Source organism: Lithobates pipiens, unplaced genomic scaffold, assembly GCF_037356315.1.
Source record: "Lithobates pipiens isolate NorthernLeopardFrog02 unplaced genomic scaffold, aLitPip1_a1.2 Scaffold_13, whole genome shotgun sequence".
Classification (NCBI taxonomy): domain Eukaryota; kingdom Metazoa; phylum Chordata; class Amphibia; order Anura; family Ranidae; genus Lithobates; species Lithobates pipiens.
The window spans coordinates 108,461,092-108,533,180 of record NW_027507718.1 but is presented as its reverse complement, the minus strand read 5'-3'; the positions used below and the strand labels follow the sequence as shown (position 1 = coordinate 108,533,180).

Sequence of the window (72,089 nt, the reverse complement as noted above, 5' to 3'; positions counted from 1 at the left end):
TTCTTCTTCATCTTCTTCCTCTGATGTTCTCGTTCTGCATCTTGCTCTGGTTTCTTCTCTGCTCCGTCCGCACGATCCGCCTCAGTGGGAGTCTTCCACCGTGTGACGCTTCTATTCTTCTGGCATTTCTTATATAAAGGAGGGCGTGGCTACCCGGTGACCACGCCCCCTCTGACGCATGGGGAAAGCCTTAGGGAAGCCCATGTGCATCAGAGGGGGAGGTGTCACTGGGTGGCTCTGCTGTCCGTTATATAAGAAGTGTCAGAAGAACAGAAATGTCAAACGGCGGAAGACTCCCACTGAGGTGGATCATGTGGATGGAGCAGAGAAGAAGCCAGAGCAAGATGCAGGACGAGTAGAGGGGAGGAAGATGAAGAAGTAGATGGAGAAGAAGATGGAGAAGAAGAAGATGGAGGAAGAAGAACACTGAAGGAAGACCAGAAGAAAGAAGTTGGAAGAAGCGGAAAGAAGAAGAAATTAATAAAGGACTTGTCAAAAACCGTCTCTTGTGTTTTTTAACCCTTTTGACACTTTTTTGTGAAATGGTAGGGGTACATTTGTACAGCATTACGAATTCACACGGGGGGGCCGGGATCTGGGGTCCCCTTGTTAAAAGGGGCTTCCAGATTCTGATAAGCCCCCTGCCCACAGACCTCCACAACCACCGGTCATGGGTGGTGGGGATGAGGCCCTTCTCCCCATCAACATGGGGACAAGGTGGTTTGGGGTGGACCGCTTTGGGGGGGCCACTACCCCAAAGCACCCTCCCAATGTTGAGGGCATGAGGCCTGGTATGGTTCAGCAGGGGGGGGCGCTCTCTCATCCCCCACTCTTTTCCTGCGGCCTGCCAGGTTGCGTGCTCAGATAAGGGTCTGGTATGGAATTTAGGGGGACCCCCACGCATTTTTTTTCACATTTTGGTTCGGGGTTCCCCTGTGGGGAAATTCCTTGCCGTTGTTAACAATGCTATATATGCCTGTAAAGGAGCACATGTTCCCATGTTTAGAACAATCTGACAGCAAAATTACATTTCTAAAGTAAAAAAAGTAATTTAAAACTACTCACGGCTATAATGAATTGTCGGTCCGACAATACACATAAAAGTTCATTGATAAAAAAGGCATGGAATTTCCCCCCAGGTCTGGTATGGATTCTGGGGGGAACCCCGCACCAAAATTTTTTAAAAAAATGGCGTGGAGTCCCTCAAAAATCCATTCAGATCCGTATCCAAGCATGCAACCTGGCAGGCTGCAGGAAAAGAGGGGGAATGAGAGAGTGCCCCCCTTCCTCAACCCCTCAACATTGGGAGGGTGCCTTGGCTTAGCAGCACCCCCAAAGCACCTTGTCCTCATGTTGATGGGGAGAAGGGCCTCAACCCCACAACCCTTGCCCATGGTTGTGGGGGTCTGCGGGGGGGCTTTTCGGAACCTGGAAGCCCCCTTTAACAAGGTGACACCAGTGACCCTGCCCCTCTGACGCAGGGGACTTCCCTATGGCTTTCCCCATGCATCAGAGGGGGCGGGGTCACCGGGTGGCCCCGCTCTCCATTATATAAGAAGTGTCAGAAGAACAGAAGTGTCACACGGCAGAAGACTCCCACTGAGGCGGATCGTGCGGACGGAGCTGAGAAGAAGCTGGAGCAAGATACGGGACGAGAAGAGCAGAGGAAGAAGAAGAAGATGAAGAAGAAGATGGAGAAGAAGATGGAGGAAGAAGAACACAGAAGGAAGACCAGAAGAAAGAAGATGTAAAAAGAAGCGAAAAGAAGAAGAAATTAATAAAGGACTTGTCAAAAACCATCTCTTGTGTTTTTAACCTTTTTGACGCCTTTTTTGTGAAATGGTATGCATACACTTATACCCCATTACAAATTCATATGGGGGGGAAATCTGGGGGTTCCCTTGTTAAAGACCTAAAGGGTCTGGTATGAATTTTGAGGGGGTCCCCTACACCATTTTCTTTAAAAATTTTGGCATGGGGTTCCCCTTAATATGCATACCAGACCTGAAGGGCCTGGTATGGAATTTAGGGGGACCCCCATGCATTTGTTTTTTAAATCTTGGTTTTCCCTTTTGACAAAATTCCATGCCGTTTTTTTTATTAATGAACTGTCATGTGTATTGTCGGACCGACAATTCATTATAGCCGCAAGTAGTTTTAAATGACTTTTTTCCTTTAGAAATGTCATTTTGCTGTAAGACTTTTCTAAACAGGGGAAACATGTGCCCATTTACAGGCATACTATAGACACCCCCCAGGTACAAAATTTAAAGGAATATTACACTTTTATTGTTTCACTTTAAGCATTATTAAAATCACTGCTTCCGGAAAAACTGCCATTTTTTAAACTTTTTTTGCATTGATACATGTCCCCTGGGTCAGGACCCAGGTCTCCAAACAATTTTTATGACAATGCCATGCATATAAGCCTTTAAAAATAGCACTTTTGATTATTCATGTTTGTGTCCCATAGACGTTAAATGTGTTTGTGTGTTCAAACTAATTTTTTGCCTGTTCGCATGTTCTGGATGCGAACCAAACAGGGGGGTGTTCGGCTTATCCCTAGTTGGAAGTAGTGGAGGGGGGCCCAGGTCAGCTTTTTCATCGGGGGCCCACAAGCTTAAAGCTACGCCTCTGACTATGTGGGATGTCCCATAGCAATGCCAACTGAAGGGAGGGAGAAACAACAAAAGTAGGGCACCATGAGACCAGAGGATTTATACTGCTGCCTGCACCACACTGCGCCCAAGGGCAATATCGTCATGATCTTTTACATCTACTTGATAGAATGGTAAATGTATGGACTGAAGACCAAGTTGCGGCCTTGCAGATTTGAGCCATGGAGGCTTGGTGAGGCATTGTCCAGGAAGTACTAATAGCCCTGGTGGAGTGCGCTTTAATATGAAAAGGGGGAACTTTCCTCTTTAAACCATAAGCTTGAACAATCACTTGTCTAATCCATTTAGAAATAGTAGATTCAATGCTACCTGTCCTCCTTTAGGACCTTCAGGCAACACAAACAAAACATCCATTCTTTGAATCTGAGCAGTCATCCTTAAATAGATTTTGACTGCTCTCACCACATCAAGAAAATGTAGCGACTTTTCTTACACAGAACGGGATTCTGGGAAAAATGAAGTTAGAACAATATCCTGGTTTAAATGAAAACCTGACACTACCTTCGGTAGAAAATTAGGATGAAGACGCAATACAACCTTATCGTTGTGAATAATTAAATATGGCTCTTTACAAGAAAGAGCATCCAACTCTGATACCCTTCTTGCAGAAGATATGGCTACCAGAAAAACTAGCTTCCTTGTCAAAAGGACCAAGGGAATATGTTGCATCGGCTCAAAAGGCTGTTTCTGTAATGCCGATGGGACTAAATTCAAGTCCCAAGGGTTCAGGGGTGACCTAACCGGAGAATTAAGCCATGTTACCCCCTAAATAAAGCTATGAACCAAAGAGTGTGAAGCAAGTGGTCGCTGAAATAATACCGATAAGGTTGAAACCTGGCCCTTGATAGTTCTCAAGACCAGCTTCATTTCTAATCCCATGGATTCACACCAGGAGACATATGCCTTCCAGACTCTATAATATATGACTAAGGATGAGCCGAACACCCCCCTGTTCGGTTTGCACCAGAACCTGCGAACAGACCTAAACTTCGTGTGAACTTTAGAACCCTATTAAAGTCTATGGGACTCAAACGTTCACAATCTATAGTGCTCATTTTAAAGGCTAATATGCAAGTTACTGTCCTAAAAAGTGTTTGGGGACCTGGGTCCTGCCCCAGGGGACATGGATCAATGCAAAATAAAGTTTTAAAAACTGACGTTTTTTCAGGAGCAGTGATTTTAATAATGATTAAAGTGAAACAATAAAAGTGTAATATTCCTTTAAATTTCGTACCTGGGGGGTGTCTATAGTATGCCTGTGAAGGGGCGCATGTTTCCCGTGCTTAGAACTGTCCCTGCACAAAGTGTCATTTGTGCAGGAAAAAAAGTCTTTTAAAATCACTTGCGGCTATATTGTCGGCTCCCGTAATACAGAGAACACTCAATGAGTGTTCTCTGTATTAGCCGACAATTCATTCATTGATAAAAAAAAAAAAGCGTGGGGGTTCCGCTAAATTCAATTACCAGGCCCTTCAGGTCTGGTATGGATATTATGGGGAACCCCGTGTCAAATAAAAAAAAAAATTGACGAGGGGGTCCCCCTAAATATCCGTACCAGACCCTTTATCTGAGCACGCAACCTGGCAGGCCGCAGGAGAATAGGGGGGACGAGAGAGCGCCCCCCTCCTGAACCGTACCAGGCCACATGCCCTCAACATTGGGAGGATGCTTTGGGGGTCTGTGACCCCTCAAAGCACCATGTGGAGAAGGGCCTCATCCCCACAACCCTGAGCGGGGGTTGTGGGGGTCTGCAGGCGGGGGGCTTATCAGAATCTGGAAGCCCCCTTTAACAAGGGGACCTTCAGATCCCGATCCCCCCTATTTGAAATGGTAAGGGGGTACAAAAGTACCATTTCACAAAGAAAGTGTAAAAATGGTTAAATAAGACAAACACACTTTTGAAAAATTCCTTTATTAAAAATAAAAAAAATAAAAAAAAGATTCCAGCGGTGCTAATCCACTCTTGCTATCCAGCGATGGATGATCATCTCTCCGGGGTCCAGCGATGGCTGATCTCATCCAGCGACGGGGGATCTCTCAGTCCAGCGCTGTCCATACATCCGTCTTCTGTCTCCACTGCGGAGACACTGCGGGGATCCCAGTGATGGCGTTTCTTATATTAGGAGGGCGGGGCCACCCGTCACCTGACCCCGCCCCCTCTGACGCTGGTGAGGAAAGCTATGGGGTTCCCCAGTGACGTATGGGTGACCCCGCCCCCTCTGATGTAACGCAGGTTTCCGTAAACAGAGTAGACTCCATTGAACCTGACAGCCCACACTTCTTCAGAATTTGGGTCTCAATAGGCAAACCATTAAATTTAGCATTTATAAAGTAGGATGGAATACCGGACCTTACGAGAAAAGGTCTGGCCGTGGCGGTAGGGTTCATGGGTCCCCTACCACCATCTTTATGATCTCTGCATACCAAGATCTCCTGGGCCACGTTGGGGGCCACAAGAATCACTGACTTCCCTTCCTGCTTTATCCTGCGAAGAAGTTGTGGACGCAAGCTGAATAGGAGGGAATGCATAAATCAATGAGAACTGATTCCACGGGAATAGCAAGGCATCTGTTCCGCATGCTAGTGGATCCTTTGTTTTTGACACAAAGTTGTTGATTTCTTTTTTGAACCTGGACGGAAACAGATCATACCATTCTCCCGGGAACAACTGCTGGCGACTCAATTTCTTGTGCCTCCTTGGTGATTAATATAGGTCATTGCTGTGGCATTGTCGGATTGAATCCTGGCAGGACAATTTCGTAAACTGAGCGTTCAGGCCCTCAGGACCAAGAGCTTTGCCTGAATTTCTAGAATGTTAATGGGCAAGGCCATTTCTGATCTGGGCCACTTCTCTTGGACAGTTGCCTCTTATTCCTTTATGGAGCTGATCTTTGCCTGGGGCAAGCATACCCTTTTCTGGGTGTATCTATCTTTCTTCGTGGTTTTAAAGAAGATTTCTTCTAGGTTGAGAGTAGTTAAATGTGGTGACCATACTTTGGTCTATGCGGGCTACTGACTGGTCTATCAAGAACAGATCATCTAGGTAATCAATAATCGTTATACCTTGGGCCCTTAATCTGGCTAGAGGAGGAGCCAGAACCTTTGTAAACACTCAAGGTGCAGTAGCTAGACCAAAAAGTAGAGCTACACACTGAAAATGAAGATTTTCTACCTTGAAAAGTAGATATTACTAGTAGTTGAAATAGGCACATGGAGGTATGCATTTTTAATGTCGATTGACGGCAGAAGTTCTCCTCCTTGTAGGATGGAGACAGATGATTGGATTGACTCCATGCGAAAAAAGAGCGGTTATATTCAGGAATTGAATTCGATTTTTGAGATACAGAATGTTCATTCGGTTTTGGCAGCATGAAAAAAGGTTTGAACCAAACCCCAACCCCCACTCTTACATGGAGACCACCATTATCACTTTTTGCCAAAAGATGGTCCGATGCTTGAAAGAAAGACATCTTTTTCTCTGGATCCTTAAGAAAATTTGATCTGAGAAAATGAGGAGACAGGAACTCTTGGAACTCCAGTTTGTACCCTGGAGCTATTGAGGAAGCCCCCCATCTGTCTCAACACTCTTCCTGCTAGATCCATGAGAACTGCAGAAGTATTCCCCCTAATTGAGCGAGTGGAGGCGCCTCCTCATAAGGAGGCTTCAGTATTTTGTGGGTTTCCTCCCCCAAGACCTCTTTTGTCCCTGAGGTTGACACTGAGGATTACCTTTTGAAATTGATGGCGGAGGCCATCGTGACTGCCTGGAGGCTGATGCCCCTGGGACAGCAGAAGGAGCTTGTTAAAATGAAAATTAATTGACTCCTTTTCCTAAATGGCAAAGAGGGGGCGTAGCCTAGCAATCGAGCCAGATGGACGCATGAGTTAGGAGCTCCGGTGAAAAAAGGGACAGCAGCGGCACAAACCGACCATCCGTGACTATTTCACTGGTTCTGGCAACAGGCTCGGCTCGAAGACTCCAAGACCATGACTGGAAAGAGTCGAAAGGACGGCAAAGCCCAGCGTTTTATGGATTTTTATCCCCTAAACGGCAAAGCAGATGGGCAAGATGACACGGAGGACTACACATCCCCGGAGGCCTCGGCACAGCCTCGATCGTCACAGAAAGGTATGCGATTACAAAATAGCGGCTCCCCAGAGGACAGGTCACACTAGACGCCTACCCCATTCTCATGTAGCCCAGCCAAAGCAAAACCTAGGCTGGATGGTGAGGGATTGCATGGAGCAGGGAGCCCGGCCTCAGATTCGGGGGAGGACACCAGAGAACTCCCTGAATCGATTGAGTCTTTCCCCACACAAAATCAACCAGTTCTAGACACAGTATTGAAAGAGATGCTTCTCTCTTTAAGAAGTACACTTCAATCAGATATGGCTGTATATATGCACCGCATGAACAGAGATATACAAGATGTGGGGAATAGGGTGGATAATGTAGAAACAAAAATGGGGGAATATGCTGCCACCATCAATGCACTGGTTGATGCACATGAGGAAACTGAGGCAGATAATGAGTGGGTCAAAGATAAGTTGGCAGACATTGAGGACAGGTCCAGAAGGAATAATTGAAAAATCAGGGGGATCCCTGAAATAGTGCAGTAACAGGATCTGGGTCCTTATCCTTGTTCAAGTCCCTCATACCAAAGCTCAGGGACTTGGATATAACCATAGACAGGACCCATCGCCTGCCTAAGCTGTCCCACTTGCCAGACCACATACCTAGAGACATAATACTCAGGCTATACTTCTTTCATGTAAAGGAGAAATTCATAACAACTATGAGAAAACAAGAGCAGATTCCGTCACCGTATCAACACATACAGTTCTTTGCAGATTTGTCACAATACACCCTGAAAAAACGTAAAAGCCTAAATACTGTGACGAAAGTGCTACGCAACCATAAAATTGTGTATAGATGGGGATACCCCACAAAAATAACCATTACTAAGGAAAACCACACCTACACAGTGGCATCCCTGGAGAAAGGCATCAAACTTCTGAAGGATTGGGGTATCTTACCTCACTCCCAGGATGAAACCAACTCTACCAGCACCCCACGTGACTTTACACAAGAATGGAAAACAGTTAAGGCGAAAAATGCCACTTCTCACTCCTGAATCAATAAGGATGGGTCACCTTCACTTTTATTCCCTAACCGATGAAGACTCTAGTATTGAACTTATTCCCCAGTTACATCCTACAGCATAATGCTGTCTTTGGGAATTTCTACCCCCTGTACTCACTACATTAAGTGTGGTGTATCAATGTTAACTGTTAACAGTTTGTTGTTTATGTTTATCATTTCTGGGAAGTGAACAGCACTACTCTGCCCACAAATCCACACTTTCTCCAAAAAAGAAAGACAATGGATGTTTCCACCATGGAACTTGGCCTTCAACATGACCTCCATGATTAAACAACCTCCTATACCCCAAAAGATGGCTCCTTATATACATCATCCAAGTAAGTGCAAACAAACACACATCACGTCTATATTACCCAATACTTGTGGACTAAGTATTGAGAGGAGCTTACTTCCCACAGAGGCAATGTCTATTAGCATAATATCCATTAACGCTAAGGGGCTTAATCACCCCGTGAAACGCAAATCATTATGGCAAGAAGCACTTTCTCACCAAGGTGATATCCTCTGCGCTCAAGAGACTCGCTTTTGTAGCCAAACTCTACCAAAATGCACACATAAGAATTTTCCACATGTTTTTAATGCCAACACAGATACTAAAACCGCAGGAGTATTGATAGCTATACGAAACTCGGTAGCATTTACCCTACATTTGGAGATCCAAGACCCCCAAGGTAGTGTGGCAGCACGCAGGTAAAGTCACCTGGTTGTATCCAGGATGGGAAATATGTTTGCCCTAGATTCAGGCTTTATGCAGACTTGTACAACTAGAGGGGAAAAGTTAATGAGCCCAGCTGAAGTAAGTGGGCTCATTAAGACCTCTAGAAAAAAAAGAGCATGCTTAGGGAGATGCTCCATCCTGGAACCAGTTTTGTGTTGTATAGACTGGGGAGTGTGACACTTGTTCTGTGCGGTGAGTTAACGCATGTGTGGCAAACCTCTACAACAGAGACAGGGACTGGTGCTGCACAAGGCTGCACTCAGTTGTTAGATAGGGAATCTAAGTGTGTAGTTAGAGGTCAAGCTGACCAAGGAATTATTTTCATGTTTTATTTTTGTTTGGCTGTTATATGTTTCACTGTATGTAGCATAAATAAACCGCATCTTTTGTTTTTTTGCACCTACAACGCTGTCTGCTGTGCCTGATTTTGTGTTGTGAACCCATCCAGGGGGTCACACACACCCGCTGCCGAGCTAACCCCTCACAGTTGGTGGAGAATGCGGGCAGTTTTAAAAAAAAAATTTTTTAAGGCCAGCATGGAGGAGATACTGAGACAGCTGGCTCTAGCAAATGCAAATCAGCAGCAAACAAATGCGGGTTTACAAAGGAGCCTTGCAGCTCAACAACAGAGCCTTGCAGCCCAGCAGCAGACAAATGCAACTTTGCAGCAGAGTCTGGAAGCTCAGCAGAAGGCTCATCAGCAGAGTCTGGAAGCTCAGCAGAAAGCTCACCTGCAGAGTTTGGAAGCTCAGCAACAAGCCCAGCAACAGACAAATGCAAATCAGCAACAGACAAATGCAACTTTGCAGCAGAGTCTGGAAGCTCAGCAACAAGCCCAGCAGCGATCTGAAGCCCACTTCATAGACCTGTTGCAGAAGCAAGAGCAGAGTTTTCAACAGCAAATAGAGACATTGATACAGCAACGTCCGCAGACCAATGAAGCAAGTGGTTACAATAATACCCCATCCTTTGGTGTGAGCCGTTTACTGACAAAAATGACTGGAGAGGATGATCCGGAGGTGTTTTTGACCACATTTGAAAGGACTGCTGAAAGGGAAAAGTGGCCTAAGGAGCAATGGGCTGGACTGGTGGCCCCTCTGTTAACTGGGGAATCGCAGAAAGCTTATTATGACCTAGAGCCTGACCAAGCAAAAGACTATGTGGTACTAAAAACAGAAATATTGGCACGGCTGGGTGTCACCCTGGCCGTCCGGGCTCAGCGTGTGCATAATTGGACTTTTCAGGTTGGAAAACCCCCCAGATCTCAAATGTATGATCTCATTCACCTGAGCAGGAAGTGGCTGCAGCCAGAGATTTTGACCGCACCAAACATTGTGGAACGTGTGGTTATGGATCGTTTCCTGAGAGCTCTTCCTACTGCCATCCAAAAATGGGTAAGCCATGGAGACCCAGAAAATGCAGATAAACTTGTGGATCTGGTTGAGAGGTACTTGGCTACAGAGAACTTGACCACCTCTTCCAGGGACTCACGGACTTTCCATCCTAAGACCAGATCATCCCCAGTGGCGGGTAAGATGACTCCAAGGGGTGAGGGTGGAGAGAGTGAGAGGATGGGAGTTCTACCTAAGGTCTGGTGGGAGCAGCCCGGGAAGCCCAGGCTGCAAGAGGCAGCGAAAAAGATTATTTGCTACCGCTGCCGGCAAGAGGGACATATTGCAGCCAATTGCCCAGTTGTAGAGGAGCCTATGCAATGTGACTTTATAAGGGAGAGACGTCAGTCGCTGTTTGCGACAGTTGCATGCACTGCCATTCGGGGACCTGAGAAACATTTATGTAAAATATGTATTAATGGTAGAAATGTTGATGTGTTGCTTGATTCAGGTAGCCTGGTAACATTGATAAAAGCTGAATTAGTTACTACAGAGGTCTCTGAGAAGAACAAGGTGGCTGTTATTTGTGTGCATGGGGACACCCGAGAGTATCCTGTAACTTCAGTGTTTTTTGAGACCCCCAAAGGTAACCTCTCTCATCAGGTGGGGTTAGTGTCTCACTTACCACATGATGCTATTGTGGGAAGGGATTTTCCAAAATTCTGGGAACTCTGGGATTGTCCTGAGCCCCCCACTGGTGCCCCTATAGACCAGGAAGATGACCATAATTCCTCTGGGAGTGGTGAAGACTCTCCTGAATTTCCCTTGTCGGTATTGGCGGGGGAAACTCGAGAAACTGGGGAGGAGCCAACATCCTCAGATGAAAACATGCCGTCTGTGGAGTTTTCAGATCTTAAGGGTTCACAGGGAAAATTTTGCCACAGAACAGTTAAAAGATCCCACCCTAATAAAGGCACGGGAAAATGTGGTGAAAATAGATGGCGAGTTAGTGAACCCAGATAAGACTTGCACTTATCCGTACTTCACTATGGAAAGGGACCTGCTGTATCGAGTGGCTCAAAGGGCAGAAGAAACCATTGAGCAACTTGTGGTGCCCAAACCTTACAGGAAGTTGGTGTTAGAATTGGCCCATGGGCACATTCTGGGAGGTCATCTGGGGACCGAAAAAACCAGAGAGAGGGTACTGCAGAGATTCTATTGGCCTGGGGTCATGAAGGAAACAGAAAATTATTGTTCCTCCTGCCCTGTGTGTCAGAAGACGGCACCTATGCCACATTTCCGTAACCCGCTGGTACCTCTTCCTATCATTGAGGTCCCCTTTGAGAGGATCGCAATGGATTTGGTAGGTCCGATAATGAAGTCTGCTAGGGGGCATCAGTACATTTTGGTTATATTGGACTATGCTACCCGTTATCCGGAAGCAATTCCTCTTCAAAATACCTCGGCCAAAACCATAGCCAAAGAGTTATCTCTTGTTTTTAGCCGCGTGGGTATTTGTAAGGAACTGCTTACGGACCAAGGTACACCCTTTATGTCCAGGGTTATGAAAGAACTATGCAAGTTGTACAAAGTGACACAATTACGTACATCTGTGTATCACCCCCAAACAGATGGGTTGGTTGAAAGATTCAACAAAACCCTAAAACAAATGTTAAAGAAGGTGGTGGATAGAGATGGAAAGAATTGGGACTGTTTAATACCCTATCTGATGTTTGCCATTAGGGAGGTACCCCAATCCTCTACGGGTTTCTCACCCTTCGAGTTGCTCTATGGGAGACACCCAAGAGGGCTGCTGGATATCGCCAAGGAAACTTGGGAAAATGAGAGTTCTCACAGGAGTGTGATTGAGCATGTCGCCCTGATGCAAGATAGAATTGCACAGGTAATGCCAATTGTAAAGGAACATTTAACCCAAGCGCAGTTAGCACAGCAGAGAGTGTACAACCATGGGGCCAAGACCCGTACTTTTTCTCCCGGGGGATAGGGTCTTGGTGCTAGTCCCTACGGTTGAAAGCAAATTTCTGGCCAAATGGCAAGGTCCATATGAAGTAATTGAAAAAATTAGTGAGGTGAACTACAGGGTTAGACAGCCAGGAAGGCGAAAGCCGGAGCAGATCTATCACGTCAATCTGCTGAAAGCCTGGAGGGATAGGGAATCCCTAGTCGCAGAGACTTTGTCACAAGTACAGCCTGATTGCTTAGTTCCTGAGGTTGGAATAGCAGACACCTTATCGAAACCCCAACAACAGGAGGTTAAAGAGTTTGTACTTCGTAACAAAGAGATTTTCTCTGAGCTTCCGGGACAAACATCTGGCGTAGAGCATGACATTATCACCCCGCCAGGAGAAAGGGTAAAACTAAAACCTTATAGAATACCAGAGGCCCGACGGGAGGCAATACGTGGGGAGGTTCAAAGGATGCTGGAATTGGGTGTGATAGAGGAGTCCCAGAGTGACTGGTCCAGTCCTATCGTACTAGTGCCCAAACCTGATGGGAGCTGGCGGTTTTGTAACGATTTTCGACAATTAAATAAAGTTACAAAATTTGACACCTACCCCATGCCGCGTATAGATGAGTTGATTGACCGGCTGGGAACAGCCCGATATATGACAACTCTTGATCTCACCAAAGGGTATTGGCAAATTCCCCTGGCCGAGTCGGCCAAGGAGAAAACTGCGTTTGTAACCCCAGATGGGGCATTCCAATATAAGAGAATGCCGTTTGGGTTACAGAATGCACCGGCAACATTCCAGCGGAAAATGGATACGATTCTGAGGCCCCATCAGAAATATGCTGCAGCTTACCTGGATGATGTGATTATCCATAGCACAGACTGGGTCTCACATTTGCCAAAAGTACAAGCTGTCCTAGACTCTATCCGGGAAGCTGGGTTTACGGCCAATCCAAAGAAGTGTACCATTGGACAGGAGGAGGCCAAATATCTTGGGTACACTATTGGGAGGGGGGTGATAAAACCCCAAGTCAATAAAGTCGAGGCTATACAGAGTTGGCCACGTCCCAACAGCAAGAAACAGGTACGAGCCTTTCTGGGGATCGCTGGCTATTATCGACGATTCATTCCCCATTTTGCTTCTCAGGCTGTGCCCCTCACCAACCTGACAAAAGGGAAAGAGTCGGTCATGGTTAAATGGTCCCCAGAGGCTGAAGAAGCATTTCAGTCCTTAAAAACAGCCTTATGTAGCCAGCCAGTGTTGTACTCACCAGACTTCTCTAAGTACTTCGTGGTACAAACTGATGCATCAGACGTTGGGTTAGGAGCAGTGTTATCCCAGGTTTGGAACGGGGAAGAGCACCCAGTCATTTACCTCAGCAGGAAGTTGAAGTCCCATGAGGTAAATTACTCCACGATTGAGAAGGAATGTTTAGCAGTGAAGTGGGCTCTAGATTTCCTTCGGTACTATCTGCTAGGTAGGCACTTTGACCTGGTGACTGATCACGCTCCTTTAAAGTGGATGGCTCAAAACAAGGAGACCAATAGAAGGGTAAATAGGTGGTTCCTGGCCCTACAGGAATTTAACTTTACAGTTAAGCATCGCCCTGGTGTTAAAATGGGGAATGTGGATGCTTTGTCTCGGATACATGCGTGTCTGACTGCTTGTGTTACATCCCCAAGGTTGAAACAAGAGGGGGGGTATGTGGCAGCACGCAGGTAAAGTCACCTGGTTGTATCCAGGATGGGAAATATGTGTGCCCTAGATTCAGGCTTTATGCAGACTTGTACAACTAGAGGGGAAAAGTTAATGAGCCCAGCTGAAGTAAGTGGGCTCATTAAGACCTCTACAAAAAAAAACAGCATGCTTAGGGAGATGCTCCATCCTGGAACCAGTTTTGTGTTGTATAGACTGGGGAGTGTGACACTTGTTCTGTGCGGTGAGTTAACGCCTGTGTGGCAAACCTTTACAACAGAGACAGGGACTGGTGCTGCACAAGGCTGCACTCAGTTGTTAGATAGGGAATCTAAGTGTGTAGTTAGAGGTCAAGCTGACCAAGGATTTATTTTCATGTTTTATTTTTGTTTGGCTGTTATATGTTTCACTGCATGTAGCATAAATAAACCGCATCTTTTGTTTTTTTGCACCTACAACGCTGTCTGCTGTGCCTGATTTTGTGTTGTGAACCCATCCAGGGGGTCACACACACCCGCTGCCGAGCTAACCCCTCACAGTAGATACTTGATTCTAGTATGTACACTGAACTCTTCCATATATACCCTCATGACTGCTTACTCCCCAAACAAGCATCAAGTACACTTCTTTAACAAACTAATGAAGAAAATCAGAAAAGGTTGTCAAAAAGGCACACTTATACTATGTGCTTATTTAATGCTACCCCGAATCCTACAATGGACTCTACATCTAAATCTACCCGTTATACTCCTACACTGCGCAAGCACAATTTGCACGATGCCTGGAGATGTTTCCAAGCCAGTGAAAAAGATCTCACAAGGTGTATACAATAATTGACCTCTTCATAGTAGAGCCCAATTTGGAGGATCAACACTTACTTGCTACAGCACCAGGAAACGAAGAAACAGATTAATAAACATTTAACTAATTTTTTTGCTGAGAATGAGGGCTCGGTAAAGAGCCCATTTATGTTATGGAATGCCCATAAAGCGTTCATAAGGGGCATTTTTATACAAATGGGTGCAAGGGTAAGGAGGCAGAGGCAGCAACGCACAACTGACCTACTAAAACAAATCTCAGAACTAGAAGCCCAGAATAAACAAAATGATACCCAGAGTAAGTCCCTAAAACTGGCACAACAATAATTCACTTATTGGATAATTTTGAAAAAAATGCAAAGAGGCTCAAAATGAATTACTATGTTAATGGGAATAAGGCAGGGAAACTGTTAGCACAGAACCTCCAAGGCCATAGGTTTAACTCTAGAATACCATTTATAATCCACCCCTCTCCAAACAAAAAGAATATCACCCACAAAAAATTGCAGACGCTTTTAGCCACTATATACAATTTAAAAGATGATCCAGACACAGTTCAACCCACCTCAGATGTAAGCCCTTGTACACACGGTTGGAAATTCCGACCACAAAATCCGTCAGATTTTTTCAGATGGATTTTGTCCAAAACTGGTGTTGCATACCAACGGTCAGACAAAGTTGACGGAAAAACCGATTGTTCGGAACGTGATGATGTTTGTTCGTTCCGACTACGTTCAGCCTAGTAGCCAAGAGCTTTGCTCTCGTACTTTGATCTGAGCATGCGTGGCGCTTTGTCCGATCGGAATTCTCTACAAACGATCGGAAAAAGTCTGATCGGATTTTGTTGTTGGAAAATCTGAGATCCTGAAAAAGTCAGATAGAGCTCACACACGATTGGATTTTCCGACAATATAATCCGATCGGACCGTTTCTGTCGGAATTTCTGACCGTGTGTACAAGGGCTAATAGTTACATTTCTAGAGCAGATATCTATATCTAAACTAACTTCACACCAGCCCCAATCTCTCAATCAATAATTTACTGTAGCAGAAATAAAATAAAACTGTAGATTCCCTCCCTATGAATAAATCACCAGGACCCAACGGTTTTTGTAGTGAATACTACAAAGAATTTAAAAATGTATTGTCCCCTTTCCTAATGCAAGTGTTCAGATTGGCAGCTGCCTCTGCCTCGTTCCCACCAGAAATGCTGGAAGCCGGCCTTGGTTGGGGCTTTGCCAAAGCTAGGAAAGGAGCCCACTTCTCCTGCTAACTTTAGATCAATACCTCTGTTAAACATTGATCTAAAATGATATGCCAAACTCATAGCACTACGCCTTGCAGACATCTTGCCCACTCTTATTCATCATGATCAAATGGGCTTCACAAAATTCATACAAAGTTCAGACGCGACTAGGCGCATGATTAATATCATCCATATGGCAAGGGTGCATCGGAGGCCTTCTCTGCTCCTGTCGTTGGATGCAGAGAAGGCCTTTGACTGCATACATTGGCTATACCTAGTCAAGGTCTTGGAATCGTTTGAATTTGAGGGTTCTATCATTTCTGCAATATTGGCTCTGTATTCTAAACCATCCGCCAAAGTCTATATGTCTGGTATCATGTTAACTCTATTCACTATATCTAATGGCACGCGGCAAGGGTGCCCTTTATCCCCTCTAATTTTTAATTTGTTAATGGAGACCTTGGCTATTTATGTTAGAAGTCATCCAAATATAAAGTCATGTTATTTATGTTAGAAGTCATCCAAATATAAAGGGTTTTCCTGTAGGTAACAACTCCCATGTAATTAGTTTATTTGCTGACGATGTTATCATGATAATGACAGAAGTGGACTCCTCCCTGGCAGTACACAAAGCCTTAAACATGTTTAACAGTATCTCGTATTACAAAGTTAATGAAAAAAAATCATACATATTAAGTTTAGGAATTGATACCATCACCAGCAACAGGCTCAAATTGCAATTCCCATATAAATGGATCACGGAAGGGATAAAATATTTAGGAATAATGCTAACAGCCGACACCAACAATATAGTAGAGGCCAACTACACTCCTTTCTTGCTAGAACTAAACCAGAAAACAGAATTAACTTGGTCAGGTCGTCTTGCAGCCTTCAAGATGATATGACTTCCTCAATTCATTTATCTCTTTAGGACCCTCCCTGATAGTTTCTTTGCCAGAGCTCAGTCCATGATCAATGGATTTCTCTGGCAGGGAAAGAAAACTAAATGCGCTTTTCACAAACTGATTAAATTAAGGAACGCAGGTGGGGTGGGGCATGTTCAGCTGAAAGATTATTATCTCATGGCAATTTCAGCCCAATTAAAATGTTGGTTTCCTGGAAACCATGCCTCAAGGTGGCAGAAATTAGAATTATTCCAATCACCCAACCACAACTTACATGCCTTGATATTGGCCAGCGAATTTATGCCTCAATATGTCCACATGGTTTCACCCACAATGGAAGGTTTTTCACACATGGAGGTTACTGTTAAATTCTTCCATGAGAGACACCATTGTGAAAACTATTCCCCTCCTGTCATGGTCGTTCCCGGAATCCAGTGACTCATGGAAGGGCTGCCCACGTTATCCCCTCATTGAGAGCTAATAGGTATCCATGGGCGCGCGTTGGCGCGAACGGACGCACACGGGTGTGTGTAGGTACGAACGGGCGCACGCGGGTGCGCGATGTTGCGAACAAGCGCACACGGGTGCGCGAGGGCACGAACGGGCGCACGCGGGTGCGCGGGGTCACGAACGGCTGCACGGTTTCACACGGGCGCGCACAGACACGCCGTGCGACCGTTCATGGAGCCCAAAGGGCTACTTAAGGAACCTGTTACAGTGTCTCAGTGCTGTACAGTCTACAGTGTTCCGGTTACCTTGTCTCCTGATTACTTCTGATTCTTTCTACCCGGCCTGTTCCTGACTACGTCTGCTTGCTGCCAGCCTCTGACCTCCGGACCGCCTGACCACGCTTCTGCCTCTTCCCTGTGTACCGTTGCTGCCCGCCTGCTACCGACCCGGCTTGTACCTTGACCTTCGCTACTGCCTACCAGCTGTTCCTGCCTGCTTACCTGTGTCTGCTGTGGCCTGCTGCTTGCCTACCAGTTGCTCCGGCCTGCCCACCTGTGCCTACTGCTGTCTGCTGCCAGCCCTCCAGCTGTTCCAGCCTCTTCACCTGTGCCTGCGGTTACCTACTGCCAGGATCCAGTTCCTCACCAGCTTGGCACTTGTGCCCTCTGAACTCTTGAGTCCCTGTCCCCACTTCCAGGGGTTCTCGAGCCAGAGGCTTACGAGAGGCCGCTCCCTGCATTCCGGGCTCCTCCATCAGGTACGTGACACCTCCCTATTACTAGTCTACAGTTACTAATACCAAATCTAAATATCAACATATAAAAACGTTTAGAGCAATCCAGTTAGGATACAACTTAGAACCCAAAGAGTACTACCCATATTTACAAATAACACATTTATTACACTCCATTAAGAACACCAACATAAATATTCCATGGAAGGTTTATCTATATCTTACAAATCCTACTACGTCTATCAGAGGTATTTCCCTATTTTATAATCTATTAAACCAGAAATCAATACTCACCAAAACTCCCTCTAAGCCCTTGTACACACGGTCGGAGAATCTGTCGGAATGAGTCTTATCGGACCGTGTCGTCAGATAATCTGACTGTGTGTGGTATGCATCGGACTGATTCCTCTCGAATCTCTGTCCGACCCTATTTTCCTAATCCGATCATGTGTACAGCATTTTCATCGGACCGAGTGCCGCGCATGCTCACAATCAAATTCCGACACGGAAGTGCTCGTTCAGGTAAAACTACTGCTCGTAAGCGATATAGCACATTCGTCACGCTGCAATGTTAAAAAATCATTCATCAAGCGCATTCTCTTGTTCTTTACAATGCTGCAAGACCCAACTTCTTTTGATGCTTATAGTCACACACACTTCTCCCGAACAGATTTCATTACTCTTTTTTAACCATTTCAGTACAACAATTTTAGTTTGCGTCACATCTACACAATGTTTGATTGTTTTTTTATATTTTTGGGATGTTTTTTTTGGGGGGGGGGGCTTCCCTAAAAATCTCCTTTAAAGACACTTTGCTCATTTATCCTTATTTTTTTTTTTTTTTGTGTAAACTTACAACAACATTATTTGATTTTTGAGATTTTGTTTTTCTTTTTTAATCTACAGGAGGTTGTTTAGTGTTAACACCCCTTGTTATTTATTTCACTTTGTTTTTTGGAAATGTACCTGCCTGCTCACAAATAAATTGGCCTTTTGGAAGGAAAACACATACACAAGTATTTCATCCAAACAAAAAATACCTTTATTTCGGTGTCAGTAACAGATAAAGAGGGAGGCAGCAATGTTGAAACTGGGGAGATTTGTGAAGCCTTTGGCCCCCAGGGCACACATCAAATATTTCAAAGCAAAAATTGGTGGTCTGAGGAGTACATATCTGAGGGAGAGAAGTCTGGTCCTGAAGTCCATGAAACCCGGAACAGCAGCAGATGACATCTATGTTCCCAGGCTGTGGTACTACAACACGATGAATCTTCTGGCAGACCAGACTGAACCCAGGTCATCACATTCTGGTCTTCCTTACATGCTTCCTTCCAGGCTGTGGCTGTGGTGCTGGAGGTGTGGCAGAAGGAGGAGGAGGAGCAGGGGCATGGGCCAAATGACACAAGTGTGATTCTCGTGTCATTTGGCCCAACATACCCGTGTTGAGGGTGTGGAGAATAACCTCGTCACACCAGATCTGTGGCCCCTGCTCCATTTTCTCCAGCTTGCACACAATCAAGGCAGCCAGGGCCTCTTGGTGTGTTGGTTTTGCTTGTAGTGCCGCAGAAGCTTCACCAATCAGCCTCAGGGCCGAATCCTCCACATTCCCCCCCTTTCTCGCCCTTTTGCGTGGTAGGCGGAGGGGAGGGACCTAGCATTCTGTGAGGCTCCTTTGGCTGCCCACCGCTTGGCTGCCGCTTACCCCCACCTCCTCCTGGCTGCCGCTTACCCCCGCCTCCTCCTGGCTGCCACTTTCCACAGCCACCTCCTGTCTGCTGCATTCCACACCCTCTTGGTCCTGGCTGAGTTCTTCCTGTGTATGAAAAAGGGACATCGTTTGAGTTTTTGGTTCATCAAACACACACAATTTTTACATCAACACTGTTGCAAATTGTTAATAAATAGAAAAGACTATCATTCTGAGCCCAGCATTTTTCTTTCTTGTCGCAAAAGTTTTGGCCACTACTGTCTATTGATATGTGAAACACTTTCTAAAATCAGCAATTAGTGAGCAAAATCAAGTTAACATCATTCATTTTGACTCCACAAATATGTACAACAATAATATACCTGGCTCAAGCTGGGCTCCTCCAGTTCTTCCTGAGTGGAAGGCCCAGGTTGGGCGTCGGAAGACTCAGCGGATGTGGAATGGAGCATAGGACGCATGGAAGGAAGAGTAGAGAGTGATTGTCTGGCCTCAGCCTGGTCTGACAGAAAACTCATCCTGTCATAATACCACAGGGTGGGAACATAAACCTGAGCTGCTGAATTTCCTGATTTCATGGACTTCAGCACCTTATTCCTCTCCTGCAGATATGTACTCATGAGGTTCCCAATTTTCTTTTTGATATAGTTCTCATCTGCCCTGGGGACCACCGGCTTCACAAACTCAACCAGTTCCATTATTGCTGCCTGCCTCTTTGCTCTGCTACTGTATAAAGGATGGGTGTTTTGCCACAGGACTGGCAGGTCTCCATATTAATAGAGGGAGGAAGCTGTAGTCATTAAAGCCGTCCATGTCTGCAAGACACAACACAAGACTTCCAAAAGAACAAACAGAGGAGCAGGAGAAGGAGGAGGAGGAAGGAGAGATCGTGCAGGATGTGCAAATTGTCACCACAACAGGTGAGTGTCGGAGAACACAGCTTCCGGTAAGCTCATCAATGTATGTCACCATATTTAAATTACATGTTTTTTTCTTTTGTTTTATAGGTGATGTGGAAGACGATTTCTGTTTTACCAGTAAAAGTGCCCAGATCTGGGAGATAATGGGGTGCAATGGGTATTGGGAGCATATCCTGCAAAACATCAATGATGTTCATTTAAATTGGAAAAACATCATTGATGTTTTGGGGAGAGTGAGAAACACCCCAAACTAGATAGGGTCTTATTTTTGGAATTTTAAGACCAAAGTGTTGTAGTTCTCCAAATTCGACATTTGGAAGATGCACAGAGTATGTAAACATGCATTATCTCCCATCATGGGGGATCAATGTATGTGTTTTGTGTTTAGTGTCTGAGATTAAGGGGTTGCAGCCCCAAAGCATGTACATTGATCCCCCATGATGGGAGCTAGCACATGTTGACACACTGTGTGCATCTTCCAAATTTAGATTTTTCTGGGGTGACACCCCATGTGATGAAGGCAAGATCAGGCCAGTTTGTACATACTCATGTCTGATATTGTCTTCACTTTTCAAAGTGGAACTTTGTATGTTCCTGTGTTCTGTATTTTACAGTTAGATATATGCCTGTTTACACCAAAACAATAATTAAAACAATTTAAAAAAAAAATATTTTTTGAAAAAACAAATTTTCTAGGTTGGTTGTACAAACCTTTTCCAAACGCACATGTGAATGTGGTTGGATTAAACAGTTCAATTAGCAACAATGTGTGGCTTTTTTGTTCATGGCACCAAAAATGTATTTGGAGTAGAATTTAAGTTTGTGCTGAGAAGGAGTGTGATTTACTAAAGGCAACTCCACTTTGCACTCCCAGGGCAGTTGCAGGTGTACTTTTGCAGTGCACTTGTAGTGCATAGTGGATGTGCCTTTACTAAAAAAAACACCCACAGTGATGTGTAAATTTGGTCAATCATGCCATTTTCCTGCCATGGTTCTGAAAATGAGCACGATTTGGGTCACTAATGCACTACATACATTAGTTACCAAAAAAGAAGGTGTGTGTGTAGCAGACCCAAAACATAATAACATTATCTGAAGAAGAGACTGTCCCCTCATCTCGCACAGAACTTGGGTTTGCACTGTTGGTGAAAAAGGCACAACTTTATCAAACATAATTATACCTAGGAGACACATAAAACCAAGCCAAGCAGTAAATGAAGGAGTTTCATATAAAAATTTAATTTTAAAATGCTGCTCAGACATTGTCGGGCATATCAATGGCCCCCCTACCCACAAAGTAGTCCATGTATTGTGTTCTAACCTCACGGGAGCTTTGGGAGGGCAAGCCAGGATGAGCATGTTGAAGGCCCGTGAGGTTGTCTGCATTGTCCATCAAGTCTGCTTCTGGTTGGCCAACTGAGACCGCATAGTTAGTAGAAACTTTTTTCAAAAAATTGTGCAGAACACAGCACGCCAGCACTATATGATTGAGTTTGTATTCCGCCATGTGAATAGGCATAAGAAAAAGGCGGAATCGGCTGGCCAGTATACCAAAAGTGTTCTCCACCACTCTTCGGGCTCTGGACAGGCGGAAATTAAAAATCCTATGATCTGGGGTGAGGGTCCTCTGAGGGAAAGGCCGCATCAGATGATTTGTCAGGGCAAACGCCTCATCCGCAACGAAGACGAACGGGAGTCCTTCCTGATTCTCCTCTGGGGGTGGCAAGCCCAGACTGCCACTCTGGAGATGCCAGTAGAACTCCGTCCGTGAGAACACTCCACCATCCGACATCTGTCCATTTTGGCCCACGTCCACATACAAAAACTCATATGTCGCAGACACCACCGCCAACATCACAATACTATGAAACCCCTTATAGTTAAAATAGTATGACCCCGAGTTGGGTGGTGGGACGATGCGGACATGCTTCCCATCTATTGCTCCTCCACAATTGGGAAAGTTCCAACGACTGGCAAAGTGGGAGGCCACAGTCTGCCATTCCTGTGGCGTTGAAGGACACTGTGGATTGAAACAAGAACAAAAATTATTAGTTTGACCAATCAACATTCCAAGCAGATTAGCCACAAACATTTTGGGACAAAATTCGTTAAACATTTTGTGAACTGAGTATTTAAAGCCTAAAGTCTAATGTCCCCTTATGAGAGTCATCACCCCCCCCCCCCCCATCTGATGGGCCCTTGCTAAAAAATGAGGGGGTGATGTTTAGGACAGGTAACCCTCTCCACTTGATTGAGAGCTGAATAGCTAAATAATGTGTGATACTTTGGGAAGCCCCTCCTTAGTTACACTATTGGCAGCCCACCGGACAGGTAAGAAGTGTCAGAATAACAAAAAAAATTTGACATTCTGCTATTACATATCCAGATAATTAATAGGTTAAAAGCCAAAAAATAAAAAAAAAGTTAAAGTATTGAGGCAGGCCCTTACACTACATGCTTAGGTGAATTCATCCATAAATGTGAGCATCAAAAAGGTAGGTATAGTGTGTATTGGGTTTGGTAAAGTCATCAGATAGAGGATTGCTATCAGCTGGCCTAGAAGTTGGGGGGAGGGGGGTTCCTAATGAGTTTGGCACAACCCCCCCCCCAAAAAAAAAAAACACTCTGCATGAATTGAAGCACACACATCACATTTGTAGACATTTTAGGGTAAAGCAATACTATGGAGCTGACAAAAGACATTATTTAGTGACTAGACTATAGTTTTAGGGGCCAAGAAGAGCATGGTGGGGAAGTTAGTGAGGCAAATATGCATGAGGACAAAGGGGCACAGCATATAAATTAGAGCATATTGCAATGATGGTAAGTAGTGAATAAGGAAAGAAATGCAAGACATTAGCAATCATGAAATACATAGAATGTGATGTTAAAGGATAAAACTTACCTTCATATAGTCCTTCTGCAGGACCTGAATGATGGCAGAACAGGTCTCTGGAATAATGATCCCCAGAGCCTGGGGGGAGATGCCTGTAGAGAACTTGAGGTCCTGAAGGCTTCTCCCTGTCGCCAAGTAGCGCAACGTGGCGATGAGCCTCTGCTCCGGAGTGATGGCTTGCCGCATGCAGGTATCCTGCCTGGTGATATAAGGGGTCAGCAAAGCCAGCAGACAGTGAAAAACGGGGCCCATCATCCGGAGATAATTCCTGAAATCATCAGGATTATTCTCCTGGATCTCATGGAGCAAAGGCATGTGCGAGAATTGGTCACGCTGGCGCAACCAATTCTTGGTCCACAAACGCCTCCCCTCCCTGTTCATGGACCGGGCTTGTGTCAAAGTAGCAACCCCAACACGAAGCCCCTGCACAGCAGAAACTCTACGACGAGTACGTAGAGGAAACATGGTTAGAAAATGGTCGGCTGGTCAGAGCGGACACCAGAAAGCACAGATAAACAGCAAAGCCTGAAAGAACGACCTGAATAGCAGAAGCAAGCAGACAATAAGAATTGTCTTTCAAAGCGTACTATACCAAGATATAGTCCACAATGATCAACAAATACTTACTGACTGCACGCACTGATTATCAGATACGCACCGACAAGCAGAAACTGAAAAGCTGTAGCGATCTGAATCACAAATCTGAAAAGCGTGAATTGTCTCTCACCAAACTTCTACTAACACGCGATACACAGGAGATCAGCAGAAGGAGCCCAAAGGGTGCTGGACGTGGAGCTGAACTTCCTTTTTCTAGTCCCGCCGTACACGGCTTACGTCAACGCGTTCTTGGCCACCTGCGAAATCAGACAACTTGGCCCGACCCTGTGTATGCAACAGTTTTGGACAAGATCTGATGGACAAAATCCGACGGGCAAAATCCGACGGATTTGGTTGTGGAAATCTCCGACCGTGTGTACGTGGGCTATGAGGACATGGGAAATTGATTGTAATACATCGTATACTTTAGAACAATGGAAACAAGCAATCACATCCATATATAAAGCTACCAGAAGTGTTAACCTATGGGAAACATGTCAAAAAATACTCTTGAGGTGCTACTTAACCCCCAAACGGTTAGCAGGCTTTAATCCTCGGGTATCTCCATTATGTTGGAGACAGTGTAATCAGAGAGGCTCTATAACACATATATTTTGGTCATGCCCCCATCTAAGAAGGTATTGGTCTAATATATTGCACCTTATAGAACGTATTATCAAATTCCCATGTTATGACAGTCCTAGCATGGCCCTATTATCATTAGGCATAGAAACTTTTCCCTGCCATCGAGGCATATAGTCACTCAAATCCTTATCAGCGCCCGTCTAAAAGTGACAAGGAGGTGGCGAAAAGTTGAAATACCTACTCTTAAAGGCGTTAGGATTAGAACTACTAATCTTCATATATCATACGAACTTATGTTTGCTGCTTCACAAGGCTCCTATGCATCCAAAAGTTTGATGTGGGAACCCTGGACAATCTGGTATCAAAGACACAGGGTCACATAAAATTAATTTTCCGTTTGTCCCACAAAACATTAGAGTACCATAATTTCAGTACACAGTTACTTCAACAGAAGGTGCTGTCACATTCCAATTTAGGTCCTAGTTTTTCTATTTCTTTTTTATCCCGAATGTACCCACCCCAGTTATTTTCCCAAAAGTTAAACTGATTCTACCCTACATTTTCCTTAAACTGAGTATCATACAGAGGAATAGCACATAGCATCAATTTAGTATATCCTCATCTGAAATACTTAGCTTGGTTCACAAGAAGGTAATGTACACAGGTAAACAACAGATTTTAGGCACACCTACCCATCCAGGCGCAGAAAATGGGGCGCTACATGGATGGGGTGCCAGTTTATAAGGAAACAAGTACATTAATTCTGTCCTCTTAATACACTTGGGTGTTCTAGAGTGTGATTGTATTCAGGAACCAAAGAGAAATTCAGCTCACCATATCCAAAAAGGTTATTAAAATGCCTAATCTGTGTATCCAAGATTGATATGAGTATACAATTGTTACCTGTATGATATACCTTACTTTTCTTATATCTGTGTGATTATAATTTCTCAATAAAAATGTATTGAATGATAAATGGCAAAGGGGTACTTTCCACTAGAATTTCTTTGGCTGTATTACCCAAATCATCCCCGAATAGCCGTTTCACTGCAAAAAGGAAGACTAGCCAGGAGCTTCTTGCATGGCGCTTAGTGAAGGGCATGTCATTGTTATGCAGTGATCTTCCTGTGTTTGCTTAGCTTCCCTCATGTCTTCAGACTAAGAGGTCAGCCACTTCCAGCTGATGGTTTTTATAACCTCTCCTCTAAGCATGGCTCCACCTCAGGCCCTATCAGGGAGCCCTATATTAACCTGTGCACTGCATGCCATCAGTGCTGATCAACCATTGTGTATTCCTTTGTGTGTTAGCTTCCTGTTTCCTGCCGTGTGCTCTGCTTCTGTTTTCCGTTACCAACTTTGGCGTGTCTTGACTATCCCTGTTTGCCTGTGATTCTGACCTTTTGGCGTGTACCCGACTATTCTTGTCTGCTTGTGGCCCCGACCTTGGCTTTGTCCCTCACCATCCCTATCCTCCTGTTGCCTACTGTGGGTGTGAGCTGGGGGACCCTGGGGGTCGCGACCTGGAGCCAGTTGCAGCCAAGTCCATCCTCACCACTAGAGGCGCTGGTGAACACCTGCTGGCTCTTAGACGGTGACCTGACAGTTTGATCAGCCATGGACCCGGCTGACGTACCGCTTCCTGCAGATGATCCATTGCAGAGCTCAGTTCGGCGACTTGAGACCCAAGAATCGCATCAGACCCAGGTGATGCGATTCCTTCAGGATTTGGCATCCCGTGTTGAACAGGTTCAGGCCTCATTAGGACCCCCGGTTCAAAAACCTCAACCGCTATCTGACGCTGCACCTATCGCATCAGTCGCAGCCACACATTCATTACAACTACCAGCTCCGGTCCATTTCTCTGGGGACTCTAAGGCTTGCAGGGGGTTTCTTAGCCAGTGCACTATTAATTTTGAACTTCAGCCCCAAAACTTCCTGTCCGATCGGGCAAAAGTCACATATATCATATCCCTGCTGTCCGGCGAGGCATTAGCTTGGGCCGCCCCTCTGTGGGAACTGAATGATCCAGTGGTTTCTAGCCTGTCTGATTTATTGAAACTTTTTCGGAATATCTTCGAGGAACTGGGTCGTGTCTCCTCAGCGGCTAGCGCTCTTTTATGTCTCTGTCAAGAGTCTGCGTCTGTGGGACAGTATGCTCTTCAGTTCCGTATCCTCACAGCTGAATTGAGCTGGAATAATGAGGCCCTAGTTGCAACCTTTTTACATGGCCTCTCTGATAGAGTGAAGGATGAATTAGCAGGAAGATCCCTTCCTGCTGATCTGGACAGTGTCATCACCTTGTGTAACCAGATCGATATTCGCCTTCAGGAGAGGGCCCTGGAAAAAAGACGCCAGCACTCCCCGTTCTTTAGGCAGTCTGAGCCCCCAGTCCCTTCTCTTCGATCCGAGGAGCAACCCCTGCCTGCTGAGGAACCTATGCAGTTGGGCCGGACAAAGTTATCTCCCGAAGAACTGCTAGGCACAGAACTCTGGGCCTATGCCTCTATTGTGGGGCCAAAGGTCATTTCCGTGATACTTGTTCTCTTCGTCCGGAAAAACGCTCAGGGCTAATACATCTGGAAGGTGGAGTATTAGACCCTTAAATATCACCTTCACCTTCTCGTCTTCTCCTTTCCGTGTTGCTTCATGTTGGTGCTTCCTCTCGTTCGGTCTCAGCATATCTGAATTCCGGAGCCACTGCTAATTTGATGGATTGGGAAACTGCATCCTCCATGAGACTTACCCTTTTGCCCCTTACAACGCCATTGGTGGTCTTGGCAATTGATGGCACTGTTCTCCCAGGGGGCCCTATCCGCTTCCAGACTCTTCCTGTTAAGATGTCAGTAGGGACACTCCACCAGGAGTGGATATCCTTCCTTGTCTTACCTAAGGCTTCATCTCCTATCATATTAGGTCTTCCTTGGTTACGGCTCCATTCTCCACACGTCGACTGGTCTGCTGGTCACATCCTGGCTTGGGGTTCCTCCTGTTCCTCTTCCTGCTTACTCAAGGGTACCCTAAAAGAGAAACTTCCTGTTACCGCCATCCCAGTATCTTCTGCTATTCCCACTGTATATAGCGATCTCTGGGATGCGTCCTGCAATAGTTGGATTGATGCACTCTCTAGGTCATGTGGTACTCTGGATGAGGAGCCCACCTATGAACCTGAGTCGATCATTCACTCCAGTTTGCATGACCATTTACCTTTGTCTGTCCCTAATCTCCCTTGGACACACAGCCAGGCTAACTTGTCTGCAAGTTCCACAGTTGCTATGCCCTGTGATGCGATTGAGATGGTCGCTACACCTGACAATACTATTCAGTCGACCTCTGCACCAGTTATGCCAGTCCAGCCCATGCCCAATGAGCTTCCTGCTTCTTGTTCAGCACCTTTGGTGACCTGGCCTCACCCTACTGCTACTATGTCCATTCAAACCCGTTTAAGAGGCTCAATCCATCCTTTGGATAGAATACCTCATTTGGCCAGGAGGGGTTTTCAATCTTTTTCTCAGAGTTCTCTGCATTCTGCTTCTGTTGCAGCTATCCAGCTTGACTCTTGTGACATGTCACTTTCTAACCAACCTGACCTCAGGGATCCACTGACCTCTGCCCAGTCTGGTGGTCCTGTTATGGATGCCCAGCTCATCTTTAAGGGTGTGGGGGACCCTGCTCAGACTCCTGATCTTCTCATGCCCTTACCCATTCCTAAAAAGCCTTTAGTCCTCAAGTCCTCTCATCCTCTCCCTACCTCTGTTTCGGTCTCTGAGGATAATCTAAAATACAAGGTTAGTCAAGTTTTGGATTCCCGGCTCTGTAAAGGCATTCTTCAGTACCTCGTACTTTGGAAAGGGTTGGGTCCTGAGGAGAGGTCTTGGATCACTGCATCTGAGGTCTTTGCTCCCTGTCTGTTAAGGAGGTTCCATCTGGAGTTTCCCTTTAAGCCTGGACCCAGGCGGGGGAGGGGGAGGCCTCGTAAGAGGGAGGGTACTGTCATGGTTATGCAGTGATCTTCCTGTGTTTGCTTACCTTCCCTCATGTCTTCAGACTAAGAGGTCAGCCACTTCCACCTGGTGGTTTTTATAACCTCTCCTCTAAGCATGGCTCCACCCCAGGCCCTATCAGGGAGCCCTATATTAACCTGTGCACTGCAGGCCATCAGTGCTGATCAACCATTGTGTATTCCTTTGTGTGTTAGCTTCCTGTTTCCTGCCGTGTGCTCTGCTTCTGTTTTCCGTTACTGACTTTGGCGGGTCTTGACTATCCTTGTTTGCCTGTGATCCTGACCTTTTGGCGTGTACCCGACTATTCTTGTCTGCTTGTGGCCCGACCTTGGCTTTGTCCCTCACCATCCCTATCCTCCTGTTGCCTACTGTGGGTGTGAGCTGGGGGACCCTGGGGGTCGCGACCTGGAGCCAGTTGCAGCCAAGTCCATCCTCACCCCTAGAGGTGCTGGTGAACACCTGCTGGCTCTTAGACTCCGCGCCCCAGGGAATCTTATGCTCTAACCCCAGTGGGATCTGTCCCCCGTCTGCAGCAGTCAGCCGTAGGGTCCACTACCTTGCGGTGCACTCCTGATCCCTACGGTGTGCACCTGTCACCTCGCCTCAAGGTGACCTGACAGGGCGCAAGCCATGAAGGATAGAATCTCTCATAGCAACTATTGAAAACATAAAGCTGCTAGTGGCTTGCCAGATCCTGGGCTTGCTAAACAGGATAACCTTGAACTCCTGTTTAAACGGGTCTCTCATTGATTAACTGATTACTGTCAGGGCAGGCTGAGACACTCAATCTGCCAGAGAAAAAAGTGTTTTTTTTTTAATAGAAATTCCAACTTTTTATCCGTTGGATCCCTAAGCATTTGAGCATTGTCTGCTGGATAAGTCAAACTCTTATTCACAGAGACATTGCAGCATTAATTGCTGGTATACCCCATTTTTAGTGAATTTTCTCCTCCATAGGATAAAGTGTGAAAAATGTTAGGAGGGAAGAAAATCTGGGTGATCCATTCAGATACGAAAAGCTTTTCCAGCGCAATGAATGGACAGGAAAGGCATGCACAGCTTGAGGAGGCTTTAGCGAACCCAAACACTCAGTTGAGGATACGTAAATGCGGAGCAGACCATTCAGCAAGAAATTGTACCATCAATCTTTCAGATTGTGAAAGCTGATTTCCCCCCCCCCCCCCCGCATTTGACACCTCAGAAGAGGAGTCATCAGCCTCACCACGGTCCCCTGAGGGAATTCATCTTCTCCCGCCCCTAGTTCCTCAGTTTGAGGGTCCTGTGTAATGGAAGAGAACCTGTCACATTTTGTCCCATACTGGGATTCAATTAAAGCCGCTAACTTTTTTTTTTCAATCCTACCATGCCTGAGGAAAAAAGACCTCAGGCATGATAGTTTCATGGCCCTCCGAGATACTACCAGAAGAAATTGCATCCATTGCTTGAGCAATAGTTCAGCCAATGCCGCTGCTATTAACGCTCAGCCAGAGAATGCCTGTGTCACCAACCTCTTATATGCCCCTTTTTTGCTATTGTGTCCCCTTGATATCTGCAGCCAGGAAAAATTGAGATTTTAAACATACTCCCGTGCTGGACGTTGGAGGACGCCAATGCTGTGCTAAGCCCCGCCCATTCCATCATATCACACCCCCCCTCGCTTTTCAAAAGAGGGTTTTCCTGTGTGAGCACGAGCCTCTGATCCTGATGGGATCGGTGTGTGTGTGTCGGTGAGGAGGAGACCTGTGACAAGTCGCCATGCAGGACCGGTGAAAAAATGGAGTGGCATCACTGATCATTTTTGGTTTCCCCCTTGCAAGAAGAGAGGGAGAGCTTTGTCCAGGTGGGGGGTGTTTTTGTTGAAGAAAATCCCCCCAATCTTACTGGAGGTCTGAGTTGCTTGCCGGAGGGAAGCCTGCTGCTTCTGTGACAAGTGTGATGTTTGAGGAAAGCATGACAAGGTACATGCTCCATACAGCCCCAGTGGTGACCCTTACGCATTAAGACATTTCATAAGGAAATTAAAAAAATTCCTTAGAAACCTCCACTTACCTTTCCCGCCGCAGGGCTTTCTGTGGTAAAAACCAACTGACCCAATCTTCCCCTCTCATGATGGGCTCCGTTACAAAACTTCAGGAATCGGGGACCCTCGGGGAACCCATGCTCCTGGACCCATAAAACACCCCATCAGAAAAAACTTTATAGCTGAAAAAACCAAAGCTCTGGATCCCAGGGTCCAGCTCTCTAAAAAGAGAAGCGTTACAGGCAAAACCTTGTTTCTTCCACCATGGGCCCAGGTACCATTCAACTCAGCCTAAAAAGACACTTTGAATGGATCCGGCTGCATAGCTGGCCCCAGCAAGGATTGCTCCAGTGGAGCTCAGCACAGAGCATCTTTACTCGTGACCAACACCTTAGACACTGGTGAAAAAACTGAGGTACTCCCAGTAGTGGGAGGGGTTATATAGGGAGTGGACTTCCTGACTTAGGGTGTGCCAGTGTCCATCACTTGAAGGTGGCCTATAACCCACATAGTAACTGCTATGGTTCTGTGTCCTGTGATGCACAATAAGAAATGTGTGCTTTTTGGCTTTAGCATAGCTAATGCATTTTCTGGCTAGTGTTTACTAGCTATTTTTTAAATTTATTATTAGAATAAAAAAACAAAGAAGTTACACTTTCTGCCCTTTTTAAAGGGGTTGCTATTAGCAGGCTATTGTGCTATGCTAGCTGCTATATTAGGAATACAACATTAACAAAATGGTAGTTTTATTTTTGGGAGTGCTGAACAGACAGCTGGGATTTTGAAAAGGATTGTATTTTTAATATGCCACATATATTTTTATATACACTGTGAAAAGCTCCCTAGACATTCAAATATTCATCTTTATGGGTTAATTAAATCCATTTAGCACAAATCAGTTCATGAAAATTTTGTTAGTTAAAAATTCTGACCTTTTAAAGCGGTAGTAAACCCGCTATTTATTTATTTTATTACCACCTGCAAAGCAAAAGGCATAATGAGCTAGTATGCACCGCATACTAGCTCATTATGAAATACTTACCTTAGAACGAGGCCCTGACATCTGGCTCGATCCACGCTGAGGGAGCTGACATGCTCCCTCTGTGTTTCTTCCAGGTATCGCAGCTCCGGCGCTGTGAGTGGCCGGAGCCGCGATATCGTCACTCCCGCGCATACGCACGGGAGATTTCATCCCGGCTGGGCCAGCCACTGGCGGACTTTCAGCCGAGAATCCCCTTGTGCGCATGCGCCGCTGCAGTCAGCGGCGCATACCGAGGGGAATATCTCCTAAACCGTACAGGTTTAGGAGATATTTTTTTTACCTACAGGTAAGCCTTATTATAGGCTTTCCTGTAGGTAAAAGTTAAAAAAATGAGTATACAACCACTTTAACCACTTCCCGACCAGCGCACGACGATGTACGTCGACAGAATGGCACGGGCAGGCATATTGGCGTACATGTACGTCCAATATTCGTTGCCGCCGTGCCATCGGGAGCGCGCCGCCGGCGGTGCGCTCCCGCGCTGCTCGGGACCCCCGTGAGTCCGGTCGCGGGACCCGCGGACTCGATCGCCGCGGGCATCCCCGCGATCGTCTCACGGAGCGGCCGAATGGAGGAAATGCTGTATAAACAACATTTTTCCATTCTGCCTAGCAACTAGTGACGCTGATCTCTGCTCCATGTGATTGGAGCAGAGATCAGTGTACACTAAATGAAAGCCCAACCCCCCCACAGTTAGTAACACACCCCTAGGAACACTTAACCCCTACACTGCCACCCACTGGTTAACCCTTTCACTGCCAGTGTCATTTACACAGGAATCACTGCATTTATATAGCAGTGATTACTGTATAAATGACAATGGTCCCAAAAATGTGTCAAAAATGTCCGATGGGTCCCCCACAATGTCGCAGTCACAATAAAAATCGCAGATCGCCGCCATTACTAGTAAAAAAAAAAATAATAAAAAATTATTAATAAAAATGCTATAAAACTATCCCTATTTTGTAAACGCTATAACTTTTGCGCAAACCAATCAATAATCGCTTATTGCGATTTTTTTTACCAAAAATATGTAGAAGAATACGTATCGGCCTAAACTGAGGGAAAAAAAAGTTTTTTTATATATTTTTGGGGGATATTTATTATTACAAAAAGTAAAAAATAATGCGTTTTTTTCAAAATTATCACTCTATTTTTGTTTATAGCGCAAAAAATAAAAACCGCAGGGGTGATCAAATACCACCAAAAGAAAGCTCTATTTGTGGGAAAAAAAGGACGTTAATTTTGTTTGGGAGCCACGTCGCACGACCGCGCAATTGTCAGTTAAAGCGACGCAGTGCCGAATCGCAAAAAGTGGTCTGGTCTTTGACCAGCAAATTGGTCCGGTCTGAAAGTGGTTAAGTAAGCTGTAGTTCACTAAGCACTGCTGTGCCTGTTTGAAAATTCTGGTTTGTCTGCAGCCTTCGAGGACTGGAGGTGTGCAGCCCCAATCTTGGCACAAAATTGTTTGCTGCATTATTATAAAATAACAATTCAATAACTGTTATGTAATTGCAACATGTAGCTACTAGATGGTGCTATGTACCAATAATACATTTTGCACAGCAACACAAAAACGTTTAGAACAACTGATTTAGAGAGTACTGAAGGATGTCAAAAATAGTCCATGGATTAATAATAGAAACATTTTAAATACATAGTGATATAGTGTTAAAAATGTATATTGAAAATTCGAACTTTTAAGTTGTTATCAACACTATAAACAGGATGGGTCATGACATACTTCACACACTTAAGATGGTAGAAAAATTTGTATATGGTATTGCTGATCTTCCATATATTTACACGCAATGATCAGTCAGGCGCAAGTTGAGATGGGAACTACCGTAATTTGAAAAAGTAAAATATAATGTGATATACAGTATCTCACAAAAGTGAGTACACCCCTCACATTTTGGTAAATATTTTATTATATCTTTTCATGTGACAACACTGAAGAAATTATACTTTGCTACAATGTAAAATAGTGAGTTTACAGCTTGTATTACAGTGTAGATTTGCTGTCCCCTCAAAATAACTCAACACACATCCAATAATGTCTAACCCACTGGCAAGAGAAGTGAGTACACCCCTAAGTGAAAATGTCCAAATTGGGCCCAATTAGCCATTTTTCCTCCCTGGTGTCATGTGACTCGTTAGTGTTACAAGTTCTCAGGTGTGGATGGGGAGCAGGTGCTTTCAATTTGGTGTTATAGATCTCACTCTCTCATACTGGTCACTGGAAGTTCAACATGGCACCTCATGGCAAAGAACTCTCTGAGGATCTGAAAAAAAAATCATGTTGCTCTACATAAAGATGGCCTAGGTAGGCTATAAGAAGATTGCTAAGACCCTGAAACCGAGCTGCAGCCTGGTGGCCAAGACCATACAGGGGTTTAACAGTACAGGTTCCACTCAAAACATGCCTCATCATGGTCAACCAAAGAAGTTGAGTGCATGTGCTCAGCATCACATCGAGAAGTTGTCTTTGGGAAATAGACTTTGTCTTGGGAAATAGAGTGCTGCCAGCATTGCTGCAGAGGTTGAAGGGGTGGGTGGTCAGCCAGTCAGTGCTCAGACCATACGCCACATGCTGCATCAAATTGGTCTGCATGGCTGTCATCCTGGAAGGAAGCCTCTTCTAAAGATGATACACAAGAAAGCCCACAAACAGTTTGCTGAAGACAAGCAGACTAAGGACATGGATTACTGGAACCATGCCCTGTGGTTTGATGAGACCAAGATAAACTTATTTGGTTCAGATGATGTCAATCATGTGTGGTGGCAACCAAGTAATGAGTACAAAGACAAGTGTCTTGTCTACAGTCAAGCACGGTGGTGGGAGTGTGATTTTCTGGGGCTGCTTGAGTACTGCCGGCACTGGGGAGCTACAATTCATCAAGGAACCCTGAATGCCAACTTGTACTGTGACATTCTGAAGCAGAGCATGATCCCATCCCTTCTGAGACTCGGCCGCAGGACAGTATTCCAACATGATAAGGACTCCAAACACACCTCCAAGACGACCACTGACTTGCTAAAGAAGCTTAGGGTAAAAGTGATGGACTAGTCACGCATGTCTCCAGACTCAATCCCTATTGAGCATCTCTGGGGCATCCTCAAATGGAAGGTGAAGGAGTACAAGGTCTCTAACATCCACTAGCTCCATGATGTCGTCATGGAGCAGTGGAAGAGCACTCCAGTGGCAACCTATGAAGCTCTGGTGAACTCCATGCCCAAGAGGGTTAAGGCAGTGCTGGAAAATAATGGTGGCCACACAAAATATTGACACTTTGGGCCCAATTAAGATATTTTCACTTAGGGGTGTACTCACTTTTGTTGCCAGTGTTTAGGCATTAATGGCTGTGTGTTGAGTTATTTTGAGGGGACAGAAAATGTACACTGTTATACAAGCTGTAAACTCACTATTTTACATTGTAGCAAAGTATAATTTCTTCAGTGTTGTCACATGAAAAGATATAATAAAATATTCACAAAAATGCGAGGGGTGTACTCACTTTTGTGAGATACTGTAATGCAACAGATTTATAATGCCTGGTTTACAATATGTTTTCCTTGTTGCAGACTTTCTTGCATGTTCAACATATAAGCAACGTAAGTTAAACATCCTGCATATATTGTGAATGCAAACAGTGACTTCAGTCACCTTTGCAAATCAATCATCTCAAAGGTTCACATGCCTCTTCTCATCTGTGATCCATGAAGTTCTTAAGCATACTGAAAGCTGAAACATTTCAGTCCATTTAAAGCAGTTTGGCAAGCAACGTTAGATTGTATAACTGGCACTACACAACAAATGAGGACACAAAAAATGAAAACGTAAATGTATTTCATTGGGATTTTATGTGACAGACCAACACAAAATTACATATAATTGTCACGTGGAAATGATAAATGGTATTCGAAATTTTTTTCAAATGAATATCTGAAAAGTGTGGCGTGCATTTGTATTCTTCCCCCTTTACTCTGATAACCCTAACTAAAAGCTGGTAAATAGATACTCAAAATGTCAAGCATTAAAAGAGTGTGCATCCCAAAAATAGCAAAAAAAAAAAGGTCAATAGTTTATATTTTCCATAGACTGCTTTAAAGACCCCTACAGGTCACCAGTTTAGGATTACCCATTAGCTCTGGCGCTACAAATATTTATCTCACTCGTGTTCACTATGATATGTAAATTGTGTAACACAACTGATCATCCGTTTGCCCATAGGAATGCACTGCTGTGCATTTTTCTGTAAATGGACGGATGAAAAATGGACTTTTGAAAATTCTGTGTGAAAGGAGCCTAGGTATGAAACAGGCCTTAGCAACGTGAATGTTCATTTGTTTTAGATAATCAAATAAAACTGTGTATACTGCAATAATTGAATCATGTGTAAGGCAACATTTGGGTTATTCAAAATGAACACAGCTTCACTTGATTCATTTAGCTCATTTATAGTGAGTTAGGGCCATTGTCTCAGCATCTGTTCATCATTCTAATGGATTTCCGTTGAATGTTTAAGTGCATGAAAACTTGCAAATCTCCACTTGTTTAGAAATGCCTCCAAAACATTTCTAAAAAGGATAAGAAAAAAACGACCTAGTGCAATAAGCACAGCACATACCCCTGGGGATGTTTTAAATGAGATGGAAAAGTCCGTAGTTAAAATATATATATATATTTTTATTGAAAAAACCTGGTAAATATGTTATATATAACAAAGTATCAAACATATACAAAAAAGTACTTCACAAAGCTGGTTTGGAGAAAGCTTGCGACATATGTAGTATTGAGAATAATGCCGACATGTTTCGGACTATCCATCCTTTTTCCTAGGCATAACAAATATCTTGTGTACACATGGTCTAGAATATAAGTATGGTCAAATTAGTACAAATATAGCAAAGAAAACAGGTGCATTGCTCTGCATGAACATCTTTAGTGGATAATGCCGAAAAGATTTAATATACTCACAAGCCTGAAACTATCACTGATAATCACAGTAGGGGGTAGAAGTACTGTAGTATAAATCAAAAAATCTCAATATTGCGGTGGGTTGACCTGTAGGTGTGTGCCACTGAGGGGCCGAATGTTGGCAAGACAAGGCACTGAATAAAGGTGTCCGGGAGCGCTATGGCTGCAGGATCTCAGCTGTCTGGCTATATAGGTGGCCAGAACAGTGTGGCAACGGCTAATATCCAAAAAGGTGTGTCTGATAAAAAAGATACAAAAATGTCAAAAGAGTGAGAGTGAATAACTAGAGCGGCATGAGTGCAGGCCTTAAATAACCCAAAAGGGTTATGGCGATCAGCTGTGGACAGGCTCCATCGGCAGCGTGCACAGCTGAGGCCAATGAGACGGACTGGTGCGCCATTGGCTGCAGCCAGTCCGTCTGGGGAGATCCCTGATGAGGCAGCACGGGGCCCCGCCCAAAAGTGGGCGGGGTCGCGTCCCTCGTCATGACGTCACAGATGCATGGGGAGCCTGGCTGCCTGCGCTCCAGGATGGAGCGCAAGCAGGAAGAGGCACAGCAATCATGCTGTGCCAAATGGGAATAGAGACCACAGGCACCCCAAGAGAACCATGGGGGCATGTAAGTCTCCCGCGCGCCGGCCAGCATAGCAGCAACATCCAGAACGGTTGGTTGGTAAAAAATTTAAAAAGATAGTCACGGATATAACAACTTTATCTGAAAAGAGAAAAATATGTATCACCCCCTAGTGGTGGACAAAGAGAAATGCAGGCTGGAGTGAAAAGCAATACATTACAGAAAAGGTAAACAAAAATTATAGGTTATGGATCGTAATACAGTAGGGTACGGTGCAACGAGCAGAGATTACACATAATGGCAACATAGATGCAATAAGGCAAAAATGACATAATTATAGTGAAATATACAACCAAATAGAGCACATATATCAATACCAATATGATATCATGGGGTTGGAATAATATCAGCATGGTACAGAAGGTATTGGAGTATGATACATACAGAGGATGGTGTATAGCATGTAAGAGTATTACATTATTCAGTGCCTTATCTTGCCAACATTCGGCCCCTCAGTGGCATACACCTACAGGTCAACCCACCGCAATATTGAGATTTTTTGATTTATACTACAGTACTTCTACCCCCTACTGGTGATTATCAGTGATAGTTTCAGGCTTGTGAGTATATTCAATCTTTTCAGCATTACCCACTAAAGATGTTCATGCAGAGCTATGCACCTATTTTCTTTGCTATATTTGAACTAATTTGACCATACTTATATTCTAGACCATCTGACCATGAGATGTTTGTTATGCCTAGGAAAAAGGACAGATAGTCCGAAACATGTCGGCATTATTTTCAATACTACATATGTCGCAAGCCTTCTCCAAATCAGCTTTGTGAAGTACTTTTTTGTATATGTTTGATACTTTGTTATATATAACATATTTACCAGGTTGTAGGATGTGATAGACCAGCACCTGACTCACCGCCACCCTGCACGCACTTCTTTTTTTTTCTAAAAAGGATGGTAAGGAAGCAGACAACTAAAGTACAACCTGTAAAGTAGAAAAAAAACAGAGAATGATAGTGAAATGAAAATACAGTAAAGTTAGTTAATCCAATGGAACTTTTTCTTCTTTTTATTGGTGGGGGGGGGGGGGGTCATTTGCCATAACGTACTAGTATGTACAGCATACCTGCACCTTATGGCTCACTTTCCCTATTGCAGGGTTGTGCAATTAGCGGACCTCCAGCTGTTGCAGAACTACATGTCCCATGAGGCATAGCAAGACTCTGACAGACTCAAGCATGACAAGCAGAGGCAGAGGCATGATGGGATTTGTAGTTTTGCAACAGCTGCAGGTCCGCTAATTGCATATCCCTGCCCTATAGTGTACCCTTCAACAGTGATGCAAAGTGATTGCATTCCACCTGCTATTAATTTATTTTTCGAATTTTCTTCCAGACTGTTGTTTGTTTACAGACAGTGGGAATGAGACAGCAGTTTGCACACCCCTGTGCGAAGGGAAAAAATAGGATGTTTTTGACAGAATGAACTTTGCATGTCTCTACCTAAATATTCAACCTCCTAGCAGTTTTTATCATATTAATTTAGTTTCCCTTTATCCTCTTCCCGTCCACGCTATAGCCGAATGATGGCTACAGTGTGGACCAACTTTTCTGGGAGGGAGTCAATAGGTATCCTCCCATGCTCGAGCCCTTGCTGGACGTGCGAGCAGTGTGCTCTGTGATCATCAAGTCTATGAGACTTGGCTGATCCCGATCCCTTACCACGTGATCAGCTATCAGCCAATGACAGCTAATCATGTAATGTAAACAGGGCCGGTAATCATCTATTTTTTCTCTTTATGCTGATAGTGTGAGGAGAAAGTCGATCACCAGCAGCTGTCAGAGGAGAGCCCCTGCAGAGTCATCTGTGCCCACCAGTTCCACCTGCCAGTGCCACCTACCAGTGCACAACAATGGCGCTTACCAGTGCCCACCAGTACCACCTACCAATGCCCACAGTACCACCCATCAGTGTCCACAGTGTCACCAATCAGTGCCCACAGGGACACCTATAAATGTCACCAATCAGTGCCTCATCACCATTGCTGCCTATTAATGCCACCTACCAGTGCCCATCAGTGCCACCTACCAGTGCTCATCAATACCATCTATCAGTGCCACCTATCAGTGCCCATCAGTGTCATCTATCAGTGACACCTGTCAGTGCCCTTCAGTCCCCATCAGTGCCACCCCTCAGTGCCACCTATCAGGGCCCATCAGTGTTGCCTTATCTGTGCCTATCAGTGCCACCCACCAGTGCTCATCAGTGCAGCCTATCAGTGCCCATCAGTGCAACTTCATCAGTGCATATCAGTGAAGAAGAAAAATTACCTGTTTGCAAAATTTTACACCAAACTATGAAACATGTTTTCTTATTTTTTTTCAAAATTTTGCTTACTTAGCAAAAAAATAAAAACCCTAGTGATGAAGAAATACCACCAAAAGAAAGCTATATTTGTGTGAAAAAATTGTACAAATTTCATTTGGGTACAGTGTTGCATAACTGCACAATTGTCATTCAAATTGTGAACGTGCTGAAAGCTGAAAATTGGCCTGGGCAGGAGGGGTGTTTAAGTGCCCAGTAAGCAAGTGGTTAAGATACACCAAACAATTGTCTGAATTTATAAAATAGCACTTCCAGCAATTTTCAAGTGATTTCTTTATTTTCACCAAGTTTCACTCAGAAGAGCTTTTGTAAGCCATAGTATAAAATAGGTTTCAGATCAAAAATGTGTGTTTACCAGATGAAACATACACTTAAAAATAACTCTCTGCTCTCTCTTTTTCTGAGGGCTTAATACTTCTATCTGGGTTTAACTACTGCTTATTTTCCTGTTGTGTTTTTATTGCAGTTATACAAAATATTTGCCAGTGTTCAGCCATACTACATTGACCAGTAGCACTATACATAAGTGGCCAGCTTGTGGCAGGAGCCGCAGGACTAACATACAATTAACATTAGTGGTTTGTTCATAGCAGGGCTAAACTATGGAGGCATAATTGCTATTTTGTCCAAGTTAAACCCCTTCTGGTCTTTATGTCTACTATAAACTTGAACTATTTAAAGTGCTTACTAAGTCGAGTTTTCAACTTTTGAAATGTTCACTGTTTTACTAAACTATTCATTGTAGGGCACACCTAATAATCAAATTTAGACTCTAATATAAGACACAATGAAAGGTTGTCAAAAAACATATCAATAGTCACTTTATACAGATATATAGTCAATTTATTGAAGTTCATAAGGTGTAAATACTTCCCACACACATTACAATCTGACCATGCAATCTTTGTACATGTAACAAAAGTGATGAGTGATAAGTGGTGTGCAAGTCTGAATGCATTCACATGCAGGTTGGATGTAAACTGGACCCAGTCTGTTCAGCAAATAAGCAAACAGATTGTCCATATTTGGCCAATTTGTCTGCCTATCCAAACCTCTGGCTGATTTAGCTGTAAGCCCATAAATGACAGATCCCAGGCTAGTTTGTGTATAAACATCAGCTGGTTGGGGAGCTGTCATTTTGTATCGGTAACACTAACACCACTAAATGACAATTCTACCACAGCTTTCGTTTGTAAACAAATCTCCCAGGAAAACTGGGTGACATCACTGACCAAATATGGTCATGACCATGCATGGTAAATGATGTCACCTAGGATACAGTGCCTAGAAAAAGTATTCATATCCCATTGACATTTTCCACATTTTGTCATGTTACAACTAAAAACGTAAATGTATTTCATTGTGATTTTATATGACAGACCAACAGAAAGTGGTACATTATTGTGAAGTGGAAGGAAAATGATCAATGGTTTTCAAGATTTTGTACAAATAAATATCTGAAAAGTGTAGCATGCATTTGTATTCATCCGCCTTTTCTTTGATACCCCTAACTAAAATCTAGTTGAACTAATTGCCTTAGGAAGTCACCTAATAAGTAAATAGAGTCCACCTGTGTCTAATTTAATCTCAGCATAAATACAGCTGTTCTGTGAAGCCCTCAGAGGTTTGTTAGAGAACCTTAGTAAATAAACAGCATCATGAAGGCCAAGGAACACACCAGACAGGTCAGGGATAAAGTTGTGGAGAAATATAAAGCAGGCTTAGGTTAAAAAAAAAAAAAATATCCCAAGCTTTGAACATCTCACAGAGCACTGTTAAATCCATCATCCGAAAATGGAATGGCACAACTGTAAACCTACCAAGGCATGGCCGTACACCTGAACTGACAGGCCGGGCAAAGAGAGCATTAATCAGAGAACCCATGGAAACTCTGGAGAAATTACAGAGATCCACAGCTCAGGTGGAAGGATCTGGCCACAGGACAACTATTAGTTGTGCACTTCACAAATCGAATCTGGCCTTTATGGAAGAGTGGCAAGGAGAAAACAATTGTTGAATGAAAGCCATAAGAAGTCCTGTTTGCAGTTTGCGAGAAGCCACGTGGGGAACACAGCAAACATGTGGAAAAAGGTGCTCTAGTCAGATGAGATCAATATTGAACTTCTTGGCATGAAAGCAAAATGCTATGTGTGGCAGAAAACACTGCACATCACCCAGAACACACCATCCCCACCGTAAAACATGGTGGTGGCAGCATCATGTTGTGGGCAGTGTTAACTTTGGCAGCAAATTTCGATCTAGTTTTAGTCTAATACCGTGTTGGACTTTCCGCCAACAAATGTTGGCTAGCAGGTTCTCAAATTTTCCACCAACAAAACTTTGTTGTCTGACTTTCCGATCGTGTGTACACAAGTCTGTCTCACAAAATTTCACGCATGCTCGGAATCAAGTACGAGCCGGAAGCGCTCGGTGTTGTAAAACTAGAGTTCATAATGGAGATATCATATTCGCGATGCGGCAAATTATGCAATCTCTCAATGCAGTGCATTCTCTTCTTCTTTATAATGCTATAATAATGAAGTTGCTGCTGACATTCTGTTCTTTTTTTTTATTATTTCTAGCGATCTCCTGAATAATATTTGTTTTTGTTGTTTTTTTTCTCTTGATCTCCAGAATAATCTTCTTTTTTTTTTTTACTAGTGATCTCCATGATTTTTATTTTTTTTATTTTCTCATCATCTCCAGAATGCTCTATTTTTTCTAGTGCTCTCCATAGTTTTAATTTTCGTTTGGTGTGTCACCATTATTATCTTGTATTTTTTAACCTCAAAGATACAACTATGTTGGTGTCCCTTGTTAATTTGACATTGAATTTTTGAAATGTACCTGCCTACTCACAAACTGTCCTTTTTTGAAGTAAAACACATAGCCAGGTATTTGTTCCTTAAAAAATGTGAAATTTAATAGGGAGCACAAGTTCAGAACAAAATAAAGAGGGAGGCAACCCTGGAGAAACAATTGGAATTAGGGAAGCCTTTGTACCCCAGGGCAGACATCAATTATTGGTAACCCGAGGAGTCCATTTAATAGGGAGCACAATACGGTCCATGACTCCAAGAGATCAGGAGCAGCAGCAGATGACATATATGTCCCGAGGCTGTGGTCTTACAACAGCCTGCATTTTTTGCCAGACCACACCAAACCCAGGCCATCAGTCTCAACACTTCCTTCCACGCTTCCTTCCATGCTGCTGTGGTGGGTTGGGTGGCTGTGGTGTTGGTGGTGTTGCTGGAGGTGGTGGAGCAGTATATTCCAACTCACAAAGGTAGGTTTGAGTTGTGAGTTTGCGTCTCGTCCCCTTGTTTAGGGTTTTCAGAATAATTTCTTCACAGATCGTGCGTTGGCTCTCCTCCATGTTTTCTAGTTTGCTTGCAGAGACACATCCAAATGTCTCGTGGCCACCAAAGGTTGTGTTAAGTGCTACATTAGCCTGTATTAAGAAAGCAGCTGCGGGCTCCTCAAGATTCCTTGCCTTCCTGGTCCTTTTGGTTGGAGGGTGGAGGGGAGGAGCCTGGGATTCCATCAGGCTGCTTTCCACGGCTGCCTCCTGGCTGAGACTTTTCTGTGTATGAAAATAGTTTTAGGTTTTTGGTCATCAATCACACACAATTTTGAGCTCATGACTGTTGCAAATTGAATGTTGACAAATAGAAAAGACTATAATTTTGACCTCTTTTTCATTTTTGTTCCAATCATTTTTGGCTACTACTGTCTATTGATATTTAAACCACTTTGTTAAATCTGAAATTTGTGATCAATAACATCTAGTTAACATCATTCAATTTTTGATAAGAAATATGTTCCACAATGCTATATCTGGGTCAAGCTGGGCTCCTCCCCATCTTCTTCCTGCGTGGAAGGACCAGGTTGGGCTTCAGGAGCCTCAGCTGATGTGGAAGGTAGTGTTGAAGGAAGTGTTAACGATGACCTGGGTTCCATCTGGTCAGACAAAAAACGCAGGCTGTGGTAGTACCACAGCTTGGGGACATATATGTCATCTGCTGCTGCTCTGGATCTCATGGAATCCTGGACTTTCTTGCACTCCCTATTATATGTGCTACTCAGGCTACCAATTTTGGCCTTCAAATAGTTGATGTCTGCAGTGGGATACACAGGCTTCACCAATTCCAATAGGTTATCCAGTGCTACCTTCCTCTTTTGCTTGTTTGAATAGTCCCTGCATTTGACTTGCCAGAGACATGGCAGCTCCCTGTACTTGTCTATGAGGTTGGGCAGGAAGTCAGGGGCTGTGAATTTATCCACCATTTTATCTGCAAGACACAACACAAGAAAAACCAGAATGTCAGGCTAAACTCTCCTAATCTTGTCCCAATATAGGCCTCAAACTATAATAAGCAGTATAGGCCACTAATTACTGATGCCCCGAGTTATAATTGTACCTTAATTTGAACGATCGGCGCTAACGATCCTCTGTCCTCCACTCACAGATCATAAGTACGTCGCCCGTGTTCTGCTTTAGATACACTGCACATGCATGAAACTCTGCCCTTGTCCTTCTTTCTAGTGTATTCCCCACCTCTTCTCTTTCGTGCCAGAGGGAGAGTACATGGTAGAGACAAAGCAGGTACCTGCAGAGAGTAGCACTGACGAGGAATGCCTGGAGCAAGACAGTTCCAGATCCAGCAGGAGATATAAAGCCTCAAATAAGTCCTTTGAAGAGATGGTGGAGATGGTAGACATCTTGAAGAGGACAGACTATGATGGGAATCATGGACCGTACAGAAATCCAAATGTGAGAAAGGCCAAGATCATGACTAAAGTTGTGAGAAGTCTGTACAGGACTTTTGGGGTATGACGATCCAAGGAGCAATTAAGGAAACGCTGGTCAGACCTGAAATTGAGGGAGCAGGATCAGTATAGAAGGATCAGGAAAGTGCTTGAAAAAAGTATTCGTTGTGTGTTCCTATTATTATTATTTTTTCCCCCACGTGCCCCTTCGCCTGACTTCTCTGTTAAGATCAATGGCACATCTATCAGTCCGTCCTAACATGCCAGGATGCTAGGGGTAACCTTAGACTCCGAACTGTCCTTTCAGGCCCACATACAAGCCCTCTCCGAATCATGCTGCTTTAGCCTCCGCAACATTTCCAGAATACGCCCCTTTTTAACTAATGACACCACCAAGCTTCTAATTCACTCCCTGTTCATCTCTCGCCTCGTCTACTGCAACTCCCTCCTCATTGGATTACCTTTACATAGACTATCCCCCTTCAGTCCATAATGAATGCCGCTGCCAGACTCATCCACCTTACCAGCCATTCAGTGTCCTCCACCCCTCTCTGCCAATCCCTCCACTGGCTTCTACTCACCCAATGAATAAAATTCAAAGTACTAACAATAATTTACAAAGCCATCCATAACTCTGCACCTAGTTACATCACTAACCTAGTCCCAAAATACCAACCAAGCCGCTCTCTTCGGTCATCCCAAGACCTCCTGCTCTCTAGCTCCCTTGTCACCTCCTCCCATGCTCGCCTCCAGGATTTCTCCAGAGCTTCTCCCATCCTTTGGAACTCCCTACTCCAATCTGTCCGACTGTCCCCTAATCTATCGATCTTTAGACGATCCCTGAAAACCCTTCTCTTCAAAGAAGCCTATCCTGCTTCTAACTAACACTGTTTTACTTCCTCCATCAGCTCATCCCCCCACAGCTATTACCTTTTGTATCAATTGACCTTTCCTTTTTAGATTGTAAGTTCTAACGAGCAGGGCCCACTGATTCCTCTTGTACCAAATTGTAATGTAACTGTAATGTCTGCCCTCATGTTGTAAAGCACTGAGCAAACTGTTGGTGCTATATAAAACCTGTATAATAATAATAATAATAATAATAATTATTACTTTCGTGCTGGTCCATGTGCTTTTCTTTACTGTTGTACACTTTAAGATGGCAAGTTTGAGGTTTGTGGGTACAGTAATCGTTCGTATTAAACATTGATCGTTTGAAACGAATACAGCGTTTTTGGCAGATGCAGGTTAACTACATTTGTTCATGCCTATTTTTATTAAAATAAGTTCCTTACATTGCTGTCTAGATGTGTTTGAAACTATCATGAAATGGCAACTTCATTCATGTGTAAGGAGAGGACACTCAGCAGCTGTTTACACATCTGGACACAGGAGCACTAGTGTGGGACACCATAACAACCTTTTTACGGTGTCCCACCCAGGTGCTCCAGTGTATACTAGGGTCTCTCCATGTGTGAAACTTGCACAAAACAGGTAAGTATTCCAGCTTTTGAAAGGGAAAATATCATGTCTTCAGCTTAGAACTCTGCCAAAACAGACAATTGGGCGACACTTCCAAGCAATGTTTCATATTACTATTTCTAGCCTCAAATATCTGTCTGCTAAGTATACCTTTTTTGTAGTCACGTAGGGCAGAAAAGAATCATGTTGATCATCATCATTGATGTTTTAGGAAAAATCGAAACCCCAAAAAAGTAAATTTTGTCATTGTTGTACATTTTTTTTAAAGTTTTAAAGTTATCGCAAAGCCACATTTTGAAGATGCATACAGTGTGTCAACATGTGCTATCTGCCATCATGAGATATCAATGTATGCGTTTTGTCGGTGCAACTCCTTCCGCCAAACTAAAGTAGGTGAGAGGAAGGGGTTGCACCCCTAAAACATGTCCATTGATCCCCCATGATGGTAGCTAGCCCATGTTGACACACTGGGGCTTACTTAAAAAAAAAAAAAAAACACTTTGCACTACAAGTGCAATGCAAGTGCACTTGTAGGGCAAAGTGGATTGTCCTTTCTATATTAAGGCCCAGTGTGTCGACATGTGCTAGCTCCCATCATGGGGGATCAATGGATGTGTTTCGGGGGTGCAACCCCTTCCTCTCACCTACTTACTGTGTTTTGTGGCTTACAAAAATAAATGTATTGAAAATATACACATTTTAGGAATGGGATCATGAGGGAAATCAAAATTTTGAGTCACAATTTGTGTGCATCTTCAAAATGCTTTTGCATGAGTGAGATCACCCCACCTGATGAAGGCAAAATCTAAAGTTTGCAAAGAAAAAGCTGTGAAAATGGCATTCTTTAGATGTGCAAAGCTGGTAGAAGCATACTTGCAAAGTACTTGTGGTTGTAATTGCAACGGAAGGTGGTTCTACAAAGTATTGACATAGGGGGCTGAATACAAATGCATGCTACACTTTTCAGACATTTATTTGTAAACAAATTTAAAAACTATTTATCATTTTCCTTCCACTTCACAATTATGTGCCACTTTGTGTTGGTCTATCATATACAATCCCAATAAACAACACTTAGGTTTTTGGTTGTAACATGACAAAATGTGGAAAATTTCAGTGGGCATAAATACTTTTTCAAGGCACTTTACTTGGTAGTTCTGTTCACATTCTAGCAGCGCTGGGGATATGTCATTTTGCAGAGGGTCATGGGGCATAGCTCATGAAAATTGGCACTGGATCTACATTTCTGGATGATGTGATTAAAGTTGGATTTACATTGTGGGAATTTTTTTTTTTTTTCATTCAATAAATTCATTTTTCTCTGTGTCTGTATTTTTATTTGCTATGTATATATGTAAGGCTACCCCGAAGTAGCCACTGGTGAATAAGGAATCCCCTACCCTGCACAGCCAGGCACACAGAATTTTCCACAGCACTCTTGAGTCATGGACCAGTCCTTGCAGCTTTGTTTTTGTGTTTTTTACTCATCTCCTCCAGTAGAACCCTTGCTTGAAGCACAAAAACTCACAAGACCAGCTGGTGCACTGTTAGATGATTTAACAATAGGGCTCAGCAAGATTTCAGAATATACCCTTTACAGGCAGGGACAGCGGGCCCCTTGGTTGTGTAGCAAAGTCCTAGTGCCCAGCTGTCCTTCTGTGGCTACTGATCCCAGCACCACCTCCTCAGGCACTGCCAGCCCACCTGGCTGCAGCTGCCCTCTCTAGCCCTCCTGGCTAAGCTTCCACAGTCCTCCCAGACTGACTCTGCATCCATCTCAGACTGCTTTCTCCCAGTCCTCTCAGGCTGCCTCTCAGTCCTCCCTGACTGTAACACTCACTAGCCCAACTGCCTGTCTACTCCTTGGAGATCTCCCAGACATGCTCACTGGCTCCTGCTGTCCTCACACCTGCTTCCCTGCCTCCTTGGAAGGATCAATTCTGCACCTGAGCTCTCAGGCCCAAGGTCACCCTCCCCCCGCAGACTAAGGGGTTACCCTCAAGGGCCCACCATCAGCCTTCTAGCACTCCATCTCCAACTTCCACCAGAACTCTCCTGCCCAGCTGGGCTGACCCAGAGTATTTGAGGGGGCCTGCCCCCTGCCAACCCATCTTTTGGGGATTGGTCAGGGCCCTCGGGAATACTCCAGACAGCTCCTCCTAACCCCCCTCCCATTCCTCTGAAAGTTTCCAGTAAGTTCTAGAAGTAGTGGAGGTATCACCAGCAATGGATCACTCACCTGACCCAGATTAAAATACAGCCTTGGCTGCCAGCCAAGCCTAAAGATTTTATCTACTCTAACAAAAACCTACCACTACCTATTCTAGCACAAAGCCACTGATGAGGGTGTACCACCAGTCCCCATGTATGGGGCCTGGGCCCCATCAGTTCAACAGTGGGGCCTGGGCAGCTGGCAAGCAGAAGGAAGAGGAACCTGGACAGGAGGAAGTTGAGGGTGACATTTACAGGAATCTATCCCCTGTAGTTCCCCCCTACAGCAGCTGAAAGCCACCTCTCCCTCCCGCCACTTTTAGCTGCTGCAGGGGGGAATTTCATGGGCTCACTTCCAGTAAATGCCATCCTTGCTGCCCTTCCTGTTCAGGTTTCCCCTACTTCTGCTGGCTGGGCTGTGCCCCCCTGGTCTCCTCTTCCCACATAGTGCTGTTGGCTTCTCTTCCTCTCCACCCACTGACTTCTGTGGGGAACTACAGAGGAGCTGTTTCAGTAAATGCCATCCTCGCTGGCCCTCCTGTTCACTTTTTCCTTACTTATGCTGGCTGGGTTATGCTCCCTTGGTCCCCTCTCCCCCCGCATGTTGCTGGCTTCCCTTCCTCTCCCTCCTACTCATTGCTTTGGGGATTGTTTCACAATGGAGTGTGGGGGAAGGGGTCTAATTTACTGTCCCCTTCCTTTTCTGAATGAACACAGTAAGGTATCAGTACCAATTATTGGCTGTGTTCATTCATAACTATGTTTACTATGCTTCAGTTTGTGAATGAACAGGCAGACAGTGCAGAACACTTCCTGTTTATTTATTCTGTGCAGCTAAGGCTGCAGAGATGGAGATTGAAGACTTGCAAAAGTTAGACATCAGGGTCTGTTTAGACCCCTAATATTTCACCAAAGCCCCCCAACAAGGCTGTTAAAAACATTGTAAAAAAATAAGAAAATTGTAAAAAAAATATTAAATAAAAAATACAGTTGATTAAATGCTCATTTACATTGGTTCTCTGGCTTATGAACAGTCAAGGAGCAGTTTGTTTAGCTGAGACCTCCTCTTACTCTATGGGGACACAGTGGCTGTGTGAACAAAGTCGCAGGTCCTATTAATGACAGGTGTGCAGGCGTGAATGAGTGTCCCCAAATGCCCACTGTGTTCAGGGCCATAAACCTGCACCCACACACCTGTCAAATGATGCATTTTCTTCTGCTTAAGAGAGACCTCTGTATGGTCTGTGTAACTTCTTTTTAATCTTTCTGTGATATATTCATTGTATTTCAGACTTATCAAACTCTCCTACTCATTCAGTCCATGTAATCTTTTTTACTTTGTTAAAACATCAATAAAAACTATTGTAAGAAAAAAAAAAAAACATTTGACAGCTTTATTGTTCATAATTAATGTATGACATAAAAAATACACATAGTAAGACACATTGCTTTAAAAAATGCATTCATATACATTGCAATACATGACAGCCAACATGACTGCTGAGATAAATTAATAGAGATCAGATGCTGTAAAATAGCTTCTCAACGCATTCCGTAAAGACAAGGTTCACTTCATCAGGAGATAGAACAACTTTCAGGCTAATAACCAGCATCTGCAAGAAGACTATGTCATTAAAACACATATGTCTTCATATGAGGAACAGTAACGTTTTAATGTAATTGTATGTCCATAACTTACACCATACTTACACCACAAATACAAAATTTCTACATCTTAGCAAGTCATCAGTTAGAGAGTCAAATTAAGGTAATCCCTCATAAAAAGGTAGATGCAGTGGCTAAGTACAAACTGGGACAGTCCTGCCTGGGAAATGTGGGTGGATGAGGTCTCCAAAAGAAGGGCCCTATGGGTGGGCAAATGCACCAATATATAGATAGACACAAAAGTAGGGAACCTAGAGTATGAGTGGAGGCCTTAGTACACTATATTGTAGTAGAGTATCTAAAAAAAGAGGAATAAAAAAGAAAAACGAGGGAAGAAAAAACATGACTGTGGGGAAAAAGAACCCAAAACCAATAAGACAGGCTAATGCTTGACAAAGTGAAAGGGAAAAGTGAAACAGTGAACGATTATTATATGATCTGTGAACCAAAACAAGTGTGCAAACTTGATAAGAGTGGACAAAAACGACATTCATTTGGACCCACAGAGTATCAGAATGTCTCCAAAAACATTTTTTTAATTGCAAGATTTGCGAAAGAACCCTGAGATAAAATGTGCTGGAAAGGAGATGCTAGCCTTAAAATAAGACCATATCCCCAATGAATAAATACAGTGCCTTGAAAAAGTATTCACACCCCTTGGAATTTTCCACATTTTGTCATGTTACAACCAAAAACTTGAATATATTTTATGGGTATGTCTCTACAAGCTTTGAAAATCTAGAGAGTGACATTTTTGCCCATTATTCTCTGCTAAATAGTTTAAGCTCTGTCATATTGGATGGAGAACATCTGTAAACAGAAATTTTAAAGTCTTGCCACAGATTCTCATTTGGATTTAGGTCTAGACTTTAAGTAGGCCATTCTAACACATGAATATGCTTTGATCTAAACCATTCCATTGTAGCTCTGGCTGTATGTTTAGGGTCGTTGTCCTGCTGAAAGGTGAACCTCTGCCCCAGTCTCAAGTCCTTTGCATACACTAACAGGTTTTCTTCTAAGATTGCTCTGTGTTTGGCTCCATTCATCTCTACATCAACTCTGACCAGCTTCTCTTTCCCTGCTGAACAAAAGCATCCCCACAACATGATGCTGCCACCACCATGTTTCATGGTGAGGATGGTGTGTTCAGGGTGATGTGCAGTGTTAGTTTTCCGCCATACATAGTAAAAAACAAAAGGAGTGAAACTTGCGCTTGGTAAAGAAATAATTGATATGAGAAAGTCAATTAAGATGATAGCAGCTGAGCACAAAAAACCAGATACTAGGTCCAACTAACAGAAATGTGAAAAACAGTGCAGCGCTTAATGTGTAACACGTGACTAAATACAGTGAAACAATAAATCAGGAAAAAAACTTTCAAAGATGATGTTTCCAAAAAGTAAAACATCAATAATAAACAATACACATGTGAATATTGTGCAATAAACCAAAAATGGGTTGTTAAACCGAAAAAAGAGTAAAAAAAAACCCTTTTAGAAGGACAGAAAAATAATTATTTGAACTACAGCTTGGTGCTGTGAAGTTTGTGATTAAGTGAAAAAAACAAACAACAAAATTGAAAAACAAATCAAAACAAGTCCCATGCTTTGGATAAATGAAGTGATTTACAAGGCCCCATAAATGTGAAGATATAAGTTCATTAGATGGAACGTAAATGGAACTTTATGGTTGAACGTGAATGAAGCTTTAAAACTGGTCCCAGGTGTCACTGGTATAAGTGCTTGACCACGTAAATTCTTTCACTCTACAGTTTAAGTAAGTAGTAAAGGCTTACCAGAACCACCTTTAGTGTGCGCAAATACGAACTCCCCAAGTGTTGGGATCGGACAAGATCGTTCCTCCGACGCTCCTCGTGTGAATGGATGGCTCGAATCACCTTTCCGGATAGGAAGGTAAAGAATGACCCACACCTTCGGGTGTTCCTTGAACGTCGTCCGTTCCGGTCCGTTCGAAAAATGTTGGCGTGTCACCAAATGGATGAGAAAGAAAAAAAGCGCCAAATCGTGTGATAAAGTCTAAAACATATGTACTTTATTTTCCAACCAAATAGGCGTTGAAAGATACAAATGACTCAATGGAGTCGTATAAAATTGAACGAAAAAAATTGCTAGCAATTGCTACCATCCGCTTTATTTTACATTTTTGCTAGCAATTTTTTTCGTTCAATTTTATACGACTCCATTGAGTCATTTGTATCTTTCAACGCCTATTTGGTTGGAAAATAAAGTACATATGTTTTAGACTTTATCACACGATTTGGCGCTTTTTTTCTTTCTCATCCATTTGGTGACACGCCAACATTTTTCGAACGGACCGGAACGGACGACGTTCAAGGAACACCCGAAGGTGTGGGTCATTCTTTACCTTCCTATCCGGAAAGGTGATTCGAGCCATCCATTCACACGAGGAGCGTCGGAGGAACGATCTTGTCCGATCCCAACACTTGGGGAGTTCGTATTTGCGCACACTAAAGGTGGTTCTGGTAAGCCTTTACTACTTACTTAAACTGTAGAGTGAAAGAATTTACGTGGTCAAGCACTTATACCAGTGACACCTGGGACCAGTTTTAAAGCTTCATTCACGTTCAACCATAAAGTTCCATTTACGTTCCATCTAATGAACTTATATCTTCACATTTATGGGGCCTTGTAAATCACTTCATTTATCCAAAGCATGGGACTTGTTTTGATTTGTTTTTCAATTTTGTTGTTTGTTTTTTTCACTTAATCACAAACTTCACAGCACCAAGCTGTAGTTCAAATAATTATTTTTCTGTCCTTCTAAAAGGGTTTTTTTTTACTCTTTTTTCGGTTTAACAACCCATTTTTGGTTTATTGCACAATATTCACATGTGTATTGTTTATTATTGATGTTTTACTTTTTGGAAACATCATCTTTGAAAGTTTTTTTCCTGATTTATTGTTTCACTGTATTTAGTCACGTGTTACACATTAAGCGCTGCACTGTTTTTCACATTTACGCCATACATAGTGCTTTGCTTTTAGGCCAAAAAGTAAAATTTTGGTCTCATCTGACCAGAGCACCTTCTTCCACATGTTTACTGTGCCCACCAAATGTTTTCTCGCAAACTGCAAATGGGACATCTTCTGGCTTTCTTTCAACAATGGCTTTCTGCTTGCCACTCTTCCATAAAAGCCAGATTTGTGGAGTGCACAACTAATAGTTGTCCTGTAGACAGATTCTGTCACCTGAGCTGTGGATCTCTGCAATGGGCCTCTTGGCTACTTCTCTGATTATTGCTCTTCTTGTCAGTTTAGGTGGATGGCCATGTCTTGGAGGGTTTGCAGTTGTGCCATACTCTTTTTCCATTTTTAGGATGATGGATTGAACAGTTCTCCGTGAGATGTTTAAAGCTTGGATTATTTTTTATAACCTAACCCTGTTTTAAACTTCTCCACAACTTTATCCCTGACCTGTCCGGTTTGTTCTTTGGCCTTTATGATGAGGTTAGTTTATGAAGGTTCTCAACCAAACCTCTGAGGGCTTCACAGAACAACTGTTTTTATACTGACATTAAATTACACACAGGTGGACTCTATTTACTAATTAGGTGACTTCTGAAGGCAATTGGTTCCACTAGATTTTAGTTAGGAGTATCAAAGTAAAGGGGGAAGAATACAAATGCACACCACACTTTTCAGATATTTATTTATTAAAACATTGGAAAACCATTTTTCTTGATCATACATCACGGGACACAGGAGCTTCATTACATAGTGGGTTATATAGGCACCTCTGGTGATTGGACACTGGTTAACCAATTAAGGAGAATTCCTCCCCTATATAACCCCTCCCATATGGGAGGCACCTCAGTTTTTTCGCCAGTGTCTATGGTGGTTTGTCACGTAAAACTTTAGCTCTGTGCAGGTCCCTGCGGGGGCCTAAGGGCTACAACAAACTGGATCCATACCTCTGGCCGATATTTGACTCCCAAGATGGTATTGTAGCCGGGCCTCGTCAGCCGAAGAAACGAGGTTTGGCCTATAAGTCCTCTCCTATTGGAAGACTGGGCTCTGGGAAAACCAGACTTGGTGTACTGTTTATACAGAGCGCACAAAAGTTTCTGGCAGAGTCTTTTACATGGTCCAGGTAGGAGGCTCTTCCGAGAAAGAGCCCCAGATAAACCTGAAGGTTGGCTAACGCTGCCCGCCGTGATGGGTGAAGGCTAGAATTTGTCTTTTCAGCAATTCCTGCAGCGAGGACAGGTAAGGGAAGTTAATCCTATATATATAATTATATGATGGATTTCTTCATTTTGAGTAGTTGTATGTCTTACTTGGTTTCCACCACTAGCGGGAGTAAGAGCAGCCTGATGCATACTTACATGCCTTTCAGTACACACGCTCAGTGAAGCCTGGTTCTCCAGCTGTCTCACGTCTCCACTGCAGTCCCTGCCACAACAAGGTAACACAGGGGTCCCACATAGTCTGGGGGTCCAACGCAGCTCCGGTGGAGTTCTCCTTTCCCCCCCCCTGGATCCCACGGTCCTCGTGCATGCGCGCGTGTGCACGCGCACCGGGCGTGTTCCCGGCCTAATGGAGGAGGGGGGAGTGTGGTTGTGAGCCGTGCATGTCAGTGTGCACGGCACTGTACTGCGCAGGCACCAGGCGGCAGATTTAAAAAGCCCAGAGCGTCAGGGGGCTGTAAGTGGAGACACAGGAGCTGTGGGCAGTAAGCATCCAAGGGGATTGGATCCAGGCAAACCTTGGACACCTACTCAGCATCAAGTTGTGCAGTTTAACCACTTCCCACCCGGCCAATGCATATATACGGCCGGGTGGGAGCCGTCTACTCCTGATAGGACGTTCAGGAACGTCATTCAGGAGTAGCGGGATCGCGCGCGCGCGCGCCCGCGCAGCGGCGCGATCCCGATGTGCTCGTGTCACCCGGACACGGCACATCTCAGATCGGCAGGAGGGCTCTGTGATTGGCCCTCCTGATCACATGACGGCCGTGTCCAATCACGGCCGTCATGTGATGTAAACAAACAGCCGGTTGCTAGGCAATCGGCTCTCCTCTCCTCACACGGAAGTCACCGCTGAGGAGAGGAGAGCAGAACGCTGCAGCCGGCTGATGATCAGTGAGTATGGGCTGCTTTTTACAGCTTTTTACTCACCGATCATCAGTGTAGTGTAAACACACAACACACCACACAGTACAAACACAGTCCCCACACATGTCCCCAAAACACACATGTCCCCAAAACATACATGTCCCCAAATAATAAAAACACATGTACCTAATAATAAAAACATGTCCCCCACATATGTCCCACTAAAATCACATGTCCCAATGATTATCTGCACACATATGTACGTGATCACCTGCACACATATGTACATGATCATTTGCGTACATATGTCCGTGATCACACAAACCAATTATTATACACTTAACGGAATTTTTTTTACCAAAAACATGTAGCAGAATACATTTTGGCTTAAATTTATGACAAAATTTGATTTTATTGGATTTCTTTTCAAATAGAAAAAAGAAAATATTGTTTTTTTTCCAAATTTCCGCTATTTTTGCGCTTATATCGCAAAAAAAAAAAACGGAGTCGTGAATAAATAACACCAAAATAAAGCTCTATTTGTGCGAACAAAATGATAACAATTTCATTTGGGTACAGTGTAGCATGACCGCGCAATTGTCACTGAAAGCGCTAGAGCGCTGAAAGCTGAAAATTGGGCTGGGAAGGAAGGGGGCGAAAGTGCCCTGTATTGTAGTGGTTAAGCATATATATTTATTGTGAGACTTTAAGCACAAGAGTGATTGCACTTGTACTAGTACCTCTGCTTTGTAGCTGGGACTATGTCTCCTCGCAAAGGCACTGGTAAATCACAGCCTAGGTCCAGGGGTTCTAAAAGTGCCTGTAAGTTACCATCCCCCCCTGCAAGACTGGAGCCAGCCTCTCAAGACGAGTCAGTGCCCCTGTCAGGTTTTGCAGCCTCTCCTAATGTCCCAGCCCTGGTTTATGTCACTGAGGACTCCCTTAGGGCTACATTGGAGGGTTTTGAAGGGAGAATAATGAATTTTATTTCTGCTTCCCTGAAAGATAGCAGGAAAAGGGGTAGATCCCCTCCCTCTGCTGAAATTCCTCTCTCAGATGATTCTTCTGAAAATGAGGAGAGATCCCTGTCTTGGGACAGGGATCATGAGCAGTCGGATGAATCAGAGGAAGAGGAGAGAGTCCCCTCCTCCCAGGCGCTCAGAAAACGGGTGCAGTATTATACTGAATTGGTGCGTACCACATTCAGAATTCCTGCTGCTGAAGTCGCTACGTCCTCTGTTTCTTCCCTGGGAGTCAGGAAAGCCTCACAGACTGCCTATTCCTTTCCAATTCATCCCTTAATGGATGAATTGTTGTATGAGGATTGGGGACATCCTGATAAACTGTTTGCTCCTCCTAAAAGGTTTTCTATGCATTATCCTCTGGAGGAGAGTTTCACCAAGAAGTGGGCGGTCCCATCTGTTGATGCGGCTGTTTCTTGCGTGAATAAAAACCTGACTTGTCCCTTGGATAATGCGCAGGTATTTAAAGATCTAACTGATAAGAAGCTGGAAACCTTATTAAAAGCCTCCTTTTCCATGACTAGTGCTGTAGTGCAACCTACAGTCGCAGCCGTGGAGTTGTGCCAGTTCCTCAAGGAACAGGTTAAGCAGATGCTTGGGCTCCTTCCCAGCGAGGAAGTAGAGAAGTGTGCAGAAATGCCTCACATTCTGTGTTTCATGATTGATGCGATTTTGGATTCTGTCCAACAAGCATCACGTTTGTCCCTCATGTTGGTACACATGCGAAGGGCCCTATGGCTAAAGAATTTTGCAGATGAGCTGTCATGCAAGAAGCATTTGTTTGGGTTCCCGTTTACAGGGGAACGTTTGTTTGGAGAAGAATTAGATAAATTCGTCCAAAAAATTTCAGGGGGTAAATCTACTCTCCTTCCAGTCAAAAGGAGCAAGCGTCCTTCATTCAGGCGTGCTCTCTCTCCCAGAGCATCAAGCTCTAAGCAGTGGCGACGGCCTTCTCAACCCTCCTCTACAGGAAAGGCTCAGGGCTGAGCCCAGGGGCAGAAAAAGACTTGGGGGCGAAAGCCTGCCAAGCAGAACCCAAAAGCTTCCTTGCGAAGGGGCGCCCCCGCTCGGCCGAGTGGGGGGAAGGCTCCTGCAGTTTGCAGGAGCCTGGCGGGAAGAGATCCGGGACAAGTGGGTGATCTCTTCGGTATCTCTGGGCTACAGGCTAGAGTTTCAGGAGATTCCACCTTCTCGCTTTCTAAGGTCAAGGATCCCCAGGGATCCAGTAATGCAAAAAACGCTATTTCTGGCCTTAGATCACTTACTATCCCGGGGGTGATAGTAGAAGTGGACCCAAAAGAACAGGGTTCAGGGTTTTACTCAAATCTCTTCACCGTTCCGAAGCCAAATGGAAGTGTCAGACCTATCCTAGATCTGAAGGATCTGAACCGGTTTTTACGCATCCGGTCCTTCCGAATGCAGTCAATCCGCACTGTGGTCTCCTTCCTGCAAGGGAGTTTATGGCATCAATAGACATCACGGATGCATATCTCCATGTGCCAATTTTTCCAGCACACCAAAAATTTCTAAGGTTCGCGGTAGAGCGGTGCCATTTTCAATTTGTGGCCTTGCCGTTCGGGCTTGCTACGGCCCCTCGAGTCTTCACAAAGATTCTGGACCCTCTCTGGGCAAACCTAAGAGCTCAGGGTATAGCCGTCATGGCTTATCTAGACGACTTGCTTCTCATGGAGAAAACAGTAGCGTTCCTGAACCACAGCGTCACCAGAACGCTAGAACACCTGGAACGCCTAGGTTGGATCATAAACCTAGAAAAGTCGTCCCTACAGCCTGCCACCAGGTTGGAATACCTGGGTATGATCATCGACACCGCTCAGGGCAAGGTGTTTCTTCCAAGGCCAAAGGCCTTGGTCATTGGGGATCTGGTGCGCCTAATTCTGGGCAGGAGATCTTCCCCCATTCTATTGTGCATGAGACTGTTAGGGAAAATGGTAGCCTACTTCGAGGCCATCCCATTCGCACAGTTCCACTCAAGGCCTCTGCAAAGATGCATCGTTGCGGCTTGGAACAGGAAGCCCCAATCCTTGGATCTTCCTTTGCGTCTATCCCCAGGGACACGCAGGAGTCTCATCTGGTGGTTACAAACCAAGAATTTGCTGAAGGACAAAACTTTTCTTCCTCTTCCATGGAAGATTATCACGACAGATGCCAGCCTGACACGCTGGGGAGCATTGTTGGAGGAGGAAATGTTGGAGGGGAAATGGTCTGCGATCGAGAAGCTATTGGCCATTAATGTCCTGGAGATCCAGGCAGTTTATATGGCTCTCATAAAGTGGTCTTACAGACTACGAGGTCTCCCTGTTCGGGTGCAGTGGCTTATATCAATCACCAGAGCGGTACCAGGAGTCTGGTGGCCCAAAAAGAGGTGAATCGCATACTTGTCTGGGCAGAAAAGCATGTTCCGTGTCTTTCTGCAGTCTTCATTCCAGGAGTGGAAAATTGGCAGGCGGATTTTCTGAGCCGCCAGCAGTTGTGCCCAGGAGAATGGGCTCTGCACCCCGACGTGTTTCAGAACATATGTCACAGGTGGGGTACTCCAAACGTAGATCTGTTTGCATCCAGGTTCAACAAGAAACTGGACAATTTTGTGTCAAGGACAAAAGATACACTTGCTCAGGGGTCAGATGCTCTGACAGTTCCCTGGGATCAGTATAATCTGATCTATGCCTTCCCCCCCGAGCCCGCTTCTGTCGTGGTTCCTGGGAAGAGTCAAGAGGGAGACAAAATCGGTCCTTTTGGTGGCCCCGGCTTGGCCCAGGCGACCGTGGTACGCAGAGATCATGAAGTTGGCAGTAGGCAGGCCATGAATCCCCCTCTCCGGCCAGATCTGCTCTCACAGGGTCCAATTTACCACCCTGCTTTACGCAGTCTGAATTTGACGGTTTGGCTGCTGAGACCCACATTCTGAGAGACCGTGGGCTTTCGGGGAGAGTCCTTTCTACTCTGGTCAATGCCAGAAAGCCGGCCTCCAGGCTTATTTATTACAAAATCTGGAGGGCATATGTTTCCTGGTGTGAACTCAGGAAATGGCATCCTAGAAAGTATGTCATTAGCAGGATCTTGGCCTTTCTCCAGTCAGGCCTAGAAATGAATTTGGCCATAAGCACTATCAAGGTGCAGAATTCGGCCCTGTCAGTGTTTTTTCAGAAGCCACTTGCATCGCATTCCCTGGTGCGGGCTTTCATCCAGGGGGCCATGCGGATAAGACCGCCAGTCAAACCTCCGGTATTCCCATGGGATCTGAATTTGGTTCTCTCGGCTTTGCAGGGGCAACCATCTGAACCTTTGCATCTGGCTTCATTAGTTCTCCTGACTAAAAAATTGGTCTTCTTGGTAGCCATATCCATGACTAGAAGAGTATCAGAGCTAGCAGCTCTTTCCAGCAAGGAGCCGTATCTAATTATTCATAAGGACCGGGTGGTCATGCGTCCCAACAGGTCCTTTCTACCTAAGGTGGTTTCGGGATTCCATTTGAATCAAGATGTAATCCTACCATCCTTTTTTCCGGACTCACAGTCCGCAGAAGAAGAATCTTTGCACACTTTGGATGTGGTTAGAGCAATCAGTATATATCTTCAAGCAACTGCTCAGATAAAGAAAACTGATTGCTTGTTTTTTTTGCCGGAAGGCCCTAGGAAGGGCCAGGCGGCGTCAAAATCCACTCTCTCAGGGTGGATTAGACAGGTTATTTCTCAGGCCTATAGTGTAAAGGGGAAGATTCCTCCTTTTCAAGTGAAAGCACACTCTACTAGGGCTGTAAGTGCTTCTTGGGCAGTGCATCACCAGGCCTCCCTGGCTCAGATCTGTAAGGCTGCAACTTGGTCATCAGTCCACACATTCACCAGATTCTATCAGGTGGATGTCAGAGGGCAAGAGGATATCGCCTTCGGGCGCAGTGTACTGCAGGCTGCATATTAGGTCCTCCGGTCCCTGGCGGTCTATAATTATGATCTGTGTCTCCCTCCCCTTAATCTGAGCATTGCTTTGGGACATCCCACTATGTAATGAAGCTCCTGTGTCCCGTGATGTATGATCAAGAAAATTGGATTTTTATATACAGCTTACCTGTAAAATCCCCTCTTGGGTTTTACGTGGTTTCTTATTGCTTTGCTACAAAACTGAGGTGCCTCCCATATGGGAGGAGTTATATAGGGGAGGAATTCTGCCTAATTGGTTAACCAGTGTCCAATCACCAGAGGTGCCTATATAACCCACTATGTAATGAAGCTCCTGTGTCCCGTGATGTACTCTCAAGAAAAGGATTTTACAGGTAAGCTGTATATAAAAATCCCATTATCATTTTCCTTCCACTTCACAATTATGTGCCACTTTGGGTTGGTCTATCACAAAAAAAAACAATAAAATAAATGTATGTTTTTGGTTGTAACATGACAAAATGTGGAAAATTTCAAGGGGTATGAATACTTTTTCAAGACACTGTAAACATAGCAAAAAGAACCAAGGACCCTGGCCTGTTTATTGATCGCATTTATCCCTGTTGCCTAGACTGATCCTTTTTTATGGCCATGTCTCTGCCTTTGGCCTGAACTGACCCATCTGCATATCTGAATGACTATGTTCCTCTGAGACACCAATCCCAGCCATCCCCTGTGAATAACTGCAACCTGGAACCACAATTCTTTTGGATTCTTTTGTTCTTACTTTATTCCTTTCTTCAGCCTCTTGTACTTCCTGGTCAGTGAACATGACATTCCTGGGGGTATCCATGTACTAGTAGGCTAGGCGTTCTTGGTTTATAGGAACTGGGACTGCTATAGGTGATGCTACACTAAGCTATATTCCCTGACCACTCATATAGAGGAGACCATTACAGCACATTGACTTTGATAAAACTGATTTATCCATGTGAACAGTGAAAAAATCTCACGCATGTGGTATTGTCATACTCAGAAGGAGTAGCAAAATGTGTTTTGGGGTGTAATTCTAACTATGCCTATGCTGTGTGTGAGAACTATCTTATTAAATTTGGCCTACAGCCACACCACCCTGGATGCATTTAATCTTGTCTGGTCTCGGAAGCTAAGCAGGGTCAGGCCTGCTTAGTACTGAGATGGGAAACCGCCTGAGAATAGCAGGTGCTGTAGGCTAAAAAAAAAAATTGACAACTTTGTGTAAAAAAAATGTTTCATTTTCGTACTGCATTTTAAAAAAAAACTTGTGGCAAAAAAATGAAATCTTCAAAAGACTCACCATGCCTGCTAAAAATACTTTTGGGTGTTTGCTTTCCATTTTGTGGGTGTTTCTGCTGTCCTGGTGCTCCAGAGCCTCCAAAAATGTGATAGGTAGTCAGGAAATTAGATATATAAATTATGCTTCTAGAATGCCTGAAGGTGCTCCTTGGATTTTGGGCCCCTCTTTGTGGCTAGGTTGTGAAAGGTCTCACACATGTGGTATCGCCATATGTGGGAGAAGTTGCAGAATGTGTTTTGGGGTTTAATTCTAAGTATGCCTGTGTGTAAGAAAATACCTTATTAACCACTTAAGGACCGCCGTATTGCCATTGTACATCATTACAATGACACAGGCAGGCACAAGCACGTACATGTACGTGCCTGCCTTCTAGCGGGTGGGGGGTCCGATCGGACCCCCTCCCGCTGGATACGGCGGTCCGGTTCGCTGCAGGAGCTATCTGTGATGAGGGGATGGCCGTTGGTTTCTGGCCATCCCCTCTCGATCGCTCATGGCCAATGACAAGCTTCCTCCCACTGTGTATTGTATACACAGGAAGGAGGAAGTGATGTCATTCTCCTCGGGGCGGTCTTTTTGACCGGACTACGAGGAGAAGACAAAAAGTAAGTGTGCACCAACACTACACTGACATGTAGGTACACACAGGCACACAAACCCCCCCCCCAACCCCTCCCCCGATCGCAGCATTAGTGTCGCTATTGTGGCTAGGTAGCTAGTTATTTTTATAGGTTCACCGCCAGGTTTTTATAGCGCTAGGTACCCCGATATACTACCCAATAATGGTTTTAACCCCCTGATTGCCCCTAGTTAACCCTTTCACCCCCTTTTGCCAGTGTCACTAAGCGATCATTTTTCTGATCGCTGCATTAGTGTCGCTAGTGTCGCTAGGTAGCTAGTTATTTTTTTAGGTTCACCGCCAGGTTTTTATAGCACTAGGTACCCCGATATACTACCCAATAATGGTTTTAGCCCCCTGATTGCCCCTAGTTAACCCTTTCACCAGCGATCACAGTATAAGTGTCACTGGTGACGCTGGTTAGCCAGTTAGTTATTTAGGTTCCCCGTCAGGTTTTTATATAGCGCCAGGGACCCCCATATACTACCTAATAAAAATTTGAACCCCCTGATTGCCCCTAGTTAACCCTTTCACCAGTGATCACCGTATAAGTGTTACGGTGACTCTGGTTAGTTTGCTCTTTTTAGCATCAGGGCACCCACCATTTATTACCCAATAAAGGTTTAACCCCTGATCACCCGGCGGGTGATATCAATTAGGTTTTAGGGTCAGGGTCTGAGTCGCCCCAGGCAGCGCTAGGGTAGTGCCAGTACCGCTAACACCCACACGCAAAGCATAAACCTCCCGTAGTGGTATAGAATCTGAACAGATCAATATCTGATCTGATCAGATCTATACTAGCGTCCCCAGCAGTTTAGGGTTCCAAAAAAAGCATTGTTAGCGGGATCAGCCCAGATACCTGCTGGCACCTGCGTTTTGCCCCTCTGCCCAGCCCACCCAAGTGCAGTATCGATTGATCACTGTCACTTACAAAACACTAAACACATAACTGCAGTGATCGCAGAGTCAGGCCTGATCCCTGCGATCGCTAAGTTTTTTTTGGTAGCATTTTATATTTAAATCCGGAAGGCAGTGCTTGGGTTTTCGGGGTCCCGTACGTGGCTAGGCTCCCAAAAAGTCCCCCACATGTAGTATCCCCGTACTCGGGAGAAGCAGCAGAATTTATTTTGGGGTGTAATTTGACTTATGCCCATAGCATGTGTGAGCAATATATCATTTAGTGACAACTTTGTGCAAAAAAAAAAAACATTTTTAAATTCCTGCAACTTGTGGCAAAATATAAAATATTTCATGGACTCAACATGCCTCTCAGTAAATAGCTTGGGGTGTCTACTTTCCAAAATGGGGTAATTTGGGGGGGTTTGTGCTATTTTGGCATTTCATGGCCTTCGAAACTGTGATAGGTAGTGAGGAGTGAAATCAAAAATTTGCACCCTTAGAAACCCTGAAGGCAGTGATTGGTTTTCGGGGTGCCGTACGCAGCTAGACTCCCAAAAAGTCCCACATATGTGGTATCCTCGTACTCAGGAGAAGCAGCAGAATATATTTTGGGGTGCAATTCCACATATAACTATGGCATGTGTGAGCAATATATCATTTAGTGACAACTTTTTGTAAACTTTTTTTTATTTTTTTTTGTCATTATTCAATCACTTGGGACAAAAAAAAAATATTCAGCAGGCTCAACATGCCTCTCCACAACTTCCTTGGGGTGTCTTCTTTCCAAAATGGGGTCATTTGGGGGGGTTTGTGTTATTTTGGCATTTTATGGCCTTCGAAACTGTGATAGGTAGTGAGGAGTGAAATCAAAAATTTGCACCCTTAGAAACCCTGAAGGCAGTGATTGGTTTCGGGGTGCCGTACGCAGCTAGACTCCCAAAAAGTTCCACATATGTGGTATCCTCGTACTCAGGAGAAGCAGCAGAATATATTTTGGGGTGCAATTCCACATATAACTATGGCATGTGTGAGCAATATATCATTTAGTGACAAATTTTTGTAAACTTTTTTTTTTTGTGTCATTATTCAATCACTTGGGACAAAAAAAAAAAAATATTCAATGGGCTCAACATGCCTCTCCACAACTTCCTTGGGGTGTCTTCTTTCCAAAATGGGGTCATTTGGGGGGGTTTGTACTGCCCTGCCATTTTAGCACCTCAAGAAATTAGATAGGCAGTCGTAAATTAAAAGCTGTGTAAATTCCAGAAAATGTACTCTAGTTTGTAGACGCTATAACTTTTGCGCAAACCAATAAATATACGCTTATTGACATTTTTTTTTACTAAAGACATGTGGCTGAATAAATTTTGCCCTAAATGTATGACTAAAATTGAGTTTATTCGATTTTTCTTTTTCTACAAAAAGTAGAAAATATCATTTTTTCTCCAAATTTTCGGTCTTTTTCCATTTATATCGCAAAAAATAAAAATCGCAGAGGCAATCAAATACCATCAAAAGAAAGCTCTATTTGTGGGAAGAAAAGGGCGCAAATTTCGTTTGGGTGCAATATTGCATGACCGCGCAATTACCAGTTAAAGCAGCGCAGTGCGAAATTGTAAAAAGACCTCTGGTCCTTAGGGTGTTTATTGGTCCGGGGCTGAAGTGGTTAATTGACAACTTTGTGTAAAAAAATACATTTTCATTTTCTTCTCCTTTTTCCAAAAACCTTTGCCAAAAAAATTATATTTTCAAAAGACTCACTATACCTTTCAGAAAATACCTTAGAGTGTTTGCTTTACAAAATTGGGTCATTTTGTACGTGTTATTACTGCCCTTGTGATCTATGGCCTCCAAAATGTGTTAGGTAGTCAGGAAATTAGATGCTTAATCTATGCTCCTTGAAAGCCCAAAGGTGTTCCTTTTTTTGGGGACTCTTTATACATCTATGCTGTTAAAAAAATCTCACACGGGGGCGCATGCGCGCAGCTCGACGTGATGGACGTCTGCCACTAGAGCTCCGCACTCCCCGCAACGGTCCCGGGACTTTATAAAGCTATCGACATCACCACAACCAGGCAATCCGCCGGTACGGTTCGCCGGTACCACCGAGCACCCCCCGGGATGGTCCTGACAGGCCATCGGGGTAAATCAAAGCCGAAGCCGATCAAAGAGGCACTCGCGCCGGCCTCGTCCAAGGTGGCCGCGAAAGCACAAGCTCAGGCCCTCTCGCAGCGCTCCAGCTCCCCCGCTGACACAGCGGATCCTCACAGCGATGATTCCGATGAGGACGATGGGCGCAACAAGGAGGACTTCCCTGCACTTCCAAAGCCAGGTATGCCACAAGCTGACCTCCTTGCACACTTTGAAAAAATGCTGCATAAGGCCCTGAAAGTGACCTCAGAGCAAATAACCACCAAACTGACACACGAGATACGTGAATTGGGACAGCGCTCTGCTGACCTTGAGACCCGAGCAGACGACATGGAATTAACCCTTAAAGAACATGATCAAGAGCATTTAGCACTTCGGGAGGAAAACGCAATGCTCCTTTCCCGGCTGGAAGACGCCGAGAATCGCTCAAGGAGGGCGAATCTGCGCCTCCGTGGCATTCCGGAAACGGTGCAGGATATACAATCCTTTACTACAGCCCTATTCCAAGAGCTTTCCCCATCGATTCCGATTGAGCGTCTGGAATTTGATCGGATTCACAGAGCCCTGACGCGCCGACAACCTGACGGTCCCCCACGGGATATCATTGTGAAACTTCATTTTTTCAGGTCCAAGGAACAACTTCTTGTTGCTGCCCGTAGCAAAGAAAACACCCTCACATTCCAAGGGCATGCCTACCAGTTATTTACTGACTTGGCCCCTCTCACAATTGCTAAACGGAGGGCCATGAAGCCACAGCTACAAGTACTTATCCACCACCAAATCAAATATATGTGGCGTTTTCCTTTCGCCCTTCATTTCACCTATAACGGTCAACAATACACCTGTACCTCTCCGGAAGCTCTCCAGCGCCTCCTTGAGTCTCTACATCTAACAACGCCAGAACAATCAACTGAGACTTCACTTCCACGCACCCCTGCTCGTCTCACCCCATATCCTCATACGACGACCCCTAAACGAGACCCCAGGGACATACGTTCCCCAAGATCCATCCGGAAGGGTACACCAGCGAGGGCCTCTGCAGCAAATCTCCACAGCCCTAGAGTGTTTGTACCTCGCTGACCGGTCTCTACCGCCCTATTGATCGTCATCTTGTTTTCACCCACATTGCGGGCGCTTTGAGCCTTAGCCCGGTGGTTCACTTTACCTGTTATGGTTACTGGTCACCTACATACTGGATGCACTTTTGACCTTGCTTTTTCGTTTTGTTTTTTGTTTTTTGATTTTTAATTTTTAGATTTTTGAGTTTTGATTTGTTGATTTTTGATTCTCGATCATTTGCTTTTGATTTTCGAGGTACTTTTACGCATTATAGCAGGTCCCTTCTCCTTCTACTGTATTGCACCCGTGGACCCCTTTGTTTGCCATGTTGATTTTTTACTTATCATAGAGGTCCATGGAATTTGGCTTTCCGTTAGCCAGGGAGAATGCGCCTGCTAAGCCTGCTGTCTTTCCTCAATGTCCCTTTCGAAGCTGATCTACCCCTACCCCTCTCCTTTCCTTCCCTTCCCCCTCCTTACCCCCCCCCCTCCTTGCCCCTCCCTTTTCCCCCTCCTCCCCTCCTCTTTCCCCCCCACACAGGATCTGACAATCATACTGTTATTTTTATTCTTATATCACTCTATGTTCCATGAAGGTTATGGTTAAAGTACATTTGTTGACCTTATTTGAATGACTTTCGGCTGTTTTAGCATGTTTTTTGTTATTACTTGCAACGCTTCTCCCTGTCCCGGTATGTTGCGGGGAACGGCCACTGCTTCCCCCCACCTAGGTGCGCTCTCCCCATGGCGGATTCCTCTGCTGTCGGGACCACGCACTTTAGAGTCGGGCGATCCAGTCTCTTCCGACTCACACTGGTTTACCTAACTTTCGCCTTACATACCTACTCTGATGTCTCTCTACCCTTCTTTCTCTTTACTCTTTTTTCTTCCAACTCACACTCTTTTCAAGCCCTTCTTACTATTTCTGGTCGGTGGGCCTGGGATGACCCCAGGTCTTACTATAGTGCTTGCCCATGTCTTGACCCATGGCCCCCCTAAATATACTATCACTTAATGCTAAAGGTCTCAACTCTCCTAATAAAAGGGTAAAGGCATTTCGATCTTTCGTGTCCTTAAAAGCAGGTATAGTAGCGTTACAAGAAACACATTTTTCTACACATAATACTCCTAAATTCTTCAGTAGCAGTTACCCCTTAGTATATACAGCCTCTGCGGCTACAAAACAGCGGGGGGTCCTCTTGGCGCTCCATCGTTCCCTCCCGTTTACTTTTACCTCAGTTATCCAAGATCCTGAGGGACGGTATATTATCCTGTCGGGCTTTCTTCAAGAATCTGAGGTAACTTTAGTTTCCTACTATGCTCCCAATTCCAATCCCATCCCCTTCTTTTCTCACCTTTTTCAGGTAATTAAGTCGCATCTTAAAGGCACCTTGATTATGTGTGGGGACTCAAACCTAGTCATTCACCCGTCTATTGATAAATCTCCCTACGTGCCGGACCACCATTCACTATCGGTTAAGTTCCGATCATTGCTCCAACAATACTATCTATTGGATACGTGGAGGGAATGTAATCCCGCAAAGAAAAATTACTCCTTTTTCTCTAATCCTCACAATTCATTTTCCAGAATTGACCACATATTTATCCCAGTAGCTTCCTCCCCCATCCTGCTCCAATCTCTCATTCACCCAATCACCTGGTCCGACCATTGTGCAGTGATTACCACTATCTCTTCACTTGTGCCACAATCCAGCGAAAGGTTCTGGCGCATGAACGACAAATATCTCACAAACGAATCTTTTCGACTTGACATTGAAGTAGCATTACGTGATTATCTCGTGCACAATGCCGTCCCAGGCACCTCCCCTGTTCTTCTATGGGAAGCCCATAAACCTGTTATACGAGGTAAATGTATTTCTACCGCCTCTTTCCTCAAAAAAGATAGACTTAATCGTATACAACATTTAGAATCCGAATACCAACGCCAGTTCCTGCTATTTCAAACGACACCTTCAGAGACGAACAAGTCTAAGTTAGATAACATCCGTCTCGAATTGGACTTGCTCTTTTCTGAAGCAGCTGACAAATCTTTGCGTAGGGCCCATCACTCTATCTACACAAAATCCAACAAGCCTGATACATTTTTAGCCCTCCGCCTTAGACAACCAGAGCGTATCCACAAACCAATTAGACTCAAACTCCACAGTGGGACCCACACTAGCAACCCAGCCAGAATAGTGAATGAATTCTCTAAACACCTCGCTAAACTATATAAATCCCCTGCCCCCTTTCCTCTTGATAAAGCTGAGGCTTTATTTCGTAATTTACCGATTCCCTCCCTCCCGACCCTTGCCCGCAATGCCTTTGAGGAAGAGATCTCGTCATCTGAGGTGTCTCAAGCTATCAAATTACTCAAACCCAGTAAACAACCCGGCCCTGACGGTTTCACTGGGCTGTACTATAAGAAGTTTAAGGAAGTCCTGTCCCCTCTCTTGGCGAATTCCTTTAATGCTCTGCTGAAGGGGGAAATCTTCGGTACCGAGACGCTCACAGCCTCAGTCTCTATGATACCCAAACCTGATGCTGACCATTCTGTATGGTCTAACTACAGACCGATATCACTCTTGAACCTGGACGTGAAACTTTTAGCAAAAATCCTGTCCACACGATTAAACCCACACATTGGAGGATTGATACATAGGGATCAGGTAGGATTTATTCCCAAACGTCAAGCTAGTGATAACGTGCGTCGGGTCATTTTACTACAGCATTTGGCTAGAACTCGGGGTGTCCCTATGCACCTCCTGTCTCTCGACATTCGGAAAGCGTTCGATACCGTCTCTTGGCCCTATCTTACATATATTTTGACTAAATGGGGCTTCGGCCCTCACTTCCTTCGTTGGATTGAGGCACTATATGCCAATCCCCAAGCATTCGTTAGATACTCTGGCTTTAACTCTGTTAGATTTCCGATCCAACGTGGCACTCGGCAGGGGTGCCCTCTGTCGCCCCTGCTCTTTGCCCTTGCTATTGAGCCCCTCGCAGCTCTGATCAGGTCTAATCCTGACATTCGGGGATTAGAATTAGCCTCCACGACGCATAAACTATGTCTCTTTGCAGACGATGCCCTATTATTTATAACCCCGCCTCACACTACTCTACCTAACCTGTTTAAACTTCTCGATTTGTTTGCGCAAATCTCAGGCCTTGAGGTGAACCAGGCTAAGTCTAAGGCTCTAGCTGTATCCCTCCCTACAGATACACTTCAAATTCTACGCACGAACTACCCATTTCAGTGGTCCACCTCTTATATTCCCTATTTAGGAGTGAAATTAACCAGCAACCCAACCCAATTATACCAAACTAATTATTTACCCATGCTTCGCAACCTATCATCCCTCCTTAATTCCTGGCAACCCTTATGTGTTTCTTGGCTTGGTCGCATTGCGGCTGTCAAGATGTCCCTGTTACCTAAGTTGTTGTATTTATATAGAACTCTTCCAGTTATGGTCCCTTCATACTTTCATAAAGCTATACAAAGTCGAACCTTTAGATACATATGGGGTAATATTAGACCTAGGGTCTCTAAGGCTGTTCTTTTTCGACATAAACTCCGCGGGGGCCTGGGTATTCCATACTTCAGAAATTACTATTATGCAGCACAGGTAGCACAATTGACCTTATATCATGCCAAGTCTGAAATCCCGCTGTGGGTCAGTCTAGAAGCAGTGGAGGCACATCCAATCTCTGTTTCCAATTTACTTTGGCTTACCCCACAGGCATGTAGATCACTCACGAACCCCATTACAAGCCACTCCCTTAAGATTTGGCATAAGGTGTGTACTCCCTTTAAGTTGCTATCCCCACATCTCCCTCTGCTCTCATATTTGGGTCATCCGAGTTTTTACCCGGCCCTTGCAGAACCGAACACTTTCTCAGCCTGGTCCCAAGCAAACCTCACTAGAGTTTGTGACTTCTCCTCTAGAAGATCCCTTGCAGCATTTTCAACCCTACAGTCACAAGCCCACCTGCCCCCCACAGAATGTTTTCATTATCTACAAATAATCCACTTTTTCCGGGCACATATTACCTCCGATTCTAATCTTAACTCCATGACCCCATTTGAATCAATATGCTCCTCTGGCCCTCATGCCCCGGGCATTATTTCATGTCTATACTCTTGCCTCTCTAACATAGATGAAGACCTCCCGCCCTATGCTACCGCATGGACCAGGGATTTGTCGCTTAACCTTGACGCGGAATCATGGTCTGATATTTGGACCAACACTAAAAATTAATCGCAAAATGTTGTGGCGTCTGAGGCAAATTACAAGGTCCTGATGCGATGGTATCTGGTACCCTCTAGAATCTCTAAATTTGTTCCTGGCTATTCGCCTGATTGCTTCAGGGGCTGCAACGAGCGGGGCACCCACCTCCACATCTGGTGGACCTGTCCCATTGTGGCAAGTTTCTGGTCTTCGGTTTACCAATTGCTAACCACATTGTTGCAATACCCTGTAACACCAGACCCTGCGTCAGCCTTGTTAAATTATCTGCCCCAGGATCTTACTAAAGCCCGAAATAGACTTTTTCTTCAGGTGCTGACTGCAGCCAAACAAACGATTGCGAAGGCCTGGAGGACCCCATCACTGAATATAACTGAGACCAAGCATAGAATCACTCAAGCGATGATACACGCTAAAATTGAAGCGATAGTATTGGATAGGATCCCTTTATTTAACAGAATTTGGCAACCTTGGGTGGACCATTTTCTACCAAGAGACTTTGATACGCGTCTTATGGCCCCTTAACTCATGCTGATTATTAGTCTGGACTCTGCAGGTTGTCTGGGCCCTCCGACCTTACCTTTTTCTCCTCTTTCTTTGCTTCTCTTCTTGTCCTTTGTCTTTTTTCTTATTTCCCTTTCTCTCTTTCATTCTATTTTTCCCTCTGTTTTCTTTTCTCTCTCTCGGTTACATGTGTAAATTCCTTCCAGCGGAACATTACTCTACTAAATCACCCGATGTGATTGCTGCCACCACAGCAGTGTTTGTTACATGTTTCCCCTCCAATGGAAATGGTTAATTTTTATTTTTTTTTCCCTTTCTATTCTGTTATGATCCCTTACTTGGACGCTTCTTGTTTGCTTACCCTAGTATCTGGAGGGTTCACGAGTGCGCTTTAGTACTGTTTGGTCTATACCCTTTGGCGAAAATTGGTAGCAGCCTGTTAAACTATAATCTGTATCGATTGTTAATGCAAACTGTTCTGCTTATATCTATGTACCTTGTTTGACTTTTCAATAAAATATTTGAAACGAAAAAATCTCACACATGTTGTATCCTCATACTCAGGAGACATAGCAAAATATGTTTTGGGGTGTACCTATAAGTATGTCTATGCTGTGCACGAGAAATAACTTGTTACAATGACAACTTTGTAAAAAAGCAAACAAATTGTATTTACTTTCTTCCTTTTCCATTCAGTACTTTAGGACAGATCAATTCTCATATTCAAATATTTTATTAAATTGAGTATCACAAAAGCCATCACATGTAACATAACAGCTATCATAAATAGAGAATGCTTCCATGCAGGGAGTGGTACATTATCAAGTGCCATTAACGTTTCAAAACAAATGACAACTGTGCACAATAAGCCAATCGACTTATGAACATAAATATTCTGGCAAATGATGGCTTTTATCAACCTAATAGCTAATAATTTACTAATAAACAAGAAAAAAGGTGGAGAAGTGTCATGTACCTAGTGGATGAGCCCGACCTGCAGGGAGTGACCTCTCTCTACGGAGGTACCAGAGGATCAAGCAGAAGAGTAGTCAGACAAGCCGTGGTCGGATGCAGGCAGATGACAGGGATGGTCAGAGACAAGCCAGGAAAAGTTCAGACACAGGAAATATTAATGAGAGGGAGCTATCTGAATAAATCTGCTACAAAGGTGTGCCACATCCCAAAGAATATAGAAATAATTTCTAGACACAGGAAACAGGTTTTTAGGATCATAGCACACACACGCTGTAGATCAGACAGCAAGATCCCAGAATGACAGTCAGGTTTAAATAGCGTGAATGCGTAGCAGCAAGCCCAGGATCTTCCTGACAAGAAGCAGTGGGGGTAGAAAGGGGGGGGGGGGTAAATGAGAAGGATAGTTTTGGGATTGAACTTGTCACGATCTCAAGGGCACAGTCAACCGACAAGTATAACAGGACAGCTAAGGCGCTATAAGGGAGGCATTAAAATTAGGAGGCAAAAATCTATCAACCAAAGGTTGCCAGATTTTGGAGTATTGTATCACCTTGCCCTGGAGCGCTGCCTCTATCTTGGCATGTTTCATTGCCTGGGTGACTCTATTTTTTGTTGCGACCACACTAAGTACGAGACTCTTCCAGGCTTTGGCTATTGTCTGCTTCACAGAAGTGATGGAGGAGAGGAGATGGCATTCATCCCTGATCTGCTCCAAGGGATTAAAGTTCAGCA

The 72,089-nt window shown here is 44.4% G+C and overlaps 1 pseudogene; it reads left to right on the top strand.

The window, feature by feature from the left end:
• Positions 1-60,684: 60,684 nt before the first annotated feature.
• On the top strand, positions 60,685-60,803 carry LOC143979067 (5S ribosomal RNA; annotated as a pseudogene).
• The last annotated feature ends 11,286 nt before the right edge of the window (positions 60,804-72,089 follow it).